General features: G+C 39.9%; 3 protein-coding genes across 3 annotated transcripts; 2 read left to right on the top strand and 1 right to left on the bottom strand.

Annotated features, from left to right (window-relative positions):
• Positions 1-21,347: 21,347 nt before the first annotated feature.
• Positions 21,348-21,929, bottom strand: LOC139464626 (tigger transposable element-derived protein 4-like). Its single transcript, XM_071246151.1, has one exon. It carries the CDS (start codon positions 21,927-21,929, stop codon positions 21,348-21,350), a length of 582 nt encoding a protein of 193 aa, XP_071102252.1.
• A 4,338-nt stretch (positions 21,930-26,267) lies between these two features.
• LOC139464625 (solute carrier family 28 member 3-like) lies at positions 26,268-39,181 on the top strand. Its single transcript, XM_071246150.1, has 11 exons — positions 26,268-26,342; positions 27,392-27,810; positions 28,281-28,425; positions 29,080-29,271; positions 30,078-30,239; positions 32,172-32,297; positions 33,238-33,368; positions 33,839-34,007; positions 35,123-35,380; positions 37,719-37,899; positions 39,147-39,181. Exons 1-11 carry the CDS (start codon positions 26,268-26,270, stop codon positions 39,179-39,181), a joined length of 1,893 nt encoding a protein of 630 aa, XP_071102251.1.
• Positions 39,182-61,770: 22,589 nt separating this feature from the next.
• On the top strand, positions 61,771-68,503 carry LOC139464623 (C-type lectin lectoxin-Lio2-like). Its single transcript, XM_071246149.1, has 3 exons — positions 61,771-61,993; positions 62,699-62,878; positions 68,298-68,503. Exons 1-3 carry the CDS (start codon positions 61,771-61,773, stop codon positions 68,501-68,503), a joined length of 609 nt encoding a protein of 202 aa, XP_071102250.1.
• Positions 68,504-69,453: the final 950 nt, after the last annotated feature.

Here is a 69,453-nt window from a genome sequence, read left to right as displayed (position 1 = left end):
AAATCATTATTCTAATATGGCTGGATATCGCTCAACGTGGTATTAACCAGATGCTCACACAGTTAATCAATTTTCTTTATACACGTTCTACATGTACAATCATCTACAATCAGTATATATTAGAAGGTATATCTATATTCAACCAAATGTTGATACATGTATGTCTACCTACATATGTGTATTTAGCAACTTCGGCACTCTTCCACAAAGATAAATGCTGAGCATTTTCTCTGTATATAGTCTGATATATGTAAATGTCATTGCAATGTCAACCCTGTTGCAATGAACGTTCCACACACCTGATGCCTTAGTATTTTGAAGGAATTGACCTAGAAGAACAAAAAATCTTCACAATAATGTTTTCTAATGATTGTCATCTTTTACACTATGTTCCGAGCAAAATCATTATTCATCAGATACATCGGAATGTGCTGTAATGTATAATTGTCCTTTCATATATGGGATGTGTCAGCATTGTTTGCTCTGTCTTTACCTTAATAAGGGACCGCCTCCGTGGTCTAGTGGTAGAGCGTCCGCCCGGAGAGCGGAAGGTCTAGGGTTCGATCCCCGGTCGCGTCATACCAAAAGACGTTAAAAGATGGTACCCTGTTACCCTGTCTGGCGCTCAGCATTATGGGACTAAAACAAGGACTGGTCGGCTCGTAGTCTGTGTCTGAGTGGGGTATTCATGTTAAACTGCGGCATGGTATCTCAGTGGGCTAGCACTATTAATCGGCATCAGTCCGGACGAGTACAAGCAGCCACACAAACACACACACGTACATGCACGTCGCTATAATAGTGCAATAATCTTGAACGCGACGTTAAACCCAATTTCACCTCACCTCACCTCACTTCAATAAGATTAGCAGAGTCTTCTATTTAGATATGATGAAATCATCACATTAAGGATAAATAATTACAGCCGTTGTAGATATTTGAATATGTTTGTGATTAAACCAACCTTGTTTAACTATTCATTGAAAGAATAGTAGTTAGAATCAGTATTTCAAATTAGAATAATAGCACAGCAGAAAGCACAACACTTACACGCATCTTGTTGACCAAACAGTTTTTAAATAAGAGCAACGTTAACGTGTACATCAATAGTATAGGTTTGGTGCGTGTCATATCACACATTTCTTTCAGGAAGTGTGCATATTCTGTTTATCGGCGAACTCCAGTACATGTGACTGGTATTACAGTGCATATGTTTCATTATGCTTTTTTTATTTTTCACAATTTAATCTATTGAATCCTTGTATTTTGGACCCGTGAAGATTCCGGGGTAGAATAGGTCTTCAGCAACCCATGCTTGCCGTAAAAGGTGACTATGTTTGTCGTAAAAGCCGACTAACGGGATCGGGTGGTCAGGCTCGCTGACTTGGTTGATGCATGTCATCGATCCCAATTGCGTGGATCGATGCTCATGATATCAATCACTGGATTGTCTGGTCCAGACTCGATTATTTACAGACCGCCGTCATATAGCTGGAATATTGCTGAGTACGGCGTTAAACAACAAACCAACCAACCTTGTATTTTGGTTATCTATGTACATTCACTTCATTTGAATTCTTTTCTTTACTTTTGAGGACAAAAGCTCCACGACACACAGGGGTATTATTACAGGGCATATATTTCATTATACATTTTTATATTTTTCACATATAAAGCAAAACAAAAGAAATTCTATGATTATCCAAGTCGCTGGAACAGTATATCTCGCTTTTATCGCCACTGGTCGATAATGACGGCTGTCATTTGGCGAGCTCATGCAGGCGAACACAGTAAATAACGTAATCATAGAGCTGGCCGGTACATCAGTGTATTTCAATGCAGAACTACGAATGACACGTATCGCGATATGATTTTTATGTATCGGTATTTTGGGTACATGTATTTGTTAGTGAAATAAAACATTCAATGGACATCGAATTCATAATACGAACGACCAAGTCGATATCGCAACATAAAATAGAAAATAAAAACCAACGTCGGGCCATGCTCCGGAAGTGTTAGGCAGTGATTACGTCGCTTTGCGCCGTCGCTATGGAAACAAAATGGCGGACGAGTTCGTGATAGTTGCGAACAAGAGAGGGAAGTCGGATATTTGTAGGCTTTTTAAACTTAAAAAAGGCAAAAGAAAAGTGATAATGTTGAAGAAAATGCAAATGCAATGCAAGTGTCCGCCCCGAGTGGGACAACAAATCTGGCCTCCCACATGCGGAAGCATCATCCATCCATTCTTTTGACTTCGTCACATAAAACCCAAAGTGGGATGATACCAAATCGGGAAATCTTGGCCACAGAAACCGTCACCAATTCCCAATCCCAAAGGCCAATCACGCATCTGCTTTCTTCGACTAAAGAATACACCTCAAATAGCCCACGTGGCGACTCTTAGTGACAAAGTGGCCAGGTTTATCATTGCCGGTCTTTGATCATTCAGTATCGTGGATTCTTATGAATTTAAAGAGCCACCCCAAAGCCTAGATTCACGGTACAAGTGTCGGTCTCGGAAAACCTTCTCGGCCAGGATTATACCAAAAATGTACAACGAAACGAAATAGCTGGTAAAAGACGCCTTACAAAAGGTTGAACAAGTACATGTAAGTTTATTATAAATATATTCAATGTATATATAATATATGTTATACATAAATATCAAATAACATGGAAAACATTCACTTAATAAATATATAATATGCAATATATTTTTAAAGTTTATGTTTGACGTTAATGTATCATATGTTTCAATATTTCATTTGTAAAAAACAAATTTATCTAAATATTTAATCAATAAATTAATAAATTCATGAACATGGACTATATTTTAATCTGATTTTTTTTTATTTTGGATGTAAATGCATCATTTATTTGAAAATTTCATTCAACCAAAACAAATTTATTTAGATATGCAATTTTTTAATCAATTAACTCGTCACATACTTTAATTTTGAAAATACTCTCGGGGGCACGGGTGGCCGAGTCGTCTAAGGCGCCGCGCTTCGCTGTTGCGTCCCTTAGGCACGCCAGAAACCTATGATTGTGGGTTCGAATCCCGGTTCGCCCGGATTATGTTTCTAGGTTTGTCAGCACCATACCCGTGCTCGTTGGTTTCACCGAAGTGGTAAACGTCTGAGACTTGCATCACTTCGGGCTTTCCTCCCACATTAAGCTGCCACGCCGCGATATGACTGGAAAAATGTTAAAAACGGCGTTAAACCAGACTCACTCACTCACTCTTGTGACTCTCGTCAAATTTCTGCTTTCCCAATATATCATAATAAAATAGCAATACAATTTGAAATATTGCAATATATTGCGATACATTTTTTGTCCAATCCCCAGTCCTAGTAATCATAGATAAAATCGGCGCACATGACCTGCCTTTGTTCTCGGGATAAATGTTTTGTTACCAGTTGGCGCAGGTTTGACAATCATCTTAAACTGTAATTAAAATCAACTCTTGTTAGGCAATATCGAGACTATTTTCTTACCATCTGCTTTGTTTAATCATCTTTGACAGCCTGTGCAGATAACATAACCGGGAATAACAACATCAAAGTAATTAAATAACGTAAAACGAGGAAAGCTGTAGGGGTATATTCCTTGGGTGTTGGTCCTCTGCACACTTGTTTGAAAAAACCCTAAGGACCTCTTCCGGGGTAGAATAGGTCTTCAGTAACCAATGCTTGCCGTAAAAGGCGACTATGCTTGTCGTAAAAGGCGACTAACGGAGTCGGGTGGTCAGGCTCGCTGACGTGGTTGATGCATGTCATCGATCCCAATTACGTGGATCGATGCTCATGATATTAATCACTGGATTGTCTGGTCCAGGCTCGATTATTTACAGACCGCCGTCATATAGCTGGAATATTGGACGTTCATTGGAAATGAAAGATTTTCTGTCGCTTTTACCAATTTAAAGCATAAATATGTATGTCTTATTGATAATTGAAAATCATATAGCCATATGTATGCTCATCTGGGTTGTGAAATGATAACATGTAATTAAGTTAGACCTTTTTCGTAAGTTGGACATGATTTTGTCAACGACAAGGTATCAAAATCCCAATAATAGAAAATAGAATATGTTAGCAATCTTGATTGTCATTAAGGTTTTGTGTACTGATTCTCCATCCACAATTTCATTGAAACACAACTAAGTCACACTTGAATTCATAGTACCTACATGCACTAGTGTGTCCAAGGTCAAGTTCAACATGAGAGAACATGTCTAAATAGTCAGAGATAACATGCAATCCCTCTTTATGCTGAGTGGTTGAGATTCGTGAAGACTCTATGTCCATCTTGTTAAAGAGTGAAGTGCTGTCCTAAGAACTGTCTTCCAAGGTAAGCTGTTCTTCAACAAATACAGGCTGGATCTCACATATACGAGCATGGGGTAAATGACTACTGTCCTTGTAATAATGTTGGAAATATTGACATCCACAAATCCTTTCCCTCTGTCAGTAATCAAGTTTGGTGAGATGTCAAGGTCATCGGTAATAGCTGAATGGCTAGTTCTTTGCAATATAGCACATATATTCTGTTAGGGAAGCGCCTTGTCAGGGATAGTGACGTCTGAGTTGGGTGGAATGACGAGCTTCCCAACTCCTTCCTGTGCACTTGACTAATCCAAGCTGAAATTGTCTTCTCTCAAGCTCCCATTCCTGTAGCAAGATGCCTGTGCTTGAGGGTTGTTATACCAGCATTGTAGGCGTCTAAGACCTGCCTTACTTCAGGCCTTTCTCCCAAATAAGAGCTGACATTAAAAAACACTTGATGATATCTACATAATTACAAACATTATCAGTTCAAGTCAATCTTCTTTGTCTCCACAACTGTCGCCTGACCCGCTGTCCTCACCAAAGTTGGTGCATGTTTGGAGTTTGCACATGCTAGTACAGGTCAGTCCATTTACGATGCATGTGCAGCTGGGAAGTTTGCATGACTTGGGACACTTGCAGGCTAACAGCTGCAACACAGCTTCAGGCGCTGGAAGACCACTCATCCAGTCAACTGCCAGGTCGTATCCATCAGCTGTACGTTCCATGGTCCATCCAAAGCCATCAGGTGATGGGATGTTGGGCCTGTTGTGGAAAGCTTTCTTCCATATTGCTGTTTGCTAGTTGGCTCTCTGTGAATGTTTCATCAAACAATCTCTGCATGGTGGAAGTTGGTGGGATTCCATTTCACCTTTTTTTTAAAGGAAAAGGTTGTGCCCCAATATATTTACATGCTTGAGAGAGAAACCATACAAAGAGCAACTCCTCAAGTATGGAAAACACTTCTTCTGGCAACTTATGATGGAGTCCCAGTTCTTTCAAGCAGGCTTGGTACTTATTGTTACCTTTTAGTAATCTCAAGGCATACAGTTTACCTTTCCCAGCAAAGGAGCTCATGGTGTCACATCCTGTGAAGGCATGGCATCCAAGAATGGCTTCAGATACGTTTTGTCCAAGTTCCTTCCTAACATTGGATATACTGATGAATCTTGTTCTATTTCTTGTTCCAACCTTCATGTAGACATCCGACTGCAGTTGGGAAAGCAAAGACAGGCATAGGAGAAATACATCGGTATCCTCAGAACATACAATAATGGTTCTGTAACCTTGAGTTGACGCATGGCTGGCATGAAGAAGAAGTCGAGTATCTTCTTCTTCTTCTTGTGTTGAGTTTAATTCCTCTATATAGTCACAGCTTTCTGGACTAAGCTGAATGCAATCCTCTCCACATCTGATGAACAAGTTCTTGTTGCCAATCTTAGAAGTATATTTCTCCTTCTTCCACTCCATGACGAGAAACTGGATGAGATTCTGCTTGTTGCGTGAACTAGACAGAAACTTTCGCCATTGTCTGATGTTGTGACCAGGTGCGATGTTCTTAAACTGTGTTCCTGTACCAGCTCCACGGTGACTTCTTTCTGCGCTCTTGATGGACACATCTTTGTACACATCGAACATTATGTCAATTCGTTGACTTTTGTCTCCTTCGTGCAAAATCTGTACAAAAACGTCATCAGCAACAGTTTGGAAAGTCTTGTTATCACCCTTGATTTTCTGTACAATTGCCATTCCATCAATCAAAGTACAAGATGGTTCTGGAATAGTTTCTGATAATGGTGCAGTTTTCTCCAATTCCCTGGCCAAAGTTGATTTACTTGTCTTTCTGAGTGATCCATCAGGGTATGTAAGTGACAGTGGTAAAGGTCCAAGGGGGTGGCTGAATACAGATTTCATATTGAGTTGTCTGCTCTGTGCTATTATGACCATATGAGCTAACAGATTTCTCTCTGCTCTGAGCACTACTTCAGCTTGACTAGTTTTAACGTTTGCTTCTTCTTGGTCAGATTGCTGAAAGTTTTCAAATTGTTTTTTGGCAGCCGATCGTGAAATTTCTGCAATGGTGGGTTGGTAAGAAGACGTCTGGAATGAAAGTCAAAAGACTTTTCTCCTATTTTTTCTGCTCTCAGAAGGTCAGAAGTGATGTTTGGAGTGGCTGCAGCAGCAGTGGATAGTGACACCAACTCAGCATTGTTGAATGGATTGATCCAGTTGTTCTCTAGCATATCCACTACTGATTCAACATGTGTTTCATCTTTGGCAATCCTTGTCTGTTGCAATTCTTGGTGACTGAATGACGATATATTCAACTTCGTCATATTACCGATCTGTCCAAGGAAGATGCTGCGGTATTCTGCCATCAGATAGTATTTTGTAACAGCTCGTGCCTTAAGACTGAATCCTTTGGTTCCTACTGCCGTTTGTGTGTCTTTGTTTGCGGTTTCCTACAGTGTCTGATCAACTGGAATTCTTCCAAAAGGATTGTGAGACCTAATCTGAACAGAAAACCCAGCGTTCTCCAGGTATTCATTAATGTCTCTGTGAGTAGTGGACAAATGTGACATTTGACCAAGATATGCTGATAGGTATCAGGCATAGTTTTGCTTGTCATATGAAAAGCACCAAGGTGTAATGGATCAGATGCAGGATAAATGCAGCAGCCAGTTGCCTTCCCTTGAAGCACGAATTAGACCCAAAACAATCTCAACCATGTCTGTATAGGATGTCCAGAATGCAGACATATCTCCATTTCCCTTCCTCAGAAAGTCTTGGTACTGCTGAAAGGCTGATATTGTATTTGTGTATGATGCATCTTCATGGAGAACTTCAAACGCTTCTTTGTCAACATTGTCATGCAAATACGCAACCTTCTCAAGTGCCGACTGAACAGTTGTTACCAAACCTCACTGTTGTTTTCTGCAACCTATTGTGGAAAACCTTAACTCTGAAGTCTCATCAGTGCTTCATATACGACTTTTTCGAGTGAACTATTGGCTTACCTTTGCATGTGTTTGTCGCTGGTGCCAATGGTGTGGCGCCTTTTTGCGACCACCCAGTCTCATCATTGTGTGATAGTGTTTCATGACACATGCTCCTGATCTGGTCGGAATTCTGTAGTCGACTCTACTTTTGGCGGGGGTTATGATTATGTTTTTTTGTTTTTGTTTGTTTGTTTGTTTATCGCCGCACTCAGCAATATTCCAGATATATGACAGCGGTCTGTAAAATAATCGAGTCTGGACCAGACAATCCAGTGATTGAAATCATGAGCATCTATCCAAGCAATTGGGATTGATGACATGTATCAACTAAGTCAGCGAGCCTGACCACCCGATCCCGTTAGTCGCCTTTTACGACAATCATGGGTTGCTGAAGACCGATTCTACCCCGGAATCTTCACGGGTTCAACCATGTAGAAACAGCATACCCAAATATGGTTGATTCCACGTACGATAGCGTCATAATATGATTGTCCTTTTGTGTGCACTATTTATGATAGATCGAGTATATGCTTACTTTAAGCACAGGGACTACATAATGTATTATCATTTTGTCAAGTCTCCGTAACAATTGCAAAATAATACAAACTAAACTTCAATTTATAAATGAAAAATCCTTAATTTGCTAAGTTTGGTAAGCAACAAAGGAAACATGATATCCTTCAGAATTAAGAATAATATTATGTAAAAAATGCTGATGTTTGATGAATAATTTTCATAATCTCCATACCCCTCTCTATGTTTAATATGACAAAAATAATAACGTTTGTAATAATCTGAAGGAATGATAATGACAGGGAATAATATCATAGACATTAAAAAATATATTACTAATCCTTAACTGAAGTAGTCCTCTACACTGCACACTCAATGAAGTAGATGGTGAACTTTTTAACACACATGAATGTAGTAATGTATGTGAAGATAGCAAATGATATTATTTGATCGAACGTCAATGCTACATTATGGAGTTTCTGAATTTGATCGAACGTCAATGCTACATTATGGAGTTCTGAATCTACAGTCGGGGTGTTTTTTGCAAGGCTGCCCTCTTACATTCCAGGACGCATTTTAGGCCAGGAGTCGACAATGTGGTGACTCAATATTGCGTTAATTTCATGATTTTTGAAAATGATGAGGTATTCATGAAGAACCTCATGGTGGAATAGAGGGAATTATGAGCATGGGCTTCCTAAGCATTGCGTGCTAAGTATGATATTCATGCAATGTCAAAAGAAACTTTTATTTTCATGGTATCCAGAAATTTAGGATTCAACAGACTAATGGACTAACGGGATCGGGTGGTCAGGCTAGCTGACATGGTTGATGCTTGTCAACGATCCCAATTGCGTGGATCGATGCTCATGATGTCATTCACTGGATTGTGTGGTCCAGACTCAATTATTTACAGACCGCCATCATATAGCTGGAATGTTGCTGAGTGCGGCGTTAAACAACAAACAAACAAATCAACTGATCTATTAAGATGACATAAAAATGAATTATATTTGCTGTTTACTAAATTGTGACAGAATGTTTAGAGCCACAGCAAGGCTACTCATTCACAACATATTGTGCTGGGAACAGTATAACTGGACTGAGGGAGGGCCAGGGGACCCTGCCCCTAGCTCATCAGCAACCATATGGCTCATTGTGGGGAACTAGCTTGGCATTATGGGACTAAAAACTTCAGGGAGCTGAGGGCAGTTTTGTTAATGGTACAGACAGATAAAAGAGATCATGTTACAGCTATGAACCCTTATTCCAAACAGTAAGAAGTGAAAGCTGAACACTTGTAAGGTGGACAGAAATTTTAAAAGGCAGTTTATATTTAATAAAACATTGCCCCAATCTCACTCTCATCCTCTTCTCAGCCTATATAGCAGTTTCTAGCTCTGAAATTAAGAGTTTTGATGCATTATATTGTCAGCAATAGCTCGCGCTAGTGTGCAGCAACCAACCACGCAGTGAAGTAATGAGGTAAATAGTGACATACAGCAAGGAGATCTTCTTTATCCCAGTCAATTGAAGTTCCCCGTACACGCTGTGGACTTGTTAACCCAGACTTCATCGTCGCACGCCATTGAATTACTTTCAGGTTCTAACTTCTTTCAGTGGCATTTAGAAGTTGGAGTGATGAAGTAAGACGAGATCTATGGATGAACAACTTCTTTATTACAATTAGTGCGACGTTTCGGTGTAGATCCTAACACCTTTATCAAGCAATTGATGGATAGGGCTTACTTACTTACTTACTTTGGAGATTTAACGTGCGCTTTCCGACTGATGCGTATTTCGCACACGGGCCCGGCCAGGCCATTTAATGTGTTTCCGAAAAGGGCGAAAGTGGTGTGTGCAATCCAAGAGGGGGCTTTAGGGGTTGCTTATATAGAATTTTGGAATTTTGAGATTTGGAATAGGTGCCGATGGGGTTGGGGAGGAGAACTAAGGGAGCTGGGTATGGTGGATGTTTGTTTGTTTGTGTAATTTTGATTTGGTAGATTATAGTGTTTTTAGATGCGTTTTATTAGTTCCGTTTTGATTAAGAATACGCCTGAGGCCTTGAAGTTTTCTAGTTTATTTTGTGGGTTTAGTATTGCTTCTAGAGTGATAGCCTCGTTTAGATTGAGGGTGGTTTGTAATGCGGTTCGATGTGTTAGGTAGTGTGTGCAGTGGATGAGTGCGTGTTCTGAGGTTTCTAGTTGTTTGCAGTGTGGGCAGTTACCTGTAGTATGTTTTTTAATTTTTTTAGATGGTTGTTTAGGTTGGTGTGTCCTGTTTGGAGTTTAGTGATTACTCTGTCGATTTTTTGAGATGGATGGAAAATTTTTGGTTTGATTAGTAGTTTGCTGAGTTCGTTTTTGATTTGGCTATTTGAGTTCAGATAAAGGTTATGCCATTTTTTGGTGATTTTTTGCCTGTTTACGCTTTTAAATTCTGCTTTAGCTGCTTCATCGGCGTTTTCATTACCGTATATTCCTACGTGGGCGGGTATCCACAAGAGGGTTATTTGTTTGCCTGCCTTAGTTAGGTCGTTGGAGCTTTTAAGTATTTGATTTATTAATTTAGGTCGGTTTTTGGTATTTTGTTTTGGAGGGCTTGCAGTACACTTAGGGAGTCGGTAAGTATTAGGAGTTTTTTTGTTTTTTTGGATTCTTGATTATGGAGGGCTGAGGCCATGCCCAATAGTTCTGCCGTGAATATTGATTGGTTGTTTGGTTGTTTGGGAGTCGGAAGGATTGTGTGGTTTTAGTTGGTTGTGTGGTATGGACTCCGAAACCTGTGTGTTTCTGAAGATCCGTTCATGTAAATGTGACACCAATTTGGCCAATTTTTGTGTATGTATGCTAGTGTGGTGGTTTTAGCTATGTTTGGGTCGGTTTGTTTATTTATTTGGCTAGCTAGTGTTGTGTCTATTTTGGGTATTTTAAGTTTAGGGGTGAAGATATTTGATTGTTTGCAATTTTGTTTAAGATTTTTAATTTGGTGTTCATTTAGGTAGTTTGTTATTCTTTGGGATATTGGGGTAAGTAAGGGGTGTTTACGAGCTAGAGCTTGGTTTTTGGGGCTGATATTTTGGTTTATTAAGTTTTGGATGAGAGGGTTTGATTGGGACGCGGCCCAGAAATTTAAGCTTAGCTGTTCCCTGCGTAGACTTAGTGGCATTTCTCCTGTTAAGGCCTGAAGTGAAGTGTAGGAGGTGGCGTGTTGGGTGCGTGTAATTAGTTTGAGGGCCTGATATTGTATTGAGTCAAGTTTTTAAAATAGAGAGTTGTGAAGGGTGTTGTATATGGCGCAGCCGTAGTCTAGTTTTGATCTAATTAGTGATATGTAGAGAGAGAGGAGGGTATCTTTGGAGGCTCCCCAGTTAGAGCCAGTTAGGCATCTTAGGGTGTTTAGGTCTTTACTGCATTTAGTTGTTAGGTTTTGGATGTGAGCATCCCAGGTGAGATGTTCATCGAAAATAAGTCCTAAGAATTTGGTTTGTTTTTGGAATTTGATTGTTTGGTTGTTTAGCTGGAGTATTGGGGAGGCGGGTTTCATGTTTTTATGTTTGAATACTATTCCTGTTGTTTTTTCTGAGTTAAGGGAGAAGCCCCATTTGTCAGCCCATTGTTGTATTTTATTAAGAGATTTTTGGAGTAAATTTTGAGCCATTTTAATGCTTTTAGTGCGGATCCAGAGGGCTCCATCATCCGCGAATTTCGATGTGTTTACTTTAGGGGGTAGGCCCTCGAATAGATCGTTTATCATTATATTGAAGAGGGTTGGGCTGAGGATACTGCCCTGGGGAGTGCCATTTTCTAGGGGACATTGGTCCGATAGTGTTTGGTCTATACCCACGGTTATTTTACGATTGTTTAGAAAGTCCTGGATGTAGTTTATTATCTGACCTTTGAGTGCTATTTTTTTTAGTTTTTCTATTAGCCCGTCGTGCCATACCATATCGAAAGCTTTAGAGAAGTCTAAGAAGATGCCTGTGGTATATTGTTTATTTAGTAGGATAGGGCTAAACAACATAGGTATATATACACTTATTGACATCTAAGTTGTTACAGTGACTAGTTCATGGACACAGAGAGGTGATTAAGCTAATTGGAAGCCAGTGGATGACTAATGAACACAGAGTAAACAAGCAGACTGATGGAGATGATGGAAGCCACTGTATTTATTAGATGGACATAGGGATTTAGCAATAAGTAGATGGTAAGCAGGCGGGATGTAATAGCCTTGGTCTCTGTTTATTGCTGGCTGGATCCTTTTGATGTAGATGGCTTCTAGGAGTTTCCTGATTTTGTAGTCTGATTGGTTGTTGGCCAGGATCTTGATGTTGTTCCACTGGATGTTGTGATCTATTCCAAATCTCAAAATTCCCAAATTACATATAAGCAACCCCTAAAGCCCCCTCTTAGGGTTGCACAGGCCACCTTCGCCCCTTTCGGAAACACATTAAATGGCCTGGCCGGGCCCGTGTGCGAAATACGCATCAGTCGGAAAGCGCACGTTAAATCTCCAAAGTAAGTAAGTAAGTAAGTAAGTAAGTAAGTAAGTAAGTAAGTAAGTAAGTAAGTAAGTAAGTAAGTACTATCCATCACCCCTTACTTACCCCAATATCCCAAAGAATAACAAACTACCTAAATGAACACCAAATTAAAAATCTTAAACAAAACTGCAAACAATCAAATATCTTCACCCCTAAACTTAAAATACCCAAAATAGACACAACTCTAGCTAGCCAAATAAATAAACAAACCGACCCAAACATAGCTAAAACCACCACACTAGCATACATACACGAAAATTGGCCAAATTGGTGTCACATTTACACGGACGGATCTTCAGATCCGACCTCCAAACACACAGGTTTCAGAGTCCATACCACACAACCAACTAAAACCACACAATCCTTCCGACTCCCAAACAACCAAACAACCAATCAATATTCACGGCAGAACTAATGGGCATGGCCTCAGCCCTCCATAATCAAGAATCCAAAAAACACAAAAAACTCCTAATACTTACCGACTCCCTAAGTGTACTGCAAGCCCTCCAAAACAAAAATACCAAAAACCGACCTAAATTAATAAATCAAATACTTAAAAGCTCCAACGACCTAACTAAGGCAGGCAAACAAATAACCCTCTTGTGGATACCCGCCCACGTAGGAATATACGGTAATGAAAACGCCGATAAAGCAGCTAAACTATCCCTCAAAATCCCAGATATAAGCTTAAACTTACCAATCTCAAAATCAGAAATTAAAAGCGTAAACAAGCAAAAAATCACCAAAAAATGGCATAACCTTTATCTAAACTCAAATAGCCAAATCAAAAAAGTACTCAGCAAACCACTAACCAAACCAAAAATTCTCCATCCATCTCAAAAAATCGACAGAGTAATCACTAAACTCCAAACAGGACACACCAACCTAAATAACCATCTAAAAAAATTAAAAAAACATACTACAGGTAACTGCCCACACTGCAAACAACTAGAAACCCCAGAACACGCGGTCATCCACTGCACACACTACCTAACACATCGAACCGCATTACAAACCACCCTCAATCTAAACAAGGCTCTCCCTCTAGAAGCAATACTAAACCCACAAAATAAACTAGAAAACGTCAAGGCCTTAGGCGTATTCTTAATCAAAACGGAACTAATAAAACGCATCTAAAAACACTATAATCTACCAAATCAAAATTACACAAACAAACTAACATCCACCATACCCAGCTCCCTTAGTTCTCCTCCCCAACCCCATCGGCACCTATTCCAAATCTCAAAATTCCAAAATTCTATATAAGCAACCCCTAAAGCCCCCTCTTGGGTTGCCTACACCACTTTCGCCCTTTTCGGAAACACATTAAATGGCCTGGTCGGGCCCGTGTGCGAAATACGCATCAGTCGGAAAGCGCACGTTAAATCTCCAAAGTAAGTAAGTAAGTAAGCCCTATCCATCAATTGCTTGATAAAGGTGTTAGGATCTACACCGAAACGTCGCACTAATTGTAATAAAGAAGTTGTTCATCCATAGAACTCGTCTTACTTTTTCAGGTTCTAATTTAACAATGGCTATAGAATGGAATATAATGTAACGGTTGTGTAAATGACGTGGTACATTAAACATGCTACACATGTGGGTAAATTATCCCACACGTTTGTGTGCATGTGCATGTTTTTAACCGTTTTATATAATCTAATGGCTATACTGTTGGTGTATACATAAATATGTTTGCTTTAAGGAAATGATCCATTTAAGTGTGTTTCCATAAACATACAATTAGTCCTCGCCGCGACATACGCTACCCTCAGAATATCAAACAGTCTATTTCTACGTAAATTCAGGGTCATGAATTTATTTTAATTTCACTTTCGACTACATTGATGACTTATTCTTATAAGATATGTAAACACTACAGAATATGTGCCCATTTACATTCAGAAAAAGAGGGTCTAAAGTAGCTGACAATGTTAAATCCCAATAGGCCATTTAGGTGTTGACTTGTGATTAAGGAAGGAGAGAGTGTAGCAAGAGACGAGATAGCACTTTTAACGAAACCTACCTGCCAAACAAGTGTTAGTTCCTTAATAGGCCTAACATCTGCAGTGTTCCAACAGAGATTAGAAAGTCACCAACTGTGATCAGCGTAGTGTGTGTTCGATGAACGAATTGCAGCCCTCTGTCTGTCCAGATCTTTGTTTACTAACAAAAAGCATTGACCGATGTCCAGTGATATAACTAATTGAGATGTTGAAGCTACATGGCCGCCCATGGTTTCGACAAAATGTCCGGGCTACGCTTCATGGTTTTGTTCACAACACATATATAGGAATGTATATGCTGCCTCGTGGACTTAAATAATGCGATTCGACAAGGAAGTTGTTCAGATGTCTAGACTTTTTTGTTTCACACATGAATGAGTTCAACCTTGGCTTTCATTTAGTGGAGGCACATTGTTATGTTCCTGTGTGTCAGGTTGCCCTAACTTCGTTACAACTGTACACAAAACAAGTGCATTATGTAAACTCAAGCTAAACATTCATTATTCAGCTATTTCAATTATAAAATACGTTGTCACAGTATCCCGTTAGTTCTGTACAGCACAACGTATATAAATCGGTCGATCCTGAGAGTTTATATTTACGCTTAAATTAGCACTATTTAAGCTGTTCACGTATAATACAACTTTGTAAATTAATTTTCCTTTCTTGAAATATCATAGAATGATGAGAAAGATGAAAGATCTACCCTAAAATTTGCTTTGTTAGTTTAAACATGTATATATATATATATATATATATATATATAGATTTCACTTCTCTTCAGTTTTGTCGAGGAATTTGGGTTTTGAAACAGGTTTTACTGCGATCGGGGTTGGAGATTCAGAACCCGTAGAAAATCTAGACTTGTTTCGTTTAGAGTTATAACATTACAGTTAAGGCTGGGCGGAAAGGGGTCTAGTGTGGTTCAGGGACTGTGAGGCCGACTAATAAATGCTCTGGACCAGTAGATTTGTCATCTGAGTCCCGTGTAGTGCAATAATATTCCGATAAAGTACTCCTTGAAATAGACTTTACACAGTTACACGTCATTCAGTTTCGGAGAGCTTTATTGTCCTTCAAAGGAAAAGTAAACATGAAAACGATTGACGAAGTCAATTAATAGAAGTGTCAAGTAAATTATCAAATAGCGTAAGGTCACATAATTTCTTCATATGCCGAAAGAATCTAAGCTCCCTTCATGCGTAATGTAAAAGCTTATAACATATCTAACATACGAAAACAAACTAAACAGAAAATGCTAAGAATAATTATATATATGAAAGCTCGTGTTCACTATCGCCAAGGGGGAGATACAGAGTGGGGCTTACGTAATGGCCCTGCATAATGGCTACATACCACATTCAAAACGTAATTTATAGTTTATTACTTATCTATAAGTGCGCATATTTGTTGGATGTATTTCACTGCAAAATTGATATCTATTTTCTATACTTTAGTCTTTCCTGAGCATTGCAATTTCATAATTTTGAGTAAAATTCTAACCAGTACGTTATTTGATGCGAAATGCGCGTTACAGCCTTCAGCAGTTGCGAATTGTTACAACTGCGTGCTGTAAATTAAACACTCCACGAAATCGGGAATGCACAGAATGGCAAATACGAGCAAGGTATAAAACAATCCGCATGCGTAGAACGGTAATAGTTAGCCCTCCGCTGAGAACCACGAGCACCGCACCAAACTCCGGCCTGAATGCGAGAGCTGACCAATGAAAGCGGAGAAATAGAAATAACGGTAGAGGCTGCTGCTTGACTGACAATGTCATTCAAGAAACCGGAGTAGCATTATAACATCGCTCCGTCGAAGTCAAATTACGACGTTATTTGGATGGAAAACCAATGGTTAGAAAGCGTCCAGAAAACGTCATTTTTTGTCTAATGACCACATACGGAAAGTAACGACGTTATCGTGTTTGCGGTGCATAGGAATTTAAATTTGGGGCGCCTCTATGAATTCGGGTAAGTATTTTGTCTCATCGGGTCGAGGTGAAGAAATTTTGTCACTTTGTAACTTTTTTTCATAAAGTGATTTTATCCATAAAGATTTACAATTTTGAAAAAAGAATTTCGAATTTTGATGTTCTTTTTAATTAGCGTTTTTATTTCGGTCTTGCTGGTACTAAATTTAAGTTGGTGGGAGGAATTTAGGGATGCTTGTTTGGCAACCAAGTCAGCTGAGTTATTTCCAAGGATGTGTATATGGCAAGGTGTCCAACATATAGTTGTTGTTTTATCTGATGATTCAATAAGTTAAAGTGAATAACATTATCTATTAGGTCCGGGCGGGTTTTGAATAGGTTTTTTAAAACTTTGTTGGATACAGCCTATAAAAGAATAGGAAATGATGAGAACATTTTTGTGATTAAGTGAGTGAGTGAGTTTGATTTTACGCCGCTTTTAGCAATATTCCAGTAATATCACGGCGGAGAACACCAGAAATGGGCTTCACACATTCTACCCATGTCGGGAATCGAACCCGGGTTTTCAGCGTGACGAGCGAACGCTTTAACCACCAGACTACCCGACCGCCCCTTTGTGATTAAGACTTTTGCATGAGATGTGGGGCAGTAGATATTGCCAAAAGTTTCGCCGTATTAGTATGTGTATAGTTTATATAATTGACTTATTGGGGACTGAATTTGGTTGGGTAACATGGATACGTAGCCCTGTTGTATTGTTTGTGTTCACAGATGTATCTGTATATACATGTACATGTATGGGGGTGTGATTGGGCCAGTTTGGTTGTTTGTTTATTTGTTTGTTTGTAGTTTAACGCCGCACTCAGCAATATTCCAGCTATATGACGGCGGTCTGTAAATAATCGAGTCTGGACCAGACAATCCAGCCATTGACCTCACGAGCATCAATCCACGCAATTGGGATCGATTACATGCATCAACCAAGTCAGTGAGCCTGACCACCCGATCCCGTAAGCCGCCTCTTACGACAAGCATGGGTTGCTGAAGAATTATTCTACCCAGGATCATCACGGGTTGAATGTAATTGAGTGTCATTGATGATTTTTCTACTTTTGTTTGTTTGGAGAGTAGTGTGGAACGACATGTCTGCTTCTGGTGTAGTTTTGTGTCTAGTTATGTTCGTGTATAAGCTTTTAGAGGTGCGTTAGAAATGAGGCTTGTGAGGGGTTTGTGTTGAATGTGTATAGTAATAATTTATTAATGTTGTGGTATTTTTTTTAGATTGTTTGTTTCATGGGGTTATGCTGTGCCCCAGCCCAGCAGTTGCGATTGATTTGCTGTCTGCCAAATGGGATGGATGTTATGCCTGATAGTATTTCTTTAAGAGGTTATTAAGGGTGGTGCCAGGTCTTGTCCTAAAGTCTATTTTTAATGCTTTAAATTGGATGGAGTTAAGTTCTGCATAATTTGCAATGGAGTTTAATACCGGATCAAGTTAATCAAGTTTAAATTGGATAAGTGTTTTGTATATGTTTAGAAGTGTTTGTCGGCTCCCAATCAGAGCCGCTAATGGGTTATGAAGTAAAGATCTTTAAGACGAGAATTGACCAAATTATAAAAATTGGGGTGACCGCGTTAAGTGTTGGTCAAATGTGAGTCCTGGGATATAGCTTTTTTGGATGTAATTTCTCTTAAGATCATTACATTCGTTTTATGGTAGGCATGTGGACGACATTTCCAAATTTGACGCATCAGTGACAAAAATGACGTCCGATGCAATTCCCTATTTTCACTTGTACCATATGTTCCCGTTTTTTAAGTGAACATTTGACTTGCCTTTGCATGAGTTTGTGACAGGTGCCACCGGTGGGGCAGGATACTTTCACCTTTTCGCGAACACCTGGTGTCATTACTCTTTGACAGTGATTCATAAACACATGCTCATGAGATAGTTGGAATCGTACAATCCAGATTTCTATTGGATATGGAAAGGGTTTTGTCGCTTTATTTAAATGTCCAAGTGAAAGTGCTGTAATCATACTCTACGGAGACTGTGTGATCGGGGACGTAGCCTGAAGCTATCGGCGCAACGCAGGAGGGAACGTGAAAATGTTTCAATGGCTGATATAAAGACTTGGTAAAAGCGTCTATGTACTATATGATTTATCTTGTGAATCCGCGGCCTTTGACGTCACGAAAGGGTTGCGGAACAAATCACCGCGTCGCTTCCTCGTTGTATGTATGGTTATTGCACACTACTGATGGTTTGACTGACAGCTGTACCTGCGCGTTTGAGCGATATTATAAGAGTTTATTATGTTTCCTCTCGAAAGTTTTAACAATGATATTCTTGTTTTCTGAACATAGTTGCGAAATCGGAAATAGACATTCCAGTGAATATAATATTATCGCACACTAAACAGAGACAAATATGTGAATTTTGTGCTTTTAAATGTGAAACAAAAGTTACTTTCATTTGCGGTTATATAAATGATGTCTTTAAAACGTTTACTCGCCAAATGTCTTCTGACAACAAGGATATGGCCGGTTTTGCGGTTTTATTATTAATAGGATGTTGTTCATTTGCGGTTATATAAATGATGTCTTTAAAACGTTTACTCTCCAAATGTCTTCTGACAACAAGGATATGGCCGGTTTTGCGGTTTTATTATTAATAGGATGTTGAGAAACGTGTTATGTTGCCCCCTTTCCTCGATCCACTGAAAACACAATTAATCTCAATTAGTCACCAGCACACACGCACGCGGTGTCTAGCCGGGAGAGCCACATTTCAGAAATGGCTATTGCCGGTAGAGCCACATTTTCAGCTGAGTGCATTTCACCTTTTCTAGCAGGTAATTAATTAATCCGATTACCGATACCTTTATATGAGTGTCCCACATTTAAATTACTAAGCGTGGTGTTCTTTAGAGATACCTTTAAATGAGTGTCCCCCACCTCCCTAAACCATGATCCTCAATTTAAATTTTGAACTTTTTATTTCTCCATAACAGCAATGTATTAAATATTTCGTGTGTGTATATATATACTGACAACTGACAACAAGATGGCAACAAGATGGCAACAAGATGGCAATAATTTCTTAGATATTATTTTCGAGCATATGTAATATAAACTCAGATAAAGCTCATTTCTTTTATATCTGATGTACAAAATAGGCGCTTGAAAGCGTCCGTATTTTTTATACATATGTACAGATTTCTGTCTTGATGATGAATACCTCACAAAGAAAAATTTAACGGAATTCGTCGACAATAACTGGTAGTTTACATGATGTATAAGTTCTAAGTTCTCTCGGTACCGCATGCAAGCGGCCTGTTTCAACAGGTAGACTAAGATTGGTAGTAAGTAGTTAAGTAAGACTGGGGTAAGAAATCGCTCTGATAGAGATGGAAGCTGTTCAACAAATTGACAGTTTGAACAAGCTAAAATATTGATTCTCAATATTTGAAAATAATTGGCACTCTTTCAACAGTTATGTCAATCCATTCGTTATGGAAATATTGAAGAACCAGAAATACTTCGGTCAAGTATTATTTACAGACCCCCGTCATATAGCTGGAATATTGCTGAGTGCGGCGTTAAAAAACAGACAATCACAAAACACATGCAAAGGCAAGTCAATTGTTCACCTGAAAAAAAACACGGGAACACATGGTACAAGTTATTTCAAGTTTATTTCAAAAACTCTATATTTCCAGAAAAAAATTCTCGTCCCTTCGATTATTTCCTCCTAATTTCGATTTTTTGTCTCTCGTAATTTTAAATTGGCCTGGTTATTTCGAAGTTTTTTGCCACAATTCTGTTTTTGTACTGGAACCAAATTTAGAAGACGCAATCGATGGAAGGAGGGGCGGACACTTCGGAACTGCAGGTCATTTTACGTGAAAGCACCGGCAACGATCAGGCGTTTTTTATATTACTCTTCAGCGTAAGAAGGTAAATCGTTTATTATCTCATATTAATAGTCCCCCCAATAGTGATTTTCTATCAAATTTGTCCGTGGTAATAAGCTAATTGTCCTTCAAAATTCTGCCACTGGTTCTTCCAGACAGTCGTCTCATTTGTATGGAAATGATTGTTGCCGATGTGACGTAAAGCATAAACTCACTCACTCACGCAAATGATTGTCTCGTTCGTATGCAAATGATTGTCTCGTTCGTATGCAAATGATTGTCTCGTTCGTATGCAAATCACTGCACGAAGGTAAAACTGGGAGGCAGTGGGTGTAGATATTTATTGAAGAAAGTTTCAAAGGCATATATCCTGAAACCAGTCAGTTGAAACACACACGTGACTTGATATGTATTACGTCAATTAGAGACTTCCTTGAAAGAAGTCGGTGTCAAGCACTGATAAGTCACTTTGTCATTTCAAACGAACATGGACAGAAATTGGATCACACTAAACATTAATTGTTATATTAGATGTACAGAAGGACACTGGTCTGTGTAACATTGTCTGACAATTACAACTTTTAAAATTGTTAATAACTGCACCGATACGCATGCTGTTGCACGTGTTGCACGTGTTGCACGAGCTTTCGTTAAAACAACACTAAACGGTTACAACAGATTGGCGATCTTAGCACTTGACTGATCACTTTCATTGTCCAAATAATCTGTTCTTATAATATTTTTTTCAATATAAATAAAGAATAATTGCAGTATCCCCATTATCACCTCTGCTCTTCTCGGTTTTTCTCTATGATATAGAATGACAAGATATTGTTTCATGCTTTAAAAAATTGCAGCAAAGTTAAAATACAATGCTCTGCTGCGTCTACAGCTAGTATGCAGATGATATACAGTCGTGCCTCGTTTATACGGACACTTGCGTCATTTCACAATTCGTCCGTATAAACGAATTTCCGTATAGCTGAAACCAGCTTCTTACTGGAAGAGTTACTTCCCTTCAATTATGCAACTCATGACAGATGACAGAGCAAACAGATACATCCACTCAATCTGTATTCAAGACATACACGTTTCAAAAATCTGTCATGGAAGTTTGAACTTTACCACATTTTGAGGTTTGAATTTTAAACAATAATTCCAAATTGTCCAGATCGCCTGTGTTCTCGTAATATGTAATCAAGGTCTCTATACAAGCACAAGCTTCCTTGTGAGTGACTGTAGTGGGTTGGAGGGGCTGCTCGTCCTGGTCATCGTCTGAATCTTGCTCCGGCTGTGTTACGGCTTGCAAAATGTCAACATCACTGAGGGACTCGCCAGTCACCTCTTCCTCATCACAGTTCACATATTCCTCAGCTGAGATCGGCTCAGCTGAAGGCACAGAGCCAGCATAGGATTTTAGCACACCCCGAAGCTCCGACAATGCCATATCCTCCTCTGGGTCGTCACTATCAGTCTTTGAACCCATAATGTTCACATGGCGAAAACAATTCGCGATTGTACTTTCTGTCACGGCATCCCATGCACACTTGATCATCCTAATTGAAGATCTCAGGTTGATGTTTGCTGTTTCTCCATTATCGGCACAGGCAAGAAAATGTCTAACAACTTGTTTCCTGTAGCGGGTCTTGAAGGCACGAAATAGGCCCGCATCCATCGGCTGAATGTGTGCGGTGGTGTTTGGAGGCAGGTGGTAAATTCTCACATGTGTCAATTTTAACTTGGGGGCGGGGCTAGCGGCATTGTCCATCAAACGAATAACACGCCTACCTCGCAAACGCATCTGCCTGTCAGAGGACTGCAACCAATCAGAAAAGAGTTTGTATTGTTGCGGTACCTAACATAAAGTTCGGGATGGAAACCACCACTGAGACATCGAGGTCGTCGAGCTTTCCTATCACAAATGGCTTAACTTTCACAGAACCGTCTGCATTCGCACACAGAGCCACACTAACACGCTCATTGGATCGTTTCGTACCACTAACATGCTTGGACGCAAGTGTCTGATTTGGTCCCAACTTAAAAAACAACCCAGTTTCATGAATGTAAAAAATGTCTTGCTCCTCGTATTCTTGCCGTACTTTTCGAAGATCTTCCCTTCCTCTCACAACAGCGTCCTTGTCCGCACTAGCAGCCTCCCCTTGACATTTCCTACATCATACACTATGTCTGGATTTGAATCGAGTCAGAAATGTCTGTAGATCTTATTTGGAGAATCCTAAACAGCCCTCTCTCTAGAAGTCAATAAATGTATTCTTTGTTTATTGTATGAAAGAACAAAAGAACAAAATAGATGTTTTAGGTAGTGGTAATGTTAAGAATAATAAACAATCCTTCAAGTACGGCAATAGTCAATTAGAAACGGTAGACTCCTATCTTTATCTCTGCATCCCATTAGATATAAATAGAGAACATTTGCTCATGTAGTTAAAACCTGGTTGAGAATACCAAAAGGGTTTCATTTTGTTTACTGAAAAATGCTATATCCGATCTACGCAATTTGGATACGATGACATACATTAACCAAGTCAGTGAGACTGACCACCCGATCCCGTTAGTCGCCTCTTACGCCAAGTATCTTCCCACATCAAGAAAAAAACAGCCAAACCCAACCTATTTAGTCAAGATTAAGAGATACAAGTCAATACAGATTAAGTTTCTGACATATGGTTGGCCCCTTGTGTGGATTCCAAGTCATAAGGATTATTTCCACAGCATCTCATGCTGGTCGTCAGAGGAGACTAAATGGATCGGTTTGTCAGGATGGGTGCCTTGGTCAATTGCGTGTCCTCGTACTTCCGACGACATGGGGCGTTGGTCATAAAAGTATCATTTGGAAAATCAACATGTTTTATTACATGTGTCATAGAGAGATGAAATAAAAGTTACCAAAAGTAATTATTTCTAGTTATCACACCCGTGAAGATACGGGTAAGAATAGGTCTTCAGCAACCCATGCTCGACGTAAAAGGCGACTATGCTTGTCGTAAGAGCCGACTAACAGGATCGGGTGGTCAGGCTCACTGACTTGGTTGATGCATGTCATCGTGTCCAAATTGCGTGGATCGATGCTCATGATCACTGGATTGTCTGGTCAAGACTCGATTATTTACAGACCGCCGTCAAACAGCTTGAATATTGCTGAGTACGGCGTTAAACAAACAAACAAACATACACAGATTATGTTACCATTGTCTATGGTGTACCTCTCCTGTGGACAATTTGTATGTGGAAGCTGATGAACCTTCCCTCGAACAACGCCGCATTAAATTATCACCGCAATACATCATTAATTGCACTGAAAATCAATCAAGCCCAGCATACAATTGTGTTTTCAACCCTCTGTTCCACCACTTGGCATCAAAATTCAACAACACATCACTGCAACTAAAATAGATCTAAACATCATATCACCTTACCGACTGCTGTCTTCTCCATCCTAGCAGATGAAGAAGCCAGAGACATACCTCACTCTAACCCAGCTAAAAAAGTCTGAAATTAATCCTTTGGTATATCAACCAATATATTACCAATTACGAACAAAATATAATTCTCACAGATCCATTTTTACAGACGGGTCCAAGGATGGTGGCAAAGTTGCTAGTGCCACCATCATTGGATCGAGAATTGTTTCCACAAGAATCCCAGATAATAGTCCAATCTTCACTGCTGAGGACAAAGCTATCTTAACAGTTTTGACCTATATCAATTAACAAACCAATCTAAAATTTTATCATTTTGGTCAGATTCATTGTCTTGCCTTCAGGTACTTACAAGTGTATCCCCATATCACCCTATTATCCTTGACATTTTAGAACTATATACTGACCTTTCCACTGGCCAGTGTTGGTCACCAAGTCATGTAGGCATAGCAGGTAACGTAAAGGCTAAGCTGCAGCTGAAGGAGCTCTTGACAAAACGTTACCTCTATTCCTTATCCCGTACAGTCATTTCCAAACAACAATCAAGAGTTATACCCTGGATCTTATGCCAAAAAAGACACCCAGGTAGGAATCAAGAAACTTCATGAATTTTAACCAACAATCGAGCATACCTACTTGGGTTGTCAGTTAAGATATAACAAGGTCGTCTAGCATTTTGATACCGTATTGGCCTCGGTCGGTTTCTCCATGAATATGTGCTTTAAACAGATGAGGACGAACCTCCTATGTGTATCCCTTGTAATGAAAGGTTCACCATCAAGCATATTTTGCTTGACCGCGTGGTCGCCAGGGATTCACATTTTCAAACAGTTAATTAGAAAGATCTTTTTTCTCTTGTGAGCAAGCATCTCGTACTAAGCTACTTGAATTGGTCTGTTTCATACATTTTGTATTTGAATAACCTTTTGTATGTGAATAACGTTTAGCTTGTTTTTGTATTTTGTGTGATACTTTAATCAACAAAGATTATTGAAGGCTCCGTCCAGGAGTTTAAAGAACTGTAAAATGATCGCCCCTGTGTGACAAGTACTTCTTTTCATAAATCAATGTAAGGCCAGGTTCACACAGGGCCGATTATGGCTACCATTTGAGATCAGACAGCGTTACGACACGAAAAGTGAAAAAGTCGGATTACTATCCTCAGTGATCTGGAATGTCCTATCATTGTCTGAACGCAGTCGTATGCGTTCGTAACAGAGTCCTGTGGATCTGGAAAGGTCCAGAGAGGTCGGCCAAGCACTCCCGACATTCGGGAAAACAGCCGATTTTGTCTTGTCGGATTACAATAGTGACTATGTCGTGACAGATTCTGCTGTATCGGATCAAAATCGTAACAATGTCCTGTGTTGCCTGGACGGTGTCCTGCGGATCGGGACGCTGTCGTGATGAACGGGCATGAATTATTCATTGCCGTTTCTTGTCGATTGAGTTCCGATTGCGTCCAGATCGGGACGAATTCGGCTGGAAACGGCTGAATCGGGACGCTTCATGAACAATATCTGATTATTTGTGAATTTCTCGCCACGAATCACAGGATCTTGATCAGACTTTTGACAAACTTTAATCGGGAATGGTCCCATCAAGGACGGCAGTAAAAATCCTGAATGTGTGACTTGGCCCTTACTGTCATCAACCAGTGTTTTAAGTCAACTCATTGCTGAGCATTTTTTAATATTGGCTAGTATTGTGAACAACCACCAGTCGCTAAAGTGATGACGTAATTCCTGATGGGGTATTCTGCAGAAAGCTTAGGCACTGTAAGTCCCAATGATCCCCAGCGAAGTGGCATAGCTTTTGCTTATAACCCATTTTCTTAACAGTTGTAAACAATATTGTTATGATTAATTGTGTTTGAGAAAGTTGTCTTAAGTTACAACTTTGAATTCCAGACTCAATTGTATACGTATTAACTTCTTCTCATCGTTATAGGGCGGAAATATTGACGATGCGATGTTAAATTCTAATTCACACACTCTGTGTTTCCTCCCACATCAAGCTGATGCGCCCTGATCGAACCGCAATACTGTTCAAAACGGCGTTAATTAAACCTCACTCACTCATCGTTAATATGCGCATTACAGTGTTCTGTAAAGGTTATAAGGGACCCAAGTTTGCCTTAAAAGATGTAATCACAACTTATCTGTCCTATAATGCGTTTACTTGCAAAATATAACTGAAGTTGATGCTCTTTTACTGACTGATCCTAATAAAATGCCCGATTCCATCTGCAGGTTATGTTTGGAAGCGTTAATACAAGAGCTAGATTAAGGACTCAACTAGTTTGTGGGGGAGAATGGTGTCTTCTGTTATCGATTCAGCAAATTATGTTCTCTTATGTAATCATATTTTAATTGTTCTAAATGACCATCAAGCAAAGACCATTGTTTCCCCCACACCATGTCACACTCGTATACCATATTATAATTAAACCCAAATCACTCCAATTCTCTAGCTGCTTTATCTGACGGTTGAATACTTCTACGAGGAAATAGAGATATGTCGTACTTCTTTTGGTTTATGGTCGTTTTTCTGTCACAGGTTCCGTTGCATGAATGATGCCAGGTGAGAAGGAACTAATCAAAGACGACACTGGGGTCTTTGCTCTTTTAGAAACTGGAAAGTCAGATGTGAGTAGAGCCATATGTTTCAAAGATGAAAGTTCAGTTAGTTCAGGGCCCACTTGCACAAAGCGATCTTAGCGCTACGACTATTGTAAGCCTATGTTAAAGTATGGGTGTTACGATCATCTTAGCGCTAAGATCGCTTTGTGCAAGTGGACCCAGATCAGGGTTAGTTGCACAAAAAGACTGTAGCACTACAAGAGTCATAAGTCGATGTTAAAGTATGGGAGTTAAGATCATCTTAGCGCTAAGATCGCTTTGTGCAAGTGGACCCAGATCAGGATTCGTTGCACAAAGAGACTGTAGCACTCCGAGAGTCATAAGTCGATGTTAAAGTATGGGAGTTAAGATCATCTTAGCGCTAAGATCGCTTTGTGCAAGTGGACCCAGATCAGGATTCGTTGCACAAAGAGACTGTAGCACTCCGAGAGTCATAAGTTGATGTTAAAGTATGGGTGTTAAGATCATCTTAGCGCTAAGATCGCTTTGTGCAAGTGGACCCAGATCAGGGTTTGTTGCACAAAGAGACTGTAGCACTACAAGAGTCATAAGTCGATGTTAAAGTATGGGTGTTAAGATCATCTTAGCGCTAAGATCGCTTTGTGCAAGTGGACCCAGATCAGGGTTCGTTGCACAAAGAGACTGTAGCACTCCGAGAGTCATAAGTCGATGTTAAAGTATGGGTGTTATGATCATCGCCTCAGAGCTATGATCGCTGTTTGTAGCGGACCTCAGGACTCGTCTGTTCACGGAAGACTATTGGTTCACATTCAATTTGTCTACAGTGTGTAATTCGACATAATGGAAATTTACGACTGTCTGTGCGTTGGATGTTAATCTATGCCACTGTATTGCAACTAAAATTGTAAACTAAGGTGTGCCAATTTCTGGTTCAACACTCTAACATAGGGTTTTCAAAATATTGTATATACAAGAAACATATTGTTGGTTATTAAATAAAGAACATGGAACGGTAAATATCCATTTTCCCCACATGAGCAAAACATTTAGCAATTATTAATCATAATCCATTTCTCCATTTGTAAATGATAAAGGTGGACAAAGCAGACTTCGAGGAAAATGGACTTCTGACACATTTGGATGACCTGTCGGTCGAGGAGGAGGAAAGGGAAGAAGAGAGAGAAGATGAGGAGGAGTTTCGAGAGTTCTACTTGAAATGTGGAGGAAGCGTGGCTAAAACGAGAGCAGCAATCTTACACAAACTGAGTCAACACAAAACGATTATCGGTCGCGTTGTAGGGTCAGTTATGTTAATAGTCTATCTTGTGTACCTTGGGTTCTGCATGGACTACGCATTTGGAGATGAAGGCTCAATCAGGCTTGTCTGGGGGACGTGTTTTGTTTTGTTTATTATTGGGTACAGCAACTTCAGTGAGAAAATCTTCAAAAAGATTGGAGGTGTTTGCAGATGCCGGACGCTGAGAAGGCCCGTGGTTCGGAAGGGAATCAGATGGTGAGATTTATACCGTCTTTGTAGAGGAAAATATACACTTTTTTGTTATAAGTGTATTTTATTGGAATTTCTAATTTTAATGCAACACATTTATATTCTTTTTCTTTTTATACATATCTAAATATTTTAATTCTGTTTGAAATGATAACAACTTTTGAGCCACACACTTATTCATCCTATATTAAAAAAAATACATCTCATCTACCTAATACTCAAAAAGACAATTGGTCCTCATGGTTTGCGCCCCCCCCCCCCCCCCCCCCCACCCCCGATACATAGTTCATCGGACAAGCTGGATGTTTTGAAAAATAATGTGTTGTAAGGAAAAAGACAAATTATTTGGCCCCTCCTTTCAGAGAACAATAGCGCCTGAAGTGATTTGCTGTTTAATTATTACATTATCATGTGATAAGAAGCTGTATTACATCTGTTATATCCGATTTTCCTCCCCTTGTGTGCTTTTGTTTCAGGTTCCTTTACCTGTCCATACTTGGGTTTATTATCACTTACCTGTGTCTAACTATTCTACAAACAAGTCCAGAGAACTTCATCTCCCTCGCAGGACTGGTCTTCTTCATAACTATTGGTTACATGTTCTCCAAACACCCAGACCTGGTAATATTTGTTTGTTGTTTAACGCTGCACTGAATAATATTCCAGCTATATGACGGCGGTCATCATGAACATTCGATCTTTGCAACTGGGATACGATGACATGCTTCAATCACGTCAGCGAGCCTAACCAGACGATCACATTTGTCGCTTCTACATTAAATTATGTCAATGACATCATTTGATTTACCTAAAGGGGTTTGGCCTTGTCTTCTAGTGCGTCACAACGCTATGTGCAGAGTTGCCCCAGCCGTGCCAGAATCCAAGGATCGTGATTCGAATCTCGCGTCCGCCATGATTATAATTCTTGGTTTGTCAGCACCATACCCATGATCGTCTTTATCGCTGAATTGATAACCGTTTAGGACCTATTAAACTTTGAGTATTTGGGGGCATTGAGCTGATACACCGTGACATAACTGAAGCTTAAACACAACTCACTCAGCAGTCATGAAGACTTCATGATCAAATTCAGTTGTATAAATGTTTGAAGTCGTAAACATTTTTAATTGTATTCACCTCTATTACCAAAACCTCACTCTTTAACAAACTTAATAATGGATCATCAGCTAATATATCTAAATGCAAAAAACACTTTAAATCGCAATTTCAGAAAGCAATCCCAATCTGTATTGAGAAATCTCTCATTTCCTACAGGTAAACTGGCACGCAGTGTTTTGGGGGATTACCACACAGTTCCTGTTTGCGCTGTTCATCCTCAGGTCCAGATTTGGATACAGTGTTTTCAACTGGCTGGGGGCGAGACTCGAAGAGTACATGAGGCACACAGACAAAGGCTCTCAATTTGTGTTTGGGGACAGCTTCAGAGATCACCAGTTTGTATTTGTGGTGCGTTTGTCTTTGTGCTGACATCAGCCATCCCCATCACTTCCTGTAGACGCGTGCACCTCGAGGTGGCCGGTGTATGACATCATTATAATCATGTACTGTACATGTAGTGGACAATAGCCATTCCAATCACTTCCTGGGGGCACGGGGGGCCCAGTCGTCTTAGGCGCCGCGATTCGCTGTGCAGAGTTGCGTCCCTTGGTCACGCCAGAAACCTATGATTGTGGGTTCGAAGCCCGGTTCGCCCCGATTATGTTTCAAGGTTTGTCAGCACCATACCCGGCCCGTGCTTGTTGGTTTCACTGGTAAACGTCTGAGACCTGCATCACTTCGGTCTTTCCTCCCACATTAAGCTGATACGCCGTGATATAACTGGAATACTGTTAAAAGCGGCCATTAACCCAACTCACTCACTCATCACTCTCTCCGATCACATCCTGCACATCAATGTGGCGATGACCATCTGATTGTCGATGAGTACTCTCGTCCTAACGTCAAGACACGACTATATGAAACGAACTTAACAGCAATGTTTTTTTGCAAAGGCAGACGTCTTAACACGTTGAAACGCAAATGATCATTTCAAAATTCAAACAACGTGAATCATGACAGAAAACTTGGTTAACCATTGACATCTCTGAACTAAATGAACAACGCTGTAAGCTGAGGCTTATTTATCGCATATTCTTGCCACGCACCTATGGTAAATATTCTACATGTATATCACCCCCCCCTAAAAAAAAGCAAAAAGAAAGCAGTGTAAATGGTGACATCGCTTCAAAATTGTTTTTGTTTTATCATTTCAGACAATGCCACTGATTATTTTCATGAGTTCTACAGTCAACATGCTGTACCACTATGGGGTGCTCCAAGCTTTTGTAAAGAACTTCGGAAAGTTCCTCTACTTCTGTATGGGTACGAGCGCTATTGAATCTGTGAACGCTGCATTCAACATGTTTCTTGGACCCGTGAGTACACACAATGCATACCATCACACGAAACTTCACCAGTGGCCATTCTATAATGCCAAACCTTACGATTTTATTTCTTTAAGGTTGGGATTAACTTGGTCCTAAGTTCTGTAGGCATAATAGGTTTACCCTTGAACTAATAATAAACTGGTTATAAAGTTAGAAACGATCGGATGACCTTGAACCATGGGTAAGTAATTGCTGCCGGTGGTAATACCGCCATTCCACTAAGCGGCGCTTTGTGGCGCTCTTACAAATCGCCATAGATAGAGCTCTAAGATCTCCAAAAGTGTTAATGGATCGCTATCTGATCTCTAACTGATCTCCATGATCGTCAAGGTCGCCGCCTGTCGACTTCCCTGCATAAAGATCCATGGCACTCTGCCCAGAATGCTGTCAGATCGCTATTTGATCGCCGAGATCGCCATCGGAGCGCTACGTGATCGCCAAGGTCGTAATCAGAGCGCTACGTGATCGCCAAGGTCGTAATCAGAGCGCTACGTGATCGCCAAGGTCGTAATCAGAGCGCTATCGTATTACCTCAGAGCGCCGCCAATCGCCACGAAAGACTAGGACCTACCCCTCTGCTACCAAGCGTAGAACTGATGAGCGACTCAGAACCCTACGAGTTTTTGTAGGATCGGACCCGAAAATCGGCGATCGGGTCACACGCTAATTGAATACTAATGGATCTCCATAGGTCGCCTAGATCGCTCTCGGATCGAAGTAAAGTGCATTAGATCGAAATGATAGCCATCGGAGCGTCATTGGATCGCATCCTGATCGCCATGGATCGAAAAAGGAGTGGGAACTGATCGTGTAAGATCGCTACATTTTGGGTTGTTTGGTTACGATCAAGGGTCTTCAAGTCGCTATTTGATCGCAACAGGAGCGCTATCTGATCGTAATCAGATCATAAGTGCCCCTAGACAGCCTAAAAATGAGGAGACCCATGGCGCTCCCTAAGAGCGCGTAGAGCGCAGAAGAGTGTCGCCTAGTGGAATAGGGGTTATAACCTGCTTAACCTGCATCAACCTTCCTTGTACGTGGTGGCTAGTTCTTAACCGAACTAGAAAGGAGGTGAAATGAAATTTCACGTGTTTCACGTTGCGTCCAAGATTATTGCACTTATATAGCGACGTGCAACGTATGTGTGTGTGTGTGTGTGTGTGCGTGCGTGCGTGCGTGCGTGCGCGCGCGCGCGCTCGTACTGGTACGGACTAATGCCGATTTTGTAGTGCTAGCCCACTGAGATACCATGTCACAGTTGAACATGAATTTCCTAAAAAGACACAGTATACTGACTCGAGACGACAAGTCCTTGTTTTAGACCCTTAATGGCGAGCACCAGACAGCGTAACAACAAGTACCATCCAACGTATTTTGGTATTTTTCGGGCGGACGCTCTACCACTAGACCACGGAGGCGGTCAAACTACATAGGATGTATTGTGCACCGGTAACGGTTTTCATGTTTACAGGATGTATATAAACCAGATACATAACCAGCAGCATATTTGTGTTGGCATAAAATTGACTAGACATTCTCTGTTGATGAAAATGGACAAAATTGGTATCATGATGACCAAATATCTCAAATTGAAAGAGCCAACTTCTACAGCCATCCACGCGGAGATGGTGTCATTGGCAGAAGTGTATGGACCTTGCGGATAATTATGTTGAAAACTAAGTAGCAACGAACTCTAGTGTGATAGTTTTCAACTACCCATTTTCAAGCACTCCTTGAATAGCAACATTTGACGTGATGATGCAGCTTAACCCTCATTGTAGGTGGACTCACATGAAAATGATCTCAACTAAGTGAAGATAAAATATATTATATTAACAGTAAATGTCATCATTATGTTCACTTGTACATGTTGACCACGTAGTGATGTATTACTTGATTCTTGTCATGTTCCCACTTCAGTCCGAGGCTCCAATGGCTATTAAACCCTTCCTGCCACTACTGACTGCATCCGAGATGCATGCCATCATGGTGGCAACATTCGCCAGTATTTCTGGAAGTGTTTTTGGAATGCTTGTGAACTTTGGAGTAAGTAATATGTCCTTATTCATCTCTTTATCTATAAACATATAATTAGAGCAAGCCTTCATAATTTATTAGACAGAAGATAATGACGTACCTTGTCGGTGGACCTACCCCGTTTTAGCCGACACCCCATCTTGTCTGACTCTCCTTTTAGTCTTAGACACCTCTCTAGTCTTCTCCATCTTATCTGACAATCCCATCTGGTAGACCTCTATCTAGCCTGACTCCCTATCTTGTCGTTATTGCTGGCAATTTTTCAGTGTGTATTACGTTCCTTGATTAGAAGTAGCGTGTGCAATACAATACTGCTATCTTGGACAGTAATATTAACTTTCTATGTCAGTTATGTCAGTCGTCAGCGAAAGTAACTTTTAAATTCGATGTCATGAGATTGTCATGTTGCTTCCTCATTGTTTTGTTTGTGTCAAACATATTGATTGATGTATTGTATATATAATTCAATTCAGCTTGACTATTGTTTGAAAAGGAAAACAAATATCATCACAGTAACATCACGAATATTATCCATTCCTCAAATAGGCTGAACATCCCTGTTGTCCTCAAAACTTGATATACATGATATGGTTGTTCAGAGACATGTACTGAATATCTTCATTGATGTTTAATGGTTGTACCGCTCAGATGGGGGCGGGTAGCCCAGTGGTTCAAGCCGTCGCTCTTTGCGCCAAGTACCCGGGTTCAATTCCCCACATGGGTTCAAAGTCCAATTGTTGTGTCCCCCTCAGGGATAAAGTTGGAATAGTGCTCAAAGCAGCGTAGCAATCATACTCACTCAATCACTTGCTCAGAAAGGTTTCTTGTGTGATGTTTCCTGCCAGGTTTGATTCATGTGAAGTCTATTTCTGGCGTAAAATAAACCCACTCACTCACACTTCAATGGGGTTTCTGTGTGATGTTTCCTGTCATAAGTATTCTCTTGCAGGCACCGGCCAACCACCTTCTCACAGCGTCTGTGATGTCTGCCCCCGCCGCCCTCGCCATGGCCAAACTGACCATGCCGGAGACAAGAAGGACAAGGGTCCAACCAGAGGATGCTTACAATATAAGAATGGCGTGAGTTGCAATAAGGAATGTATTACACTCGACATGGTACCGTCCATCATTGAACTGACCATTAGCTGCAATAGCGTCAGTGTCCATGCAGACACACAAGGTGTGGTAAATAAAGTAGAGGATGTATTTATTTGTCACCCAATCTGTTTATCCCATCGAGTGTCCTGACAAAGTGGATATTTTCAGTTTTTACATGATTGCATATGTCATCAACTGTCAGGCACAATATATTGTAAACCCACATAAGGAACAGGTTACCCCAAAATTCATGCACACAAATCTTAGTAAATTGTACATACACGTGTCTACTGTCTGGGACGAATAGTCATCAGAAGTAATGAATGCAGGCCTCTTTGGAACCCTGTTGCCTGCAAGGTTCAACAAATAACCTGAAAACTGGACCAAAATCAAGACTCTGTCTTCTATTTTGTCACTACGCGGGTCTTGATATGAACTTACTCATCTTCCAGAAAATTTCAGAGCGTATTAGAAGCGTTATCTGTCGGCGCAGTTGACGGCATCACATTGGCGTCCACCGTCGTTGTCAACCAGATCGTCTTCATCGCTGCTATTGAATTTATAGACACAGGACTTCAATGGTTTGGTGACAGGGTTGGGATGCATCACGTGACATTTTCGGTATGTCTATTGTGGGGAAATAGTAAAGCTTGTTGATGTAGTGCATTGACGTTCCCTGGCAAATCGCTGAGGCGTCTCACCTAGCCTAGTTTACCTTAATGTTCAATCTCATTAAAATCAGATCTAAGTTCTCAATACCGCTAAACAAAGATCTGAGGACATCCCATTACGGGTCACGTCAGACCGACCTTGCGCGAACTTTGACCGACCAATGGAATGACCAATCAGAAGGCAGCTTTCTCGTGCTTTACGGCACAAATTTCAAATTGGCAACTACGCTTCGAAACATTTCATCAAATTCTCGATTACAAATTTGAAACCTGAACAAAAAACATCATGGAATGGCTAATAGACGGTTTAGATTGTAAGGATTCAGTCGTTAAACCCATAACGATCGTTCGGAATACCCAATGTTAAAGTTTTCGAGATTGCATGATTAGAAATCACATTCCGACTGTCACTTTCATAATCCGGTAAGCGACGCACTGATTGGTCGGATGAAGGTCGTTCTGACGTGACCCCTAATGGGATCTTTGTTAAGCGGTAGCGAGAACTTAGATCTGATTTTAATGAGTTTGCCTTATGTTTGTCGTAAGAGACGACTGACAGGATTTGCAGGTCAGGCTCTATGACTTGGTTGATATCATCGTATCCAAGTTGCGAAGATTGATGCGCATGATGTTAATTATGTATTGTCTCTTTGTGTGCTATAAAACAACAAACAAACAAAACAAAACTCCTTAGGGTAAGAACACATGGTTCCAACTGACCGATCCCCACTCCATATTGTGGACAGAACTATCAGGACAATATACTAACACCCGTTGTTGTCCCGTTTGCATAGATTGTGCGTCGACGTTGTGCATTGAGCCGAAAAACACAGTCACAGTATTTTTTGTTGTTGAGTATGTGGTTGATTTTGTGTCTGAGCTAAACAGCTAAATATTATTGGAAAGGAAGTAATTTGCCTCAGGAATTTTGCTCGTATGCAAGCTCGGTCATTTTGATCAGTTTAAATAATTGAGAATATGATTGTTACACAATACGAATGGACGGTGTCACGCTCATTCATGTTTTCCATGTGCTGAAAGTTGTCTCTCTTCTCTTCTCCACAGCTCCTCTGTTCCTATATGTTCTATCCCCTGGCCTATATTATGGGCTTCCCCAAGGTCGACCTCTTCAAGATAGGGGAACTGATGGGCATCAAAATCTTCGCCAATTCTTTTGTTGGATTTATGGAGTTTGGCAGGCTGGTCCTTAACAGAAAGGATCTCGAGCAGTACCAGCTGGTTCACAATGGCACCTGGCACTGGCAAGATGGCAACGTTATATTGGACGCAACCAATGTAACATTGGTCGGTGGAATTCTTCAGGTTAGATTGTAGAGCTGTCTTGTAGATGTGCCTCCATACCCCATTAATAACGTAACCATGGAGAAAGTGGAACTGTTTCTGCGGGTATGTCTGGAACTAATAGTACATCATCCGCAAACAACAGTGCTCGAATGTTATACATGCATCAAATTCCATTATTTGTACATGCGTTTATAGATTCAAGCACTCCTTTGATACGTGTTGAGGAAACGATAGGGCTAAATGTAATTCAAAATAGTGTGACACGCACATCTTCCCTGCTCAATGACAAAAGCAGATTTACCATTATCATACAAACTTTGAAGTACCTGGAAAATCGTTCTCCAAAAGAAGATAAAACAACTTATTCCTATTAACCATGTCGAATGCTTTCCTAAATCTACGAAAGCGCAGTAACTTTTACCTTTCTTCCGAGTGGTGTGTTATTAAATCATAGCCTCTAATATGAATCTATTACAGAAGTCAAGGAGCTCAAAGGAACCACAAGTTCGTTATAACTCTTGTCTCTAATGTAAAGTTGTGTTTTCTAAATTAACCTTGGTATCCACAAAAAAAAGTTTTCATTTACGTATTAAATTCTCTTGCATAAAATAGAAGTAAATTACTTATAGTATTCAGCGACCCGTGAAGATTCCGGAGTAGAATAGGTCTTCAGCAACCCATGATTGCCGTGAAAGGCGGCTATGCTTGTCGTAAAAGGCGACTAACGGGATCGGGTGGTCTGGCTCGCTGACTTGGTTGATGCATGTCATCGATTCCAATTGCATGGATCGATGTTCATGATATTACTCACTGGATTGTCTGGTTCAGACTCGATTATTTACAGACCGCTGTCATATAGCTGGAATATTGCTGAGTGCGGCGTTAAACAACAAACCGACCAAACTAACCAAATATAGTATTCAGCAATGAAATATCTCAGGAGTAGCTAGGTTCATTGACACCTGCTCTCTATGCAACGGTACAATAATAGCACCAGTCAATCATGTGGAATCTGACCTTAATATGATATTTGTGTAAACAACAAAGTTGATATTGTATAATTGTAACCTAAATATTTTTAAAGGATTCAGATAGGTTATCATCACCTTTTTCAGATAGGAGATTATCATCTTCCGGTGACAGGCTCGCTAACTTGGTTGATACATATCAAATGTCCCAATTGCGTGGATCTATGCTCATGATGTCAATCCCTTGATTGTCTGGTCCAGACTCGATTATTTACAGACCGCCGTCATATAGCTGGACTATTGCTTAGTGCGGCGTTAAACAACAAACAATCAATCTTCCGGTGATACTAAACTTATCACTATCATGGCCTGTATAATCCTGTCAAGCCATAACAGCCTCTCTATCATCTGTTGGCGATTTAGCATTAATAAGCGTAGGTGTCATTCTATTTGAACCTATGAACTGTGCCATACATTATTTTTTATGCATTGGGCATATTAAACGTTTCAGTAAAAAACCGTTTTTTCTCATACCTGTCCTTTCCCTTTCAACTTGTGTTAGACTGGAACATATCAGACTGTAAGGAAGCAATGTTCTTGTTTAGTTCTGTTTTTTGTTTTGTAATTACATACCGACGAAACCCTTTCTATATGCATAAGAAATCTCTTTCGATTGTACGATTCCGACCATATCACGAGCACGTGTTTGTGAATCGCTGTCAAACGGTGGTAATACCTGTTGCTCGCGAAATAATGAGCGTACACTGTCCCACCTGTGCCACCCATCACAAACGCATGCAAAGTCAAGTCAATTGTGTCACGGATGATATCCGGGGTAGAATAGGTCTTCAGCAACCCATGCTTGCAGTAAAAGGCGACTATGCTTGTCGTAAAAGGCAACTAACGGGATCGGGTGGTCAGGCTCGCTGACTTGGTTGATGCATGTCATGGTATCCCAATTGCGTGGATCGATGTTCATGATGTAACTCACTGGATTGTCTGGTCCAGACTCGATTATTTACACGTCGCCGTCATAAAGCTGGAATATTGCTGAGTCCGGCGTTAAACAACAAACCAACCAACCAACCACTGATGAGTAAAGTTTGGAAATGTCCTCCACATGTCTACTAAAAAACTCTTGTAACCTTAATCGAACAGCTTTTGAGCAAAAGACGCATGACGCTCTTTGGAAGCTTCGTAGAAAGAACATGCTCAGTTGTATCTCAAAAGTTGTGAAATGGTGACACATGTCTTTTGATAATGCCATTTTTGACAATCAAGAATTACGCATTCTGATTGGTCCCTCTGTCGTATGAGACGTGAATTAGTTGATATTTATAAATTCGTATATTTTAGTCATACGCTATAATTCCATCATTTTGTTTCAGAGACGTTCTGAAGTGCTTGGTACGTATGCCTTATGTGGACTCAACCACATAGGAGCTATTGGTGTTGCCATAGGAACGCTGATCGCGCTCTGCCCTGAACGGAGGACCACTATTACCAAATATGTACTGAGGGCGAACGTGACTGGACAGATGGCCTGTTTTATGACAGCATGCATCGCAGGTGAGCAAGTGGGAGTGGGTGAAATATGTGAGTGAGGTTTCTGTCTATTTTCGGTACCATTAATGGATTGAATAAACGAATGATTTGGCTTCAAACCTCTACACCATTGTATTCAATGTCTGAAAAGCAAACGATATCTACATCCTTCCGCTCACAGCTAGTAATGAGTGAGTGAATGAGTTAAAGAGTGAGTGAGTGAGTTTAACGCTGATTTAAACAGTATATCAGCTAAAGCACCACGCCTTAGAATAGCCCGAACAAATGTAAGACCTTTATATTTGGTGAAACCCACAAGCCCACGAATCTGGGATTCGAACCCACTACCAAAGTGTCCTGGCACGTTTGGGGATCGATGGATCGATGCTCATGATATCAATCACTGGATTGTCTGGTCTATAGTCGATTACTAACAGACCGCCGTCATATAGCTGGAATATTGCTGAGTGCGGCGTTAAACAACAAACCAACCAACCAAAATCAATTTGTATATATTTAAAAGAGATTTGGCCATGTTTATGTTGTTTGTTTACTTGTTGTTTAACGCCGCATTCAGCAATATTCCAGCTACATGGCGGCTGTCTGTAAATGATCGAATCTGGGCCAGACAATCCAATGATTGACATCATGAGCATCGACCCATGCAATTGGGACACGATGACATGCATCAACTAAATCTGAGAGCCTGGTAACCCTGTTTAGTCACAAAGCATGGGTTGCTGAAGACCAATTCTAACCATGATGTTCACGGATCGACAGCCGTTCTTACACAGGATCGGCATGATATACCATGCTGTTGGTGCCAAAGCCTAGAGATGGTGGCGAGGGACACGCCGAATCCTTTGGCACCAGCCAATAAGTTTCTCCTGCTTTAGTCAAACGACATCGTTCCGTTGTGCTTCAGTTAGTCGTAGCACAACAACGTTTGGCAACCGAGAATCCCCAACATCTTTTACTAACAGAGACGACCCGTGAAGATCCGGGGAAGAATAGGTTTTCAGCAACCCATGCTTGCCGTAAAAGGCGACTGTGCTTGTCGTAAGAGGTGACTAACGGTATTTGGTTGATGCATATCATCGTATCCCATTTGGGTGGATCGATGCTCATTACATCAATCACTGGATTGTCTGGTCCAGACTCGATTATTTACAGACCGCCGTCATATAGCTGGAATATTGCTGAATACGGCGTTTAACGACCAACCAACAAACAAAAATTTATGTTTAATTATATTTTTCTGTTTCTCTCAGGTTTGCTATACGATGAATCTTTACAGTCAGGGTGAACAACTTTAACAGTGCAGTTATGTTGTAGCTGGTACAATAGGAACCAGTTCAATATCACATTTTATCATAAGTTTCAGATTTTGAACACCACTTTCGTTTGCAATAAATAGATTATAGCTGAGTGTGTTTCCGTATCATGAATACGGCATCAATGAGGAATAGAAATTGCATCATCAGAGTCTGATATTTTAGTCTTAAAATAATCAATGTTTAAGTATTTTCGCCCAGTACTTTTAGAAACAGCATATGATCATGAGAACAGTATACATTCCCAAAGCCTGGCAGCCCTACAAGAAGACTTTATAGTTTGGTTGGTTGTTTAACGCCGCACTCATCACTATTCCAGCTGACTAATCGAGTCTGAAGCAGACAATACAGTGATTGACAACATGAGCATCGACCCATGCAATTGGGATACAATGACATGCATCAACCAAGTCAGCGAACCTGACTACAAGATCCCGTTAGTCGCCTCCTACGACAAGCATAGTCGTCTTTTACAGCAAGCATGGGTTGCTGAAGACCTTTTCTCCGATTTACCCACCTGAACCAGAAATGAAAGAGAGCAGTGAGACCACCTCGTCTGTTTTATATTTAGATTTATAAATATTCAGAGTGACAAAACAGTCACCTCCAGACGGAATAAAAAGGGGGATGATTTCAACTTTCCAAAAGACAACTTTCCCTTTATGTCGAGCAACATACCTTGACTTTGCATGTGTTTGTGACGGGTGCCACCTGTAGTCTCAACTATTCGCTAACACCTGGTATCATGACAATATGACAGTGAGTAAGTGAGTCGGGTTTAACGCCGCTTTTAACAGAATTCCAGTTATTTCACGGCGTGTCAGCTTAATGTGGTAGGAAAGCCCGAAGTGATGCGGGTCTCAGACGTTTACCACATCGGTGAAACCCACGAGCACGGGTATGGTGCTGACAAACCTAGAAATATAATCGGGGCGAACCCGGATTCGAATCCACAATCTTAGGTTTGTGGCGTGCCCAAGGGACGCAACTCTGCACAGCGAATCGCGGCGCCTTAGACGACTGGGCCACCCGTGCCCCCAATATGAGAACGAGTCATGAACACATGCTTACTATATAGCCGGAATCTTACAATCGACTAATGAATCGTTTTTTTTATGAATATGGAAAGGGTTATGTCGCTGTTATTCGACATCTAAAGGATATCATATCATGTATATCTTCATAATAGCCAACTGTGATAAGTCATATCAAGACAGTAACCTGAAAGAACGTCCAAAAGGATTTACTGTCAATGAAACAAAATACATGTCTTCCTTAGGAGATCTGATCTGCAAATCAACGTCAAAGTGAAATTCCTTCGTGAAGTATGTTCAATTTTTGTAATGTGTCATGTCAAGTATCATGGCCATCCTTGGAGTATTAGCCCGAAAAAACATTTTGCTTACCATACGTGTATGAACGACACAATTTGACGTTCATACGTTTTTCACGAGACCGTTTTCTTGAAATGACGTAAAACACTGACGGACTACTTCCACATTCCGCGGAAACTCCTGGGAATTCCCCATCACGAAAACATACATAAGCGTTCTTTCTGATCATTTAGAACCTTTATTCTTTGTCGCAGCGTTTCAGTATACATTGAGAAATGTCAGAGGGCGTAACTGCATGATTGGTCACGGATATCCTCGCTACGGCCCATCCTAATGAACAAACGAAGAAATGCACATCTAAACTATCGGAGTATCGACTCGATCCGTGTCTAGGCTGACACTGACCGTCTACAGCAATCTATGAATTTACCTTAATGTCTGTTTGACGCATCTGCTTTCACCTTTCAATGATCGGCCAGTTGATCAATGATGACTAACACGTGTAACCGCCACAGGTTCATTAACAACTTCGGAAATCTGTCCCGTCACGTTTATCGTGTCGGCCATTTTGACGTCTTGTGCTTGATGTAAATGTATTACGACGCGCTGTCATTGTGACTGACTTACTGAGATAGTTCTTTACAGAACTTTCTCATCTAATGAGGATATGACTTGAACACATGCGTGGCTTAAGATGTTTCTGAAGAGCAAGTTTATGTCACCTCACTATTTTACTCCGCGATATAGCTTGTTGTTGTATGGCTGTCAGTGTAAACATGAAGTCACACGTACTAAATAAAATTGTGTTTAGATCTTGACCTACATCCTTTGAGGTAAGAAATTGTGATGGAAAATTATAAGAATTGACTTTCACTTTGTGTGAGTTCATTGGAGTATGAACCTTCATAGAGTGAGGGCCAAACGTTGTATGAACATCCTCGCAAGCTCCGACGTTCATACAGTTTGGCCCTCATTCTATTAAGGTTCGTACTCCAATGAACTCACACAAAGTGAAAGTCAATTCTTAAATGATGAAACGTGTATACACGTACATCGGTTTAGGACATTTTCAAATGCATACATGCATCTGTAATGAAACGTGTACATATGTACATCTGATTAGGACAACATATTCAAATGTATACATCGATCTATAATGCAACGTTTAAACATGTACATCTGATTAGGACACCAATTTGAAATGTATATATGCACACGCACGCATGGACACACCTCATCGCACACACACACCTCCACACGCACGCACGCACACACATACATATACACATATATACACAAACATTCACAGATACACACACACATACACATAACATAGACACACACACACACACATATATATATACATATACACACACGATCAAACCGTAACGCGGGATGTGTTATTGATTTTCCTGCTGTACACTGTAAATATCTCCACATATATATCTAGTCAAGCATAATAGCTGACTATGAGCCGTGCGTGTAATAGCCTACTGATCTAGTCATGGTGTAGTCGGAATCGGTCAATGGAAAGGTTTTTTTGCCTTAATTTACAAAGTAACGTAACGTTCTCCGTTAGTACTGCCATTATTGGTTTCGGCTTTTTGTTGAACAAAATTCAAGCAGCTCCAGCCTTTGGTGTCTTCATTTCACAATTTTTGGGGTAAACCAAGGCAAGTTCGTTGTATGAAGATTTCAAAGAGCGTCATACGACGATATATATATATATATATATATATATATATATATATATATATATATATATACAGAAACACTTTGAAACTATATATTTGTTTATCCTTACCTCGCCTGGGCTTCGAAATATTTTCAATGCTTATCAAGTATGCTTGAAATAACTTGAAATCGACTTGAGTAGGTCCTCTGAGACTTTAGATAAGCTTCAGCCGCGTGCAAACCAATATTAGTTGATTAGATCTAAGAGGAAGCGAATGAACACTTAACGCTCAACATATCCTCCAAACCAGGCTGGTTAGTATTTATGTAGAAACTAAACATACTGTGGTGGTTATAAATGCAGCAAATCGTTACAAGAATCGAAATGATCCTTGGTGGAAACCGTATAACCCAAATAAAACATCAAGACACGACCAGGTAAATATAGTATCTTAGTTACGACTAAGTCAAATAATGTCACAACAAATTAATCATTTATTTATTATTCATCATTCTTATTTACTTGAAAGTGAATATAAACATAATCTACAAATTACACGCGATAACTTACAAAAATATTTATTTTAAGTCCAATGTAACAAATTCTTCACTTGCTTTTTCATTAATTGCTAATATTACAAAGTATTGAATCTGTGATTGTGTTACTCTTGTTATGCGTTAAGAGCCCAATTCGTGTTATGCTCAAGGCACGTCGTTTAGTTGATCTATAAATAAATATATAAATATGTACAGTTTGTTTTATCACAGAATGTGAACATTCTGAAAACCAAATTGAAAACTGTTGAAGCCTTGTTTGTCATGTCATAATAAGGGGTGGATCGCATCGTAGTACATGCGAGAAGTTAACGCGCAATCATTCGGGAATTTGCCGTGAACCTCGTTATTTTGTCCGGACTCACTGAAGAATACCATGGAGTTTTCGGCTGCGTTTATATGTCTGCTATTACCACAGATGATTCTGTCAACTTCAGTGTGTCAAAACGTTACACTGAAGTTCCCAGAGCTTGACTGTGAGACTACAGAAGACAGCCTTATACGGGATAATGCCTCTGATCACCTTGCGGACTGTGCATCTGCCTGTGTGCGCTTGTGGAACTGTGCCTGCTTCTTCTTCAACCTCATCACCAGGGAGTGTCGGCTACATCATACAGGGTTGTCTGTTGTTTGCGAAAAGGCTGATGATCATACTGACTGGATCGGGTATGATGTGCCAGGTAAGGGACCGACCATCTGTTATAGGGAATAGGGGGGATTTTGATTGTATCGAAAACATAAATTGATGTCCTCGAAAAAGCATTTCTGCTTCAAAACTTGCTTGCTGCAAAAACTTTTGATGGCTTTTGGTGAGAATGTTTGTGGCTTCAGTTATGTCCATGACAGTTACCTCAAGCTTAATGTAATATTCGACATCATACCACTCCATTGTGCCCCTCGTTGTTTTTTTGTTGAAAATAACTGCAACTGAAAATGTGAACGCATTAAAATCAACAAGATTACCCTGACAAATGCGTTTATTTTCATTCTTCGTGTCTTCGGCTCCCTTGCTTGAAAATGCACGAGAAAGGGGGACAAAGTCCCTAAAAGCCATTGCACAGCTCTTTCCCATCGTCTGAATTAAAACCGGAGCCTACAAAATGAACTGATGCACTATAAAATATCTCACAAAAAGTACAGAAAATAGGGAGGATTTCATAAATTGACCCTTGCTATACATTTAGTAAACAAATATTGAATATTGAGACATTTGGAACATTGTGAAAGGCTATAAGTAAATACACAATGTTCAATTTCTTCACGACTGTAGACATATTCTCCCTTCAAAATAGAAAGAAACGCACTATTATGTTTGACTTCACTTTTTTTAGTGCTCGTTTTAAATGCGCATGGTGTATTAATCAATTACGGGAGAGGAAATGTCCTTTGTATTTGATTAGGGAAACAGTGCTAGATGACTTGATACGTGGAACATGTATTGCATGTATTTCAGATCCCGAGGGATGTAGAGGTACATATGGGTATGTGATGTTCAGGGCTGCCCATCTGTGCTACAAGCTCCATACGGAGGAGCAGAACTGGAATGACGCCCGTGACGTTTGTCACAGCGAGAACGCTGAACTCGTTACCCTGGAAACAGCCGCAAAGAAGAACGCCATTGAAAGTTTGTTTCTAGCTGGTAGGAAAATTCAGTTCCAACCTGCTCACTTTCAGTTTAATACATGAATATGGTAAGATAAATTGAGGATTCTGGTTGAACCGAGTACAATACACGGCAATTAATGTCTCAATATGATTGACCATAACAGTATCGTCCTCCTCCTTCTGTAAAGCCTCACAATCTCTGTCCTTGCCACCTGCTTACACAGTACAGGACCTCCAGAGCCGACAATGTGGTTGTTGACTGACCTTCATCACCTGGGCCTAGAATTCTGAAACGATCTTAGCTACGAAAAATCTTAATTAATGTTCAAGGATAAGATATCTAAAGTTAAAGATAAGGTAGATTTTCGAAACTATCTGTCTCAGATCGTACAGAGCTACGATACCTATCGTAACTCTGACAGAGATCTCATTATTGTTAGAGATTGAAAAAGCGGTGTGTTTCCCAGTGACGTCTCGGGGATTTGCCAGCCGCTAGCAATAACAACATGGAGAGGTGACACGGAATTCATGATCACATTGTCAGGTCACACTGTTTAACACGCAACTATTTGAGTGAAATTCCGTAGGTTATGGGCCGGGAAGGTGAAAATCAATCCCTCAGAGTTAGAAATTACGTTCGCCTTCCCGGTCATCACAGAAATTCTTATTATGGCAGATGATCGCCTTCCCGTTACTTGTTAATTACAAAGAAAACACCAATGAAATGAGGACACTATTTAATCTGGGCAACAAAGTCAATATATAACAAGTATAGTATAACATATCATATATCATGCATGTATTTGAAGATGTATATAGACATACATTTTATCATTTATGTAATAATTCAGTTCATTCCCAGTGCAGTAGATCTGCCACATCGTCAGTGTAGTCCATTGTTGTCGTCAATTGGTTCAACAGATCTTCTTTCAAGGCACAGAGTCTAGAGTCAATCACTCGGTATTTTCTCTTCCGAGCAGCTGCTCTTGGGTGAGCGCCTAGCTGCTCAACCCTCACTTCTGTTAGAGATTGTTCACGTTTTAGAAGATTCACTACCTCGAAGATGTTAGGGTGAGTCTTCTGGGCGCTCTTGTTCAGGTGATGATGCCATCCTTCAAGGTTGTTGTTTGTTCTGCGTCCCTCGTATCCGAAGTGATTCCACAGGTCCTTGCTCCAAGATCCTTCTACCCATGTAGTGGTAACATAGTCCATGAAGCGTGTCACCTTGACGCCTTGAGGACTGTCTGCAATCGCATCAGCCCACACGTCTTCAAACATGTCTAGTGGCACCAAGGGAAGGGCAGAAACTCGTCTTACAACCTTCTTCACTTCTTCAACGCTAGTGTATTCTGTTGCCAGTCCTTCAACGTGCATGATGAAGGGCTGTTCTACATGGTTGTGTTCCTGTCCTTGTGACTGAAGGACATCATCGGAGGTGATGAGTTGCACTGGCTGGTGACACACTTCCAATAAGTCTTCTCATCAGTCTTCTTGTTAATACGATACTTATGACCACTGCAGTAAAGATGAATGCCGCCACGAACAGAGTCGATGAAAATCAAACGTACTTGTGCATTAGCCATCGTTTAGAACGTTAATGATCTTGTACATATAAAAATCTTATATATATATCTTATATCACATTCTCTGAGTTCAATTTTTTTTTATCTCTTTCTTCACTTTTCCGTCTCACAACACCCCAGTGTCCTCAATGTATAAGTGTCCGTTGTATATATAACGAGGGTACACATCACTGATCTTTTCATTCGCCTTCCCGGTCACTGTCCCTTACCCCTCCATTTGCCTTTCCGGTACTACTGGTAAATAGATTTTCGACTTTCCGGCCCGACAACATTCCGTACAATCCTTTATATGTCCTACATGTAGATGTGTCGTTCTTATGATAAAAGATGACAACCCGAACACAAATAGCGTTCAAACCCAATGAATGTTATAATCAATAAGTGTAGTGTTACCACAATATAGTTATTAGAATTGAAATAACGTGCCAAAAAGATACTTCACTATATTTCCCTTAAAATGATCCCCTCGCGAGCGCGCAGAGCGTTATTTAACCACATCGCGTACAAAATCAAGGATGAAAGTAACGGACGTTATTCTAAATGGCAATGACGACACTTATGATCGAACAGTAGGCGTTCAGCATTAAAGATGCGTGTTCAAGCCTGTTGTTATGTGATGCATACTGGGTCAGTTTCACAATACTGTTTGCTCTTTTGTGTTTATGTCAAACGTCAAAAGTTTACATAGAAAAACCAACATTGTACCTGGAAACACTCAAAATAAATATTGTTCAAGAAGCAGCGCATACACGAGCCAGTTGTAATGACAATGTGAGCTTAATTTTGTTTGTTGTTTATATATCTAATATCTTTCACAAATAAACCAAGGACTCAAATACGATATCAAGCTAGATGTAATTTTTTTTATCTATCTAGATCCATAATTCTTTTTAAAATTTGAAAGTAACACTAATTTTCGTTCACAAAGGGAAATAACTTAGGAATTGTTAAGTTATGTTGTCTCATGAAACACGCCACAAGTTAACGTGAACATACATAAAATTTTGTCCTTTTCTATCCTTTTAAACTAAGTAGAGCTGATAAACTGGTTTGTCTGATTTGAATTTAATCTGGCTGAGGAGCGAAATATCTACATTGTAAATGTGTGAAATCTATTCCCGAACGTAGTTTGATGATGAAAGTTTGAAAGTATTTGTCCGGTGACCCTATTCTTTACAATGATTTTTTTGTTAAGTATCTAATTTAAAAAAAATATAATACGGGTAAATATACACTTAATTTTTAAAAAGACCAACATCAATTATTATTTTATAATCGGTTCATTGAATGCAAATGTATATTTTAAATAGAACAGTAAATTTCATTCAATGAACGTTTTTTGCGAAAATATACTGGAAAGGGAATTTATGTTACTCTTTGACGTCATTTTAAACCCAAACGACCAAGGGAACCCAGTTTTTACTTGATTTTTCAAATCGCCAATCTCGAAAATAGGATACAAAAATATGTGCTTAACGTTTGCTGTCAAATTATCAATAAATTGCTCTATTTAATGTAATACATCTACGCCGTTAATCACATGTTTTTAAAGAATGCAATTATGCAAAAGACAATATTTAATCACTTGTTATCAAATATTTTTCTTTCAATGATATAGATAACCTAGGTGTTGTTTTTAAAACGAAACAAAATACAATTACTTTTTATAGACTCTTTATGCAAATATACTATATACACATATTTGATCGCATGTATTTCCTTGTTAAATCAATAAATACCACACTACAGAAAATATAACAGATGAACTGGCTTTATGAAAACTATAACATTGAGCAAAGTCTCGCGGGACGAATAGAAAGGGAAACCACTCTCAGTTAGAGTATGAACTAAGATTAACTGCCACTGAATTGTCAATAAGGTCACGGTCATAACTATATCCTGTCGACACCTTCCGTTTTTATCCTTCCCAAAATTATGGAAAAGGTATGTTGTTTCACACTTTTTCAGCATGGACTCGGATAGAAATATATTGTAAGCTATCGACCCCATAATTATGTGGATCGCTGTTGCGATTAAGAACATTTTTGACGTGAAATCTTTTATGCGTTCTTCGTGTTTTCGAAGTGTCTGTTTGAATCACACAATTTTACAAAATGAAATGTCAATGTTTGAACGTAAGGAAGATTATTTGCTTGAAAAAGTATGCCACCAACTTGGAAGAAGATAAAATGACCTTACGACAGGTGTGGGGCTGTCTTAGATTTATGACAATCTTACAATATCTTAGGGCTACGATAGTTTCGAAAATCTAGGCCCTGGTCTTCTATTCTCATACTACTTCCGACACGTGATAAATCGTCCTGGATAGAAGTCATCATGGTCTAGTTAGTCGGACGTTCAGTCAAGTATGACGAATATTCCTCCATTTTGTAGACGTCCTTTTAAAACGTACGGGCGGTGTCGTAGCCTGGTGGTTAAAGTGATCGCACATCACGCCGAAGTCCTGGGTTCGATTCCCCACGTTTGTACAATGTGTGAATCCCATATTTGGTGTCACCCAACGTGATATTGCTGGAATAGTGCTAAAAGTGGCGGGAAAGCTCGCTCCCTAGCTCCCTCCTTCACTCACTCCCTTACTCACTAGGACAGATCGTTCATCTTCCCGAAGCAAGGGACTTCACTGACTCTAAAAGTCCAGTTTCCACCCTTGCCGGACTAGGCTGGAATTTCTGGGCTCGATCGTAGTGCCACCAGAGGCTATTACGAGTTATGTCCTTTCTATGTGCCTCCTATTCACCAATCATATTCCACCTCAAATATCATTACATTTATTTCAAACAAAATGGCGGCACCCAGTCAAGACGATCTGATCGATGATCAAGGTAAATATTGTAATAAAACGGGTGTTACTTCGCGAGGTATATCAAATCACGTCAGCACCTTGATGAAAAATATCAGTTGACGCCAAGTTGACGGTACATATCCTTTGCAAATCCTGCCGTCGACCGAAATCTGTACGTCCATGTTGTTTACGAACCGGATGTCGATTTCGAAAAGCGATTTTGATTGGAGTGTGCATAGACACGTTAGTCCAGCCAAAATATAACTCCATAATTGCTGCCTAGTTCGGCAAGGGCCGAAACTGGACTTTTACAGTCAGCGAACTCCCTTGCTTCCGGGAGATCAAGATCCCTGGGAAGGCATTCTAACCCAGGTCACCTGGGATTAAGATGACAAATACATGTAGCTGTCCCAGAACAACTAAACAGGTAACGATCATAAAGATAGCTTACAGACACTTTTAGTATTTTATCTTTCCAAATTTAACATAAGGTTCTACACTACCTTCGGCATGAAAATAAACCTGGGCTATCAACTCTACTTCCGTCTACTCTGTGTCGCTATCGCGCTGATCGATATTTCTCAGTTGAGTGTGATTCGTTTTGCGTGTTTTCAAAGTGTTCTCACTATTATGAAGAGTAAGAAACTTGAACATAATGTTTGGATGTGAAACAGTCTTTTTCTTCTGAAGCACGCCACCTTGTCCATATCATAAGGTACTTCAATTAATTTAGCTACTTTTGTCAAGACAAATTGTAAATTTAATTCTGATTGTAGGTTAACTGTGTTCTTGAAATAAGTTTCACTCGTAGCATTGACGTACAGTATTCTCAGCACTATTATTGCTCTATGCAAAAGGGTTTTAGGATCCTGTTCCACAAAGCGATCTTATCGCTACGCCTATCATAAGCCCATGTTAAACTATGGGACTACGATCATCTTATCGCAAAGATAGTTTTGTGGAACGGACTCCTGGACGGTAACGCTTAGACAGGCTGTAACAGTATTTGCTGTGCCGTCAAACAACATTCACTCGCTGAATATGGACGGGAGGTTATAGCTGTGGTTAATCCTTCATTTTAAATTGAACCGTTTGTTTGCCAGGTGATAAGGATAATGACTGGTTCCTTGGCGGTGTGGACTACAATGGTATTGGCTCGTGGAGATGGGTCAGCGACAGTTCATCTATTTCCTGGGCACCGGACATTGAGGATGACAATGCCCATTGTTTGGAAATCGCGTCCAGGGATGACCCGGATGGGCTGGTGTACGAGGAGGAAGGCTGTGATTCGGAACAATCATTCATCTGCGAAAAAGCCTTGTAATGTCTAACTGAGAAACGTTGGGGGATGTTTTGGTTTTGTTATGTGTAACGCCACACACAGCAATATTTCCAGCTATATGATGGAAATAAACGAGTCTGGACCAGACAATCCAGTGATTGACATCATGATGATCGTTCTACCCAATATGATGACATGCATCAACCAAGTCAGCGAGCCCAACCACCCGATCCTGTTAGTCGCCTCTTACGACAAACATTGGTTTCTGAAGACCAACTCTTACCCGGATCTTCACGGAGTCCGATTCCAGTATAAAATTGTGACATGGTCTACAGAAAATTCATGTTAGGTGTCGTACCATTATTATTGAATGATTAATTATTCTTATCAAAATATGCTTGATATGTGCTGTGTTGTTTTTCATTGCCAATATAAAGGAGATTGAAAGCCATTTTCATAAAATGGTGTAATTATTAATCAGTCACATGTTAATCGGAATGGCTTAAGGTTTTTTGAAAAATGTGACCCTTGGTACCTATGTCCTTCGTTTTTTAATCGTAGGGTATCCTATCGTGTGTATCTCTTTTATTACAGGGATATTCTTTGACACCATTGATCAGTCATGTCAAAAGTATAGTTCATCCTTAAAGTCACTGCCTGAAAGGTACTGTGTCTATCGCCGAGATGGATTTAGTGTATGTCAATGAAACTTGAAACATGTTATTCTTTGGTCCAGGCCGAGATCGGAATAGTCGTGACCAAGGTGTGACGTGACGGTCACTGTGAAGGTCATTTCTGCAGTTTGCTTTAAATATTTTGCATTATAATGATCTAAATACTTATGTTTGACAACTGATGACAGTCTCGGTCACGATAACCTACTTTCATATGCTATATTTGCTCGGTCACGATAACCTACTTTCATATGCTATATTTGCTCGGTCACGATAACCTACTTTCATATGCAATAATTTCTAGGTCACGATGACCTACTTTCATATTCTATATTTGCTTGATCACGATATCCTACTTTCATATGCTATATTTGCTCGATCAAGATGACCTACTTTCAGTTGCCATATTTTCTCGGCCACGTCGGGCATCATATTTTTATCACTCTCAAGGTCATACACGTATATTTCATATTCATAATTGTAAGAAATATCCGTATGATTGGCCACTGAGGTGGTAAGGTTGCGACTGATCCCTCTTGAAGGTCAAGGTCACTGCAATGGTAATTATTTAGGTAGTTTTACCTTTTTTTACTGAACCAGCCAACTATTTGTTGGTAGTATGATGTTTGTAAGAAACCAATGTTATAATTATCAACAAGAAATAATTACGTACATTGGACACTGTTTTATCCGGCACTCTATCCAAGCCGGCATGACGCATCAGTGACAAGAATGATGTCTCATATATTTCCCTATTTTGACTTGTATCATATGTTCCCGTGTTCTTTTAGGTGACCAATTGACTTGCCTTCACGTATGTTTCTGGTTCCATTTTGTAGTGAGTGAGTTACATTGTAACGTCGCATTGGGATTATTCCGTCCATATAGCGACGAGAACAAGTTGATATATATGAGTGCGTCATGAATACAAAGTGATATTTAAATGCAAATTTTCAAACATATTTTTGAATAACAATATCATTTACAACTGTTTAAAACACGGGCTATTAGCCACCAGTAACCAAAGCTAGGCAACTTCGTTGGGGATCATGTTGACTTACGGTGCCTCTGCATGATACCCAACTGGTTGTTGTGCACAGTACTAGCCAATATCAAACAAACACTGGTTGATGATAGATACATCGATTATGATAAGAATTACGTATCACATAGGGGGACAATAATTTTACGGTACTTTAACCTCCTTGACAGGGCCTTCAATAATCCCTGTTGATAAAAGCATCACACAAACGTTAAAAATATTTGTAATACAGACCAATACAGCATCTGTTTTGTGACCCAGGTGCGGTAACTGTATCGATGTGCTGCTGCCAATAAACGATCTTGATTTTGGCTTACGGACTGTCCCAGAGTGTTTTCCAATAGATTCGGATCAAACCACACTGACAACCCTGCCAGAATGTACATGCATCGTTTTCTCCTGAAACTCTTGTCTTCAAGTACAAGTGTATGATCACGTACATGTATGTATACATGCATCTGTAATGAAACGCGTACACATATACATCTGATCAGGACAACATATTGAAATGTATGCATGCAAATGTAATGTAACGTCCAAACATGTACATCTGATCAGGAGAACATATTGAAATGTATACATGCACATGTAATGTAACGTCCAAACATGCACATCTGGTTAGGACAACATATTGAAATGTATACATGCACATGCAATGTAACGTCCATACATGTACATCTGATCAGGACAACATATTGAAATGTATACATGCACATGTAATGTAACGTCCAAACATGTACATCTGATCAGGACAACATATTGAAATGTATACATGCACATGTAATGTAACGTCCAAACATGTACATCTGATCAGGACTACATATTGAAATGTATACATGCACATGTAATGTAACGTCCATACATGTACATTTGGTTAGGACAACATATTGAAATGTTTACATAAATCTTTAATGCAATGTACATATGATTCTGACACCAATTGGAAATGTATATATGCACACGCACGCATGGACACACACACACACACACACACACACACACACACACACACACACACACACACACACACACACACACATATACAAACATATATACACAAACATTCACAGATACACAAAACACACACATACACATAACATAGACACACACGCACACATACATACACACACACGATCAAACCATAATGCGGGATGTGTTATTGATTTTGTCTTATGTACACTGTAAATATCTCCACATATATATCTAGTCAAGCATATTAGCTGACTAAGAGAGCCGTGCATGTAATAGCGTGCTCGTCTACTTATGGTGTATTCAGAATCGTTCAATTTAAAGGGTTTCGTTGCCTTTAATTACAAAGTAGCGAGCGTACCCCGAAAGTACTGCCATTATTGTTTTCGGCTTTATGTTGAACAAAATTCAAGCAGCTCCAGCAATTGGTGTCTAAAATTCCCAACTTTTGGGGTAAAAGCAGGCAGGTTCTTTAAACGTTGATTTCAAAGAGCTTCATACGACTCTTGCTTAAAATCAAAGGTTATTTAATCAGTAAAGCTTGTGGTAAACATGCGGAGGACATTTCCAAATTTGATACAGTGAAAACAACTATGTCGCATGCAATTCCGTATTTTGGCTTGTTTATGAAAGGTGCCTGCAATGAAGGAGGACGCGCACCACTTTTCGCGAACACCTGGGTCTTTATTTACAAAGTAGCGTAGCGTACCCGAAAGTACTGCCATTATTGGTTTCGGCTTTATGTTGAACAAAATTCAAGCAGCTCCAGCCATTGGTGTCTATAATTCCCAACTCTTGGGCTAAAAGCAGGCAGGTTCTTTATACATTGATTTCAAAGAGCTTCATACGACTCTTGCTTAAAGGTTATTTGATCAGTAAAGCTTGTGGTAAGCATGCGGAGGATATTTCCAAATTTGATACAGTGAAAACAATTATGTCTGAGGCAATTCCGTATTTCGGCTTGTTTGTTAAAGGTGCCACCGATGAAGGAGGACGCGCACACCTTTTCGGGAACACCTGGGATAATCACTATTTTATATTGAACCATTTCCATAATTATCAGAACAAATCTCTACTAAAAGCCAAGTACGATGTACAGGCATGTGTGTGTGTGAATCACTATCAATCATGATCAGTGATGATATCAGGTGTTCGCGGGAAGGTAAGCACATGTCCCATTACACAACGTCGAGGGAGCAGAAAACGATTTTAGCAGACAATATTTATTCGCATGACACGGAATGACGACTGCGGGACAAAATGGCATTGCTGTGTTTGATTCTCTCACACAGAACAATTGAATTTGAATTTTCTTGCCATTTTGTCATATATTACAAAAATTCGATTATGCGTTTTCAAAGTGTATATATGCACAGAAACTGTTCTCGCCTGGGCTTCGTCATATTTTCAATGCTTATCAAGCATCGCGTATGCTTGAAATAACTTGAAATCGACTTAAGTAGGTCCTCTGACACTATTGTTCAGCTTCTACCGCGTGCAAACAAATATTAGTTGATTAGATCTACGAGGAAGCGAATGAACACTTAACGCGCAACATATCCTCCAAACCAGGCTGGTGACTATTTATGTAGAAACTGAACACTCTGTGTTGGTTATAAATGCAGCAAATCGTTACAAGAAATGATCCTTGGTGGAAACCGTATAACCCAAACAAAACATCAACACGATACACGACCAGGTAAATATAGTATCGTAGTTACGACTAAGTCAAATAATGTCACAACAAATCAATCATTTGTTTAAAATATTATTTATGATTCATATTTACTAGAAATGGAACGTAAACGTAATCTACAAATTTCATGCGATAACTAAAAAATATATATTTTTCTAATCCGATGTAACAAATTCTTCACTTGATTGCATTTTCATTGATCAATCATTATTATCTTACAAAGTTTTGAATCTGTGATTGTGTTATTCTTGTAATGCGTTAAGAGCGCGATTCGTGTTATGCCACCCATTTTTACTCAAGGCACGCCATGTAGTTGATCTATGAATAAATATATAAATATGAACCAGTTTTTGTCATCAAAGAATGAAAACATATTGCTATTCCGAAAACCAAATTTAAAACTGTTGAGGCCTTGTTTGTCATGTCATAATAAGAGATGGATCACATGGTAGCAGTAACACACGCGAGAAGTTAATGTGCATTCATTCGGCAATTGTACCTCACTGAAGATAGCCATGGTGTTTTCAGCTGTGTTCATATGTCTGCTCTTACCACAGATGATTTTGTCAAATTCATTGTGTCAAAACGTTACACTGAAGTCACCAGAGCTTGACTGTGAGACTACAGAAGACAGCCTTATACAGGATTATGCCTCTGATGACCTTGCGGACTGTGCATCTGCCTGTGCGCGCTTGTGGAACTGTGCCTGCTTCTTCTTCAACCTCATCACCAGGGAGTGTCGGCTACATCAAACAGGGTTGTCTGTTGTTTGCGAAAAGGCTGATGGTCATACCGACTGGATCGGGTATGATGTGCCAGGTAAGGGACCGGCCACTTGATTGGGTTGGGGGTGGATTTTGATTTTATTATTTTGATTGGAAATAAATTGTTGTCCTCGAAAGAAACATTTCTGCTTCAAAACGTGCTTGCTGCAGAAACTTTGGGTGGCTTTTCATGAGAATGTTATGTCCATACTTCAAATGTAACATTTGACATCAAACCACTTCGTAGTGCTCCACGTTGTTTTTGTGTGGAAAATAACTGCAACTGAAAGTGTGAACGCATTAAAATCAACAAGAATACCCCGAATTATGCGTTTATTTTCATTCTTCGTGTCTTCGGCTCCCTTGCTTGAAAATGCACGAGAAAGGGGTACGAACCCCCTTAAAGCCCTTGCACAGCTTTTACCCATCGTTTCAATTACAACCGGAGCCTACAAAATGAACTGATGCACTATAAAATATCTCACAAAAAGTACTGAAAATAGAGAGGATTTCATAAACTGACCCATGCTATACATTTAGTAAACAAATATTGAATATTGACTAGACTTTTTACATTTTTCGTTTTAACCGCGCATGGTGTATTTATTAATTACGGGATAGGAAATGTCCTTTGTATTTGATTAGGGAAACAGTGTTAAACGAATTGATGCGTGCGACATGTATAACATGTATTTCAGATCCCACGGGATGTAGAGGTACAGATGGGTATGTCATGTTCAGGGCTGCCCATCTGTGCTACAAGGTCCATACGGAGGAGCAGAACTGGAAAGACGCTCGTGACGTTTGTCACAGCGAGAACGCTGAACTCGTTACCCTGGAAACAGCCGCAAAGAAGAACGCCATTGAAAGTTTGTTTCTAGCCGGTAAGTACATTCAGTTCCAAACTGCTCACTTTCAGTTTATATACATCAATATGGTAAGATAAATTGAGGATTCCGTTTACAATACACGGCAATTAATGTCTCTATATGATTGACCATAACAGTATCGTCCTGCTCCTTCTGTAAAGCCTCACAATTTCTGTACTTGCCATCTGCTAACATAGTACAGGACCACCAGAGCCGACAATGTGGATGTTGACTGACCTTTATCATCTTCTGTTCTCATACTACTTCTGACACGTTAAAGATCGTCCTGGATAGAAGTCAGCATGGTCTAGTTAGTCGGACTTTCAGTCAAGTATGACGAATATTCTGCCCCTTGAAAAAGTCTCATCCTTCTTGACTATAGAGGAAGTAATACGGAGTAATGAGTAATAATTATTAAGTTCTACTTTAAGCAAATTAACCCTCAAACCTACCTCAATTCTTGCATCACAAACCAACAAGTATAACTCACCCGTCAGAGTAGTTCTACCATCAAGTCGATGTACGTTTCTTAACAATGAGGTGCCGTTTTAACTATCTAATCCTTATCTTAAGATATCTATCAGCTTTTCTTTACATTGATAAATGAATTATTAATGTCACAAAATAATGTCACCTGGGATTAAGATGACAAATACATGTAGCTGTCCCAGAGCAACTAAACAGAAAACGATCATTAAGATAGCTTACAGACACTTTCCAAATTAACGATAAGGTATTTTGTTCTATACTACCTTTGGCATCCAAATATACCTTTGCAATCGATTCTACTTCCGTCTTGTCTGTGTCACTATTGCACTGATTGATATTTCTCAGTTGAGTGTAATTCGTTTTGCGTGTGTTCAAAGGGCCCATATGCATTACGCAGTGTAAAAAACTTTAAAATAATGTTTTAGATGTGAGTCTTTTTCTTCTAAAGCACGCCACTTTGTCCATATCATAAGGTACTTCAATTATCATAGCTACTCAAAATTGGTTAGGACAAATTGTTAATTTAATTCTGATTGTAGGTTTACTGTGTTCTTGAAATAAGTTTTACTCGTGGCATTGACGTACATTATTCTCAGCACTGATATTGCTCTATGCAAAAGGGTTTTAGGATCCTGTTCCACAGAGCGATCTTAGCGCCACGCCTATCGTAAGTCAATGTTAAAGTATAGGACTAACGATCATCTTATCGCAAAGATATCTTTGTGGAACGTACTTCTGGACTGTAACGTTGGACAGGCTTTAACAGTATTCACCGCGCCGTCAAACATGAGTCACTCCCTGAATATTGACGGGTGGTTATAGTTGATCAGACGTTTCTGTATGATCATTTAGACCCTTGAATCTTCAATATTTGGTATACAGCGAGAAACGTCAGAGAGTTTGGCTGCATGATTGATCACGGATATCCTCGCTACGACCCATCCTAGTGAACAAAACGAAAAGAAATGCACATCAAAACTATCGTAGTGTCGACTCGATCCGTGTCTAGGCAGACAGTGACCGTCTACAGCAATCTATGAATTTACCTTTGTGTCTATTTGACCCATATTTAATCACCTGATTGTCCAACTGATCAATGATGACTGTAACATGTAACCGCCACAGGTTCATTAACAACTTCGGAAATCTCTCCCATCACGTTTATCGTGTCGGCCATTTTGACGTCTTGTAGTAGATGTAAATGTATTATGACGAGTTGTCACTGTTACTGACTTTCTGAGGTAGCTCTAAACAGACTTTTCTCATGTAATGCTGATATAATTTTATTCCGCGATACATCTGGTTGTTGTATGGCTGTCAGTGTAAACATGAATTCACACGTACTAAATATTGTATAGATCTAGGCCTACATCCTTTGCGGTAATAAATATTCCTATAAAAAATGATAAGAATTGACTTCCACTTTGTGTGAGTTCATTGGAGTACGAACCTTCACAGAGTGAGGGCCAAACATTGTATGAACGTTGTCGTAAGCCCTCGCTTTATGAAAGTTCATACTCCAGTGAACTCACACAAAGTGAAACTTAATTCTTAATTCAACCGTATGTTTGTCAGGTGATAGGAATAATGACTGGTTCCTTGGCGGTGTGGACTACAATGGTATCGGCTCATGGAGATGGGTCAACGACAATTCATCTATTTCCTGGGCTACGGATATAGAAGATGACAATGCCGAATGTTTGGAAATCAAATACAGGGATGGGCTGGTGTTCAAGGAGCAAGGCTGTGATTCGGAACAATCATTCATCTGCGAAAAAGCCTTGTAATGCCTAACCGTACGGGTACATCATAACTGGGAAACAAAGTCCAGGTGTTTTTTTAATTGTTTGTTTGATGTCCAATGCCGCACCCTATATCCCACCTACATGATGGAAATAAACGAGTCTGGACCAGACAATCCAGTGATTGACATCATAAGTATGGCTCTACGCAATACGATGACATGCATCAACCAAGTCAGCGAGCACAACCACCCGATCCTGTTAGTCGCCTCTTGCGACAAACAATGGTTCCTGAAGACCAACTCTTACCCGGATCTTCACGGAGTCCGATTCCAGTATATATATAATTGTGACATGGTCTACAGAAAATTCATGTTAGGTGTCGTACCATTATTATTAAATGATTAATGTTTCTTATTAAAATATGCTTGATATGTGCTGTGTTGTTTTTCATTGCCAATATGAAGGAAGATTGAAAGCCATTTTCATAAAATGATGTAATTATTAATCAGTCACATGTAAACCGGAGTGGCTTAAGGTGTTTGAAAAATGTGACGCTTGGTGCGAGGGGCGTTCAATAAGTTTTTGCAACTTATATCTATATCCCATTCTTGAGTACCAGGCTCAAACTTCTCCCCTATTCTATATCCAATTATTTGATATCAGGCTCAACCTACTCTTCCTGTTCTACATCCGATTCTTCAATATCAGGCTCAAACTATTCCCCCTATTCGATATCTAATTCTTGAGTATCAGGCTCAAACTACTCCCCCTATTCTATAACCGATTCTTTACTATCAGGCTTAAACTACTCCCCCTGTTCTATATGAAATTCTTTGAAATCAGGCTCATACTAATCCCCCAATTCTACATCCGATTCTTTAATATCAGGCTCAAACTACTCCCCCTATCCTATATCCGATTCTTGAGTATCAGGCTCAAACTACTCTCCCTATTCTATATCCTAATATTGAATATAAGGCTCCAAATCAGTGACAAGCATGATGTCTGATACATTTCCCTATTTTGTCTTGTAACATATGTTCCCGTGTATTTTAGTGAATAATTGATATGACTTTGCATGTGTTTGTTTCACTTTTTTAGTGAGTGGGTTAAATTCTAACGTCGAATTGGATTATTCCGTCCATATAGCGACGAGAACAAGTTGATATATATACAAGTTCGTCATGAATACAAAGTGATATTTAAATGCAAATTTATCAAACAATTTTTTGAATAACAATATCATTTACAACTGTTTAAAACACGGGCTACCAGCAACCAAAGCTAGGCGCTATCGTTGGGAAATCATGTTGACTTACGGTACCTCAGCGTCCTGTACAATACCCAAGCCGGATTTACGTCATCACTTTAACCACTGGTTGTTGTACACAGTACTAGCCAATATTAAACAAACAATGGTTGAAGATAGTTACATCGATTATAGTAAGAATTACGTGTCACACAGGGGGACAATAATTTTACGGTACTTTAACATCCATGACAGAGCCTTCAATAATCTCTGTTGATAAAAGCATCACAGAAAGTTTAAAAATATTTATGATACAGACCAATACAGCTGTTTTGTGACCCAGCGGCGGTAACCGTATCGATGTGCTGCTGCCAATAAACGATCGTGATTTTGGCTTACGGGCTGTCTCAGAGTGTTTTTCAATAGATTCGGATCAAACCACACTGACAACCCTGCCATAATGTACATGCATCGTTATCTCCTGAAACTCTTGTCTTCAAGTACAAGTGTATGATCACGTACATTTTCGATCATGCAACTTCCTATGTACTTATCGGGTTGGAATCATCTGGAGGAGACGAATTTTGGCCGACATCGCTGAGCGCGGATAAATCAAATATTTACCGCTCCGATTTCCAACTCAATAAGTACATACATTGTTGCACGATTTATAATATATGTTTACTCGTATTTGTAGGCAAGTGTTTCAGGCAGTAAATCATGTTGAATTTGATGCAAGCACTTGTGAAACATATCAAGTGCGATCCAGATCTGGATAGGCGATCTATCAGGAGGAGACTGTAGCTTCATGTAGCAAAATATTTTATAGAGCAGCACTAAGAAACGATTGTCAGGGGCTGACAACATATTGGGTGGTTTAGGGGTTGTAATGCTGGGTTTTTTTTTTTGCTTTTCGCGAACACCTGGTGTCTTCAATATTTGATAGTGATTCTTAAGCACATCCTTATGATAAAGTCGAATTGTACAACGAACAATAAACAATAAAAATATTCGGCTTTTAGTATCACAAGACAATGTGTATGTGTAGCAGTGACCGAAACACACTCAAGCGCGAATGCACGCACACGCCCGAACACACACACACACGCCCGAACACACAATGATAAATGACAATGGTTTTAGTTGTACTCGATTTTTTCTTTATTCAATTTCATAACTGCTTGAAAAATGCGTGAAAAGGTAAGGTACTTATCCTTAGAATTTACCCCAAAAGTCGTTCATTGGACTGGGTGTTCTGAAATATAACGTGGCTGACACATTCGAACAAGCATAGATTATTTATAGCCAAGGTAAAGATACCAAGGGAGTAGTTTCATAAGTAATGTTGCATGGCTGCGAATCTTTGTACAGTGTGTTTGAATTAAGGTAAGTAAGGTACTTAAGGTACTAAGTAAGTAAGGTACTTATCCTTAGAATTTACCCCAAAAGTCGTTCATTGGACTGGGTGTTCTAAAATATAACGTGGCTGACACATTCGAACAAGCATAGATTATTTATAGCCAAGGTAAAGATACCAAGGGAGTAGTTTCATAAGTAATGTTGCATGGCTACGAATCTTTGTACAGTGTGTTTGAAGCTTTGATTATACCAATATTGATTGACGTATTTCCAACAAACGGTTTGATCACAATCTTCTTGACGCAACAAACAACTACTTCAGTCCATTGATCAGAACTAGAGAACAGCTTCAAGGTTCCCAGCAACCTGTTTACAACAGCACATACAACTATAGTATATATACCCTCTAAATAGTCTACACAGTGAGATAAAACACTCGTAAGTGGAAGTGTATACTTCGAAGGGAAACGTTTCCGTGGTAACGTGCGGAAACGTGTACACGAACGGTAAGTGCGTTCAGATCCATTTGATGTGCAATAATGGTGCATGTATTTTGACGACGTTGCAACACAACAATCTATACCGTTACTTTAGCCAGGTGGTGTTATAAGTAGACCTGCTTTATACTGCTTCATGTGCAATTGACCAACATAGGAAGTTGTACGGGCGAATATGGGAATGGGTGGACACATCGTTGTGTAACCAGAAGCCGCATTTATAGACAAGGCAGTGAATGATATTGTAACAATTAGTCGAAAGTCCATCTAATTCCAAAAATGTTTCGTCCACTTTGTACTCTCCTGATTATTTTAATGATTCTTGGGATAGGCGTCTCACCAGCCAAGTCGTGTCATGATGTATTTATAAGCATGCCGGTCCAAGGGGTCAATTACGGGAAGCCCAAAGACAACTATTTACAGAAGACCATGACATCCATCAGCCTGGCTGCCTGTGCATCGAGCTGTATATACATGGACGTGTGTGAATCCTTCTTCTATTCACTGGCCTCGAGAAAATGTCTCCTATATAGTCGGGAGATACCGGGATTGGAGTTCGATGGCGACTATGGTTGGATTGGATACCAATTGCCAGGTGGGAAGGTTTGGAGATGTTTTACGTGTTATGAACATATGGAAATAAAAGGTAAAAGATAGATACTGATAGATTCGGGCTGCGGGGCTGTGGTGAACAACACTATTTTGTTTCATGTCCAGGGAATAGTTATACCCATTTTCCAGCATTTTGGGAAGCGGGCTATGTTCTTTTTAATACGCATGCTGGTTTTTTTTATATTCTGAATGTCTTACGCCCAACTTTGTTATGGTAAATGCATTCATTCATTTATCGTTTTAAATAACGCCGCACTCAGCAATATTTCAGCTATATGACAGCGGTCCTTTTATGATCGAGTCTCGAGCCGGAACAGTGTACAAGACACCAGGAAAAGGACACCAGGATGGGCACGGAAGTGACAAGTTCATTATTTTTCATTAAAAGATGCTGAGATACACGTAGATGTGAACACCTGGTGTCCTCATTGTTTTTTCAAAGTGATTCACAAACACATGCTCATGATAAAGTCCGAATCGTTAATAGAATTTGCTTTTCGCAGAGATTTCGTATGATTCTGGAAAGAGTTGTTTCGCTTTAACATAATCTTAAGTCTTATATGAAACCATGTTGTACATGGATGTTTATCTAAATTGAATGCATAATGCGATGATTAATAATATCGTAACTAGTATTCCAAAGATCATATGTATGTTCACTCATGTATGGATACTCTTGTGTTTACAGACTCTCCGATGTGCTCCGACAATTTCGTCTTCAGCAGAACCGCTAATATCTGCTACAAGATCCATGAAGAGGAAAGACATGCAGATGACGCCCAGATGAGCTGCCGCCAGGAGAACGCTGCACTAATCTCGCTGAACACAGAGCCGAAAAGAAGACTCGTTGAGGAGATTGTCATAACTGGTATGCAACATCAGTGCTCACTTACTTACTTGCTTACTTTGGAGATTTAACGTGCGCTTTCCGACTGATGCGTATTTCGCACACGGGCCCGGCCAGGCCATTTAATGTGTTTCCGAAAGGGTCGAGGGTGGTCTGTGCAACCCAAGAGGGGGCTTTAGGGGTTGCTTATATAGAATTTGGGAATTTTGAGATTTGGAATAGATGCCGATGGGGTTGGGGAGGAGAACTAAGGGAGCTGGGTATGGTGGATGATTGTTTGTTTATGTGATTTTGATTTGGTAGGTTATTATGGTTTTAGATGCGTTTTATTAGTTCCGTTTTTATTAAGAATACGCCTAAGGCCTTGAAGTTTTCTAGTTTATTTTGTGGGTTTAGTATTGCTTCTAGAGTGAGAGCCTTGTTTAGATTGAGGGTGGTTTGTAATGCGGTTCGATGTGTTAGGTAGTGTGTGCAGTGGATGAGTGCGTGTTCTGGGGTTTCTGGTTGTTTGCAGTGTGGGCAGTTACCTGTAGTGTGTTTTTTAAATTTTTTTAGGTGGTTATTTAGGTTGGTGTGTCCTGTTTGGAGTTTAGTGATTACTCTGTCGATTTTTTTTGATGGATGGAGAATTTTTGGTTTGGTTAGTGGTTTGCTGAGCACTCTTTTGATTTGGCTATTTGAGTTTAGATATAGGTTATGCCATTTTTTGTGATTTTTTGTTTGTTTACACTTTTAATTTCTGATTTTGAGATGGGTAAGTTTAAGCTTATTTCTGGGATTTTGAGGGATAGTTTAGCTGCTTTATCGGCGTTTTCATTACCGTATATTCCTACGTGGGCGGGTATCCACAAGAAGGTTATTTGTTTGCCTGCTTTTGTTAGGTCGTTGGAGCTTTTAAGTATTTGATTTATTAATTTAGGTCGATTTTTGGTATTTTTGTTTTGGAGGGCTTGTAGTCCACTTAGGGAGTCAGTAAGTATTAGGATTTTTTGGTGGTTTTTGGATTCTTGATTGTGGAGGGCTGAGGCCATGCCCATTAGTTCGGCCGTGAATATTGATTGGTTATTTGGGAGTCGGAAGGATTGTGTGGTTTTAGTTGGTTGTGTGGTATGGACTCCGAAACCCGTGTGTTTGGAGGTCGGATCTGAGGATCCGTCCGTGTAAATGTGACACCAATTTGGCCAATTTTTGTGTATGTATGCTAGTGTGGTAGTTTTAGCTATGTTTGGGTCGGTTTGTTTATTTATTTGGCTAGCTAGTGTTGTGTCTATTTTGGGTATTTTAAGTTTAGGGGTGAAGATATTTGATTGTTTGCAGTTTTGTTTAAGATTTTTAATTTGGTGTTCATTTAGGTAGTTTGTTATTCTTTGGGATATTGGGGTAAGTAAGGGGTGTTTACGAGCTAGAGCTTGGTTTTTAGGGCTGATGTTTTGGTTTATTAAGTTTTGGAACATCAGTGCTCTATGATGTTTCGTAGATAAAACAAAGGTGCTGACAGTTGACCTTACGTCATAATGGGTGAATTACACAAACACGACACCACCGTTGTGATCAGGGTCTCTTGCACAAAGAGGGGCTTGTCTAGGGATCTCCTCACTTTGCCACCACCTATTGTTCCCAGTATGACAATCAGTCAGGCATGCTAATTGGTTAAACAATAGAAGGCACCAGGGGTCATCTAAAAATTTTGATGTATGATATGCACAAAAATTTCATTATTTTATTCTATATAGCACTTCATATCATATCATGAAAATTAACCTTCTTATATAGCAGGATCTACAAACAGAACGTTGATCGTTAATCAGTAATCAATCAACAAATAAGAAAATTCGCTCACCAATATTGCCAGTGAACACTTTTGACATTAATTGAGGGGGTGAACTCAGTTCAGTATTTGGTGACTTTGATATGGCCCCCATGCTTGTATAAACATTGTTACTGTTAATCCCTGGTGGCCTGGTGGCAAAGTGAGGATAAACCCTTGTCTAGTGGTTAAAGCATTCGCTTGTCACGCCCAAGGCCCACTTACGAGATCCTATTTGATTGTGATTCATAAAAAACAAACATGCTGATGATACAGTCGGAATCGTGCAATAGTTAAGATTTCTTAAGATGATGACTTTTCTTGTGTATAATTACAAGTTGTCAAACGTTATAGCTTAATACAAACACTTACGAACTATTTCCTGATTTTAGCACATTGCGATTGTATTTTAGAGTAGTTCTGTTTGAAATACCAATATTGGATTCCGGAATAGCGGAAGGAACGAAAGACGAAAACGAAACGAATCATGTCTCGACGCCTTTTACGGGACTAAAACTCACAACGTTTGTCGGTAGAAATAACAGGTTGTCGTCATAAACCATGGACTTAAGTTTAGATTTCTTATTATCATGGAAATGATTTCATTTAATAAAAATACATTTACACGTTGCTCCACGTATCAACCATCATTTACGGTTGCACGATAACCTTCTATTATACACCAGTTATAAATATTAATCCGATTTTCGCAGAAATGCTCTATGACAACCACATATGTATACACTAAATTTTCGTCTACGCCCTAATTACTATGGTTTGTTTGACAAGGAAACATTAAAAAATATATGTCCTAAAACCAGGATGCTAACATCATTCTGCTTTAGATAAAACAGTCGTTTCTCATTACATTTGTCATAAACTGGGTAGTTTTATTAATGTATATGACTTTATGATTTTAATTGTGAAACTGCAGAAAGGTTCATTTATGTTGACATCGGTGATGATGGTGATGATGATGATGATAATGTTTGGTGAGTTAAAATGTTATTCTCGGGATACATGTGAAGATCCGGGGTAGAATAGGTCTCCAGCAACCCATGCTTGTCGTAAAAGGCGACTATGCTAATCGTAAGAGGCGACGAACGGGATTGGGTGGTCAGGTTCGTTGACTTGGTTGATGCATGTCATCGTATCTCAAGACCCGTGAAGATCCGGGGTAGAACAGGTCTTCAGCCACCCATGCTTGCCGTAAAAGGCGACTATGCTTATCGTGAGAGGCGTCTAACGGGATCGGTTGGTCTGGCTCGCTGACTTGGTTGATGCATGTCATCTTATCCTAATTGCTTGGATCGATGCTCATGATGTCAATCATTGGATTGTCTGGTCCAGACTCGATTATTTACAGACCGCCGTCATATAGCTGGAATGTTGCTGAGTGAGGCGTTACAAAAAAACAAAAACAAATCATTCTCGTGATTTAATGGATTGTCTGAACGTCTTGTATAAGTAATTGAATTTTGAAATTATTTTTATCGTAACTATTATTCCGTACATATATGTAGTACCTGATGTCGCGGAAGACCTGTCATAGAAAATGTATTTAAAGTATCGGCACTGTTTATGAAGCTTGAAAGAATATTTACTTCGTACGTTAACCTTTGTATTAAATATAAATAATAATAAGTGTGTATATTAACCTTTTTATGAAATATGAATGCTATTTTGAATACCGGAGGCGGTTGCGAGTCTGTGGTTTATGTGTATGTTCAGATTTGCACGGGAGTAATGAGTGAGTTGAGTGTAACGCTGCTTTTAACATACTGAATGTCAGCATAATGTTGGGGGAGAGCTCGAGGTGACGCAGGTCTCAGACGTTTACCACTTTGTGAAAGAACGGCAATGGCGCCGATCATGTCAAATCTAGAAGCATATTTGGGCCGAACCGGGATTCGATTCTACTTCGCGGGGATGTACTAGTCCGGACTATTTCCTGATTTATAATGCTAGACCACTGAGATATCATGACGCAGTTTTCACAAAAATACCCCACTCAGAGCCGATCAGTCCTTGTTTTATCCCCTTTATTGTCTTTTGGTGTGACGCGGCCGGGGATCGAACCACCGACCTTCCGCTCTCCAGGCAGAAACTCTGTCCATAAGACCATAGAGACGGTCCATATATGAAATATATTAGCACACAACTGTGACAGATGATATGTGAAACATGTATCTAATTGGTTTTTAAAATCTTATTAACAATGTCTCTGTTAGTTTAGTTTTGTTTGTTTGTCGTTTAACGCCGCACTAAGTAATATTCCAACATCATGAGCATAGATTCACGCAATTAGGGTACGACGACATGCATCAACCAAGTCAGCAGGCCTGACCACCCAATTCCTATTTCGACCAGCATGGGTTGCTGAAGACCTATTCTACCCCGGACGTTCACGGGTCGTCCCTGTTAGTAATGGAATCACCAAAATGTAATAACAACCAAACACTTAACCTTTGAACGAGAAACAGTATGAACAGCTTCAAAAACTGTTATGGATTCTCGGTTGCCAAACGTTGTTGAGCTACGACTATCTGAAGCACAACGGAACGATGTCGTTGGACTTAAGCAGGAGAAACTTATTGGCTGGTGCCAAAGGATTCGGTGTGTCCCTCGCCACCATCTCTAGGCTTTGGCACCAACAGCATGGTATATCATGCCGATCCTGTTTAAGAACGGTTGTAGATCCGTGGAGATCCGGGTTAGAATTGGTCTTCAGCAACCCATGCTTGCCGTAAGAGGTGACTAAACAGGATAGGATTAGCTGATGAATGTCACCGTATCCCAATAACATGGATCGATGCTCATGCTGTCAATCATTGGATTGTCTGGCCCAGATATAGACCGCCGTCATATAGCTGGAATACTGCTGTGTGCGGCGTTAAACAGGAAACCAAAAATGCAGCGGCTGTCTGTGACCGCTTCATGTGTCTAATTATGGTTAAGCAACGAGTGGAACTCATGGGAGAGGTCGTACCGACGTCGTCATGGACGTTTTGCTGCCCGCCGCCAGCCGCGTAAGGAAAACTGAAACCGATAGATCAGTTGGCGGAATCGGACCCGTGGAGATCCGTCTCAGCAACCCATGCTTCCCTTAAGAGGCGTCGGTGCTTGTCGTAAGAGGCGACTAACGGGATCTGGATGTCGGACCCGCGGACTTCGTTGATTCACGTCATCGTATCACAATAGCGTAGACAGATGCTTATTATGTCAGTCGTTGAACTGTCTGGTCCAGATTCGTTTACTTACATACAGCTGGAATATTGCTGAGTGCGGTGTTAAACAACAAACAAGCTGGCGGTAGCAGGGTAATATTAAGGGTGCTCCAGCATATGTGTGTATTCGGAACCACAATACATTATTGAAATAATATTGTGCCTGCAGTTAAGTGTTTGTTCTCGGGTCGATGGGGTAGTGGTTAAAGCGTTTGCTTATTACACGGAAGGCCTGGGTTCGATTCCCCAAATTGGTACAATGTGTGAAGCCCCTTTCTGGTGTGCCCCGCTGTGATATTTCTCCTTCACTCTCTATTTATTCTCAAACTATATGATCTAAACAGGAATAAATCTTGCATTATAATCCATAGTCCATATGTAATTTTCAATGTTACCGTTTTCCTAGATGGTGACACTTTCTTCCTTGGGGCTACTGATGAGGGTACTGATGGAGTTTGGAAGTGGACAGCTGACAACTCAACCATAACTTGGTTTTCCAAGACAGGGGATGACAAGAAGTGTATGAAGATAAAAAGAAAAGGTGGATCCATCAAGTACGATGATGACGAATGCAATGATGGGAATGAAAAGTTCATCTGTGAAATGTATTGACTGATGTGTCGATTCCCTACACATTGTACGTCATGATTTCATGTAACCAATGCAGTGATTGATGTTATGAGCAAAGATCCCCTTTCGGTGTACAAGAACAAGCTGTCTACCAAGCCACCCGATCCATTTAGTCGCCTACTATGACCAGCATTGGTAACCGGGGCATATTCTAACCCGGAATCCCCAAGTGGCGTTCTGATTACATGTACCAGATATCAACGTGGTTGTTACTTCAAGCATTGCCCTGAATCATGCGAATTAATTCTTGCATTGCATAGAAGGCAGTGGTCGGATGGAGCAACTGGGATATGGTTTCATCATCCAAAACTGGCTACCACAGGAGATATCACTTGTTTAAGATCAAGCGATATCTACATTGTAGATATCGCTGCAATGAAATTGCATCACAATGCTCTGCAGGCCATTGTGACATCATTGGTTACCATGACGTCACAATCAAATGACATCACTAATGGCTCTGCTATTGAAGCTGTTAGCCGTACCTTCTTTACACTTAACACACTGCTTATTACTGTCTTCAAACTGAAAAAAATGGAAGAATGATGTTGAATGATAAATAAAATCTCATCCTCGTGTCTTTTGATATTAAATATATCAACACTCGTTGATAAAAGTGGTAAAAAACTCCCCAGCAAGCCTCGGAGATTTTCCACTTTTATCAGCTCGTGTTGATATATTTGATATCGAAAGACTTTTGGATGAGGTTCTCTGTGTGTCAGACTGTACAAAGGAAGCAGGTGACTCTAAACAATGGGGGGCACGGCTGGCACAGTCGTCTAAGGCGCCGCGATTCGCTGTGCAGAGTTGCGTCCCTTGAATATGCCAGAAACCTATGACTGTGGTTTCGAATCCTGGTTCGCCCCGAATATGTTTCTAGGTTTGTCAGCACCATACCCGTGCTCGTGGGTTTCACCGAAGTGGTAAACATC

The sequence above is a fragment of the Haliotis cracherodii genome, unplaced genomic scaffold (assembly GCF_022045235.1).
Source record: "Haliotis cracherodii isolate W230 unplaced genomic scaffold, xgHalCrac1.p SCAF_17, whole genome shotgun sequence".
In the NCBI taxonomy this organism is placed as follows: domain Eukaryota; kingdom Metazoa; phylum Mollusca; class Gastropoda; order Lepetellida; family Haliotidae; genus Haliotis; species Haliotis cracherodii.
The sequence above is the reverse complement of the archived record's forward strand: the minus strand, read 5'-3'. Positions and strand labels throughout refer to the sequence as shown.

Bases quoted from the DNA above. Each gene is read 5' to 3' on its own strand.
- LOC139464625 (XM_071246150.1), top strand. From the start codon at position 26,268: ATGATGCCAGGTGAGAAGGAACTAATCAAAGACGACACTGGGGTCTTT. The intron at 30,240-32,171 runs GTGAGTACACAC...TTCCCACTTCAG, and splicing joins TCAACATGTTTCTTGGACCC to TCCGAGGCTCCAATGGCTAT. The intron at 32,298-33,237 runs GTAAGTAATATG...ATTCTCTTGCAG, and splicing joins GAATGCTTGTGAACTTTGGA to GCACCGGCCAACCACCTTCT.
- LOC139464626 (XM_071246151.1), bottom strand. From the start codon at position 21,929: ATGGATGCGGGCCTATTTCGTGCCTTCAAGACCCGCTACAGGAAACAA.
- LOC139464623 (XM_071246149.1), top strand. From the start codon at position 61,771: ATGCCGGTCCAAGGGGTCAATTACGGGAAGCCCAAAGACAACTATTTA. The intron at 61,994-62,698 runs GTGGGAAGGTTT...TTGTGTTTACAG, and splicing joins GATTGGATACCAATTGCCAG to ACTCTCCGATGTGCTCCGAC. The intron at 62,879-68,297 runs GTATGCAACATC...CCGTTTTCCTAG, and splicing joins TGAGGAGATTGTCATAACTG to ATGGTGACACTTTCTTCCTT.